Below are 72,089 nucleotides of genomic sequence, written 5' to 3' on the forward strand. Positions count from 1 at the left end.
GACACTGAGTTTTTGTTGATTGTTCCTTATTTAAACAATCATTTTTCAGAATAGAACTCGCTGAATAATTCTCTGTGGCAAGTATCAGTGGGTTTAAAATCCTTTCACTAGTGCTACTCCTTTGGATTTAAACAGTACAGAAAAGCAATAAATGGTAGAACTTCCATCAGCTTCTTCATTAAAAGTGGACTTTCTAAGTATAGCTTTGCCAGGATTTTGGTATTCTGTAAAACAGTAGTTCCCAAGCTTAAGCAAGGCAGCACTGAAGATATTAGTTGCTTAGCAATCTCCAATCTCTACGAGTATCGTTTTTAGCAGTGGCTGGAAAAAAAGAACCCAAGTACAAATGAGGACTGTGTGTAGGGAAGGCAATGAGAGCAGTCTTAAGATCTGACAAGCTGTGAAACAACAAGCAAGCTCAAGTTTCATTCTATTGAAAATTTCTGAGGTGAAAACAAATTCACTTTTAAAAATAATTTTCCTTTCGTTTTGGTTTTAGTTTGTAATTTTCTAGAATATTAGAGAGAGAAGAACGTTTTGTGTATGAATCAAGAGATGTTGGCCAACAGATTACTCCTTCTACAAGAAAAGTAGAGGACACAGGCTGGGTGCCTAAGACAGGTGTGTAGATTCCTAGCAGAAGTAGGTGTCAACAAGGAAGAGATACAGGACAGAACCACATTGAGTATAAAGGTTGCAAAAATGATGGATGCACCCGAAAAGCTACCGACCAAGCCATGGAACATCTCGACAGAAGTGCGAGAAAGAAGCCAAGCCGAAAGTGCAAAGCGAAGGGCAGGTAGATTGAGTGAACGTGACCCATAGATAGCCGAATAATTTAAGAATAATAATAATAATAATAATAATAATAATAATAATAATAATAATAATAATAATAATAATACACACCGGGAGAGTTGTCCATACGGTTATAGGGGGACGTACCTGTAAGCTTGTATCCGAGAGATCGTGGGTTCTAATCCCACTGTCGGCAGCCCTGAAAATGTTCTTCCGTAGTTTCCCATTTTCACACCTAACGAATGATGGTGTGATGCCTTAATTAATGAAACGGCAGCTTCCTTCACTCCCCTAGCCCTTTCCTATCCCATCGCCGCCGTAAGACCTATCAGTGTCAGTGTGACGTAAAGCAAATTGTAATAATAGGCCTAATGATACCTCGTACATATGAAATGCTATAAATGATGATGATGATTAATAAAATTGTCAATCAAAAACCACATTCCTTGATGTTTCTGGCGCGTACGGTATCGTCTTTATATGAGTTCTCATAGGAAATATCCAAGCTCTAACTCTGCATGCAATATGCAGTATGTTCGCAGAATGTACAACTTAGTCAATGCATTCGAAGTCAAGAAAGTAACATGTTTATAACAAAAGCCTCCCTCAGGGATCTGCACTAAGTCCTCTCCTTTAGGTCACATACATAATGGATAAAATATTTAACGCCGATGGCGTGTTTCGTGCTTCCTACTCGAGTTTTAAAGTAACCCTTCCTTGGATCGATGACGCAGTAGAAAAACGTTTCCGATGGACCTTCCAAACTGGCCTTTGTCTATCACCGACGAAGTGCACCACTGTAGTTTCATACTCAGGAAGTTTCAGTATACACCACCAAGTATCCGCTTCGAGCCATATTTATTTCCCCTACAGACAACAGCACAGATACTGGGTTTACGTTAGGACACCAAGCTTACGTGGAGGGGATGTGAACGCTATTTATTAACAAACGTCGAATGAGCCCTGGACACTATCAGAGTATCTGGTTAGGTACAAATCCAACCACACCGCTGTTATTATTATCATATCAAGCAATGATATGCTCTCCACTAGATTACGGATTAATTTTCTTCAGCAATGGATCACAAATTAAAAAATTAGATACGTTGCAATATCAGGCGGTTCAATGACGTAGCCGTTAGTCTCCATTCTTCGCTACCGTACAGCAACGCCAATAACACATTAGAATTCACAACACGCCAATGTGTTTCGAATAGCAAGTCACGGTTGAGCAGGAGATGCTTTAATTTCAGCTGTATCACGCAGTACTTGTATGATAGAGAATCTGCCAGCCGGGCGACAGCTCTAAATGGAGAACAGTAGTCAATGCTGTTAATGATGGCTTAAACAAAAGAATTCACTGATGCGTAAGGAGACGAAAAAATAAATAATATTATCTCTGTTGTATTTCGAAAAGGAAGCACACGCAGTTATGTTTACAAATAGCAAGACTATCAATTAGGTCATGAAACGTGTATTTAGGCTTACCTAATCCTGTTATTATTAAAGAGTTGGTCCCCCCATGACAGTATCATTGGGCCACTGCTTTTCTTATATATATCAATGATATGAGCAAAGAACTAGAAACACACGTAATGTTTTTGCATATGATGTAGAGAAATAATGAATTTCAGAATTCTATGTATGTCGGGTATTCAGCCCAAAGGGAGGTTTGATCGTCCACAGCTCCACCAACAGCTGTCATAGATGGCCTAGGCATCACTGAAGACGCATACTAGGAAAATGAGGCGTGAGGTAGTTTCTCGTTGCTTTCCTCACTGGACCAGAATTTGTTATTACATATCAGTCTGCCAAGCCCACTCAAATGCATGCACCGACCGACACTATGAGTGATATTTTCACACCATTCATAACAGAGACTGGCTGCATCGCTCATACGTTGGTCAAAGCCAAGGATGAGACTGAGACAGGTCAATGAAATTGAAAAAATGTATTCTACCCAATACCAAAAGACACAGTGCACTGTAAACACTAGATCTCGCCAGCAAAGGCGAACAACTGCAAAAGAACCTCGACAATGTTGTAAGATGGACAGTAGATAATGGTATCTTAGTAAACGGTATACCGAGCTCGATAGCTGCAGTCGCTTAAGTGCGGCCAGTATCCAGTATTCGGGAGATAGTAGGTTCGAACCCCACTTTCGGCAGCCCTGAAAATGGTTTTCCGTGGTTTCCCCATTTTCACACCAGGCAAATGCTGGGGTTGTACCTTAATTAAGGCCACGGCCGCTTCCTTCCCACTCCTAGCCCTTCCTTATCCCATCGTCGCCATAAGATATATCTGTGCCGGTGCGACGTAAAGCAACTAGCCAAAAATAAATAAAAAAAGTTAACGGTATGAAAGGTCAGGTTATACGTTTCACCAAAAGGAAAAGTCCTCTCAGTTTTAATTACTGTGACGGTGGGGTGAAAGTACCTCATGGGGATCACTGGAAGTACCTAGGTGTTTATATAAGGAAATATCTTAATTCCTGTAATGATATTAAAGAGGTTGTAAATAAATCTCTTTCACAGAACTCGATAGCTGCAGTCGCTTAAGTGCGGCCAGTATCCAGTATTCGGGAGATAGTGGGATCGAACCCCACTGTCGTCAGCCTTGAAGATGGTTTTCCGTAGTTTCCCATTTTCACACCAGGTAAATGTTGGGGCTGTACCTTAATTAAGGCCACGGCCGCTTCCTTCCCACTCCTAGCCCTTCCTTATCCCATCGTCGCCATAAGACCTATCTGTGTCGGTGCGACGCAGAACAGATTGGAAATAAATAAATAAATAAATAAATAAATAAATAAATAAATAAATAAATAAATAAATAAATAAATCTCGAAGATCTCTTCACATGGTTGAGGTTAATTAGGGGATATACTAAGGATATAAAGGAGAGGGCGTATAAGTCTCTGGTAAGACCACAGTTACATTATGGTTCCAGTGTACAGGACCTTTATCAGGATTACTTTGTATTCGAAAACCGGAAAAGATCCAAAGGAATGCAGCACACATTTTTCTGGGTGATTTTGGACAAAATCGTGTTACGAGATGTTCTACACTTTGGGTTGGGAAGACTTGGGCATAAGGAGAAGAGTGGCTCGACTAGGCGTTAAGTTCCAAGATGTCAGTGGAAAATGGTGTGGAATGAGATTACAAAAATAATATGCTTGAATGGAGTTTTTAAAAGTAGGATATATGAATATAAGGATGGACTTCAAGAGGAAAACCTGGGATGAATGTTCGTGTACAGGGAAAGGAATTAGTGTTTGGATTAATTTATCAAGGAATATTTTTAGTAAATTTCCAACTTCTTTAAAATCATTTAAGTAATATGCGAACGACTGTCTGTATGTTACACGCCTGAATGGAAGAATAACATCAGGTACTCAACAGTCAATATCCTACGAACCAGTGGGTGTTTCTGTTTATGTCGTGCCTCCCATGTTACTCCTATATTACCAGCCAATCGTGATCATTGCCCAGCCTGAAGTCCAGTTGTTTCATCTTCAGCAGTAATAAAAAGCATAGCGTCCTTGGAGAGACGTACTGGGAGTAAGCGAAGTAATTTTGAGTTTGTTTTGCTCGCCAATTCATAAAGCCTTATTTAATATCTCCCTTTCATACACTGAAATTTATACATCAACTGATAATAATAATAATAATAATAATAATAATAATAATAATAATAATAATAATAATAATAATAATAATAATAATAATAATAATAATAGGGAGAAGAAGATAGTACGTTTAAAGTGTCTTCAACCGCTAATGATTTTTAAGATATACCGGTATTTCACAATTTTTCTCAGATGAGGGTTTCTACATTGCCAGCTTCACTGTGTACGGGTAGCGTGCTTGCCTCATACCCGGAGGCCGCGGGTTCGATTCAAGTCCGGGTCAAGGATTTTTACCTGAATCTGAGGGCTGGTTCGAGGTCCACTCAGCCTTCGTGATGACAATTGAGGAATTATCTGACGGTGAGATGGCGGCCCCGGTCTAGAAAGCCAAGAATAACGGCCGAGAGGATTCGTCGTGCTGATCACACGACACTTCGCAATCTGCAGGCCTTCAGGCCGAGCAGTGGTCGTTTAGTAGGCCATGGTCCTTTGAGTCTATTGTGCCATGGGGTTTGGTTTTTTTTTAGTAACTCTATAAATTACCAATAAACCTACTGAAAACGATTTGCCCGTTTAATTACTATAAAATAATGATTCGAAGCACCAGGATGCGATTCTATAACGTTGAACACAGGAGCGGGACTCGTAAGTACTCATCCGAGTTGCTCAGTAGGGCCTACCAGCTGTCATGCATATGCAATAATCCCTATTATCTAATTCTAGTGCAGCTGTTTGACATTTATTCAGGTCGAGGCGATGATTTAGGAGAAAACACTGTTGGACAAGTATACCTTCTTATTAGTAATCAGTTTAAGAAACTTAGTACTTGTACATTTCCTCTGCTACACGGAACAGGATAGAATTATGGACTTGTTTTTAGGGTTAGAAGACAAGAAAGCGATTTCAGAAGCACAACTCTATGCCCAAAGCTAAGCATATTTTTGGTTTACCCAGCTGACGGATCATCGGAAACACGTCCTTCTTCCGCTGCATCCACTACTATATCGAGTTGGGAATCGATTTCAAGATCGAGAGATTCCACTCGATACATGTCTCCATAAAGTTCTTGTCTTCTACGTCGGCGCGAATAAGGTTTGCTATATCACCGGTGTTCTGAACGTGGCCAACAAACCTTCGATCAAACGGATACGCATGATCTTCATCGCCATGTAGAGACATGCTCGGGATTCACCCCGTGTCTGTCTCGACTGGAAAATTCACTCGTAGCTGCCATGAACGGAGTGTCGTGATCGATCTTGAAAGCCGAGACTTCCTCTTCTTCGACTTAACACGTTCCGTGCGGTTCGGGTCACCATGAGCCCCGAAACATGTTACTCTTATCCGTCGGTGCGAACTTCCCAGAATTGCGAAGTAAGTAACTACGTCCTAGTTACGAATTTCCGTTAACTAATGGCAACATAGTGTTCCAATTGAAGCAAAGGATCGAGGCATACTGCTAGTTTTGATCGGCCCACCGGTGATCCGAAGGAAGTTTTTTTCATCTTCCATTCATATCGCTTCGGGTCACCCTGAGTCCCGATTGTTGTCTGACCTATATTTTTACGCGGGAATCGCTTAGCGCGGTTACGGTGAATGAAGCCTAGAGTGTTGCTGCCCGCAGATGGTAGATTGTTGTTTAAGGAGTACCACCCTTCTGATATCTGCTTTCTACATTGCTCTTAGGAAAGCCAATAGAGGTTATTGGAGTAGTTGTTGACATATTTATTATCTTCCGTATATAATATTTACAAGCAATTTCACGTCCTTTTTTAGGTATGGAGCTTTCACATTCCGACACACCGGTGGCACGGAAAAGAAAGAGGGTTAGGACAGCACTGGGGTGGGCCTATATTAAACGCCTTGAGTTACCATGGTCGCGCTCGGTGAAGTACCTTGGATTGACCCTCTGGTGGTGGAATATTGACCAGGCATTGCAACGAGTGTACTTCCGAGTGGCCGCTCTAGGACCACTCCTCCGCAATAAACACCTGAGCGATGGGATCAAGCGATCCCTCTACCTCACGTGTATCCGGCCGATCATCCTGTACGGATGCGAGGCCTGGTGCTATATTCCGAAGTCGACACTAATGCGTCTCCAGGTCCCTCGCCTCATGACGCATTCCCCATGGTACAAGTCTAACATCCAAATTCACCGGAACTTAAATGTCCCAACTTTTTATCAACAGATTACCAACCATGTTAAGAGGACGAGGTCTCAGATTCCCCTTTCTCAGTCGACTGATGAGGGCATCTCTCTGCTCAAACGCGTTATCAGGACCAGGAAACCCAATACTCGCTTCAAGTATCGGGAGCCCTGGCTCCTTTACAACAAATCTTAATCCGACTTTTTCCAAATTTACTTCACTCATCAGTAACTGACATCCAAATTACCTAGGGACCAAAACAAGTGACACCCGAACACAGCGAGGGGGTTTTAGTTCTGGCCTGAAAATCCCACTGGCAGGACAGAGTGATTTTGTTCCCCACCAGTGCAAGTAACAAGAGATTTTCTCTGTCTCATCAGATAAATTTCCGGACACCGATGAGTCAAAGAGCATATTTCGCTCTGGTGCTCCCATGTAATCGATCCCTTTGAAAAGAAATCGATCATGAACGAACGCGGTTCAGCTAGGAATGCAACACATTTTCTTACTAAAAGCAGGTTGGTTTCAACATAATTTCCTTCCAATGCTACGGCCTTACGCCACCGTAATGTGAGAGCCTGTATGCTTGTATGATACCAACTCGACTGGTCGATGTCAGAGCCAACGTCGTACTGCATCAATAACTTCCCCATTATCTACATAGTGCTTCCCGTTGAGAGCGTCCTTCATTGGGCGAAACAGACGGAAATCAGAAGGCCCGAGATGCGGGCTGCAGGCTGTTTGAAGAAGTACAGTCCATTGAAGTTGTGTGAGGTTCTGTCGGTGATGTGATCATAAAACACACCTCGCCCAACGCCTCACCGTGCTTTTCTTCACTGCTAGGTCTGCGTAGACATTCTGCAAGAGCCCATGAATATCTGTGATGGCCTGGTCTTCCGCCAAATCAAACTCAATAGCTGGCCATACACGGACAGATTTTTTCGCAGGCCTCGCCTTTGGGGCCAGATCCGACAGTCCGCATGCCAGGCGTGACCTTCAGAGACCCGGCCTGCTGCTCGCCATTAACTGTGACAGCAAGCCTGTCGTGTTGTGCAACATACAGTAATCTGTCCAGACCCTCTCGTTAATGGAATGGTCGCTTTGCTCTCGGCAGGCCAAACCTCATCCGCTGGCCTTTCAAACTAGATTGAAATCCTTGCCGGTCGGGTCTGCCGTACTTAGAACTGTGCGATGGACATCAAAGCAGACAGTGTCCAGAGGGGAAAAAAATGTTGTTCCGGCTGTTGGAATGTGCATTTTGCTATATGTTAAATCATGCAAACAAAAAAAAAAAAAAAAAAATCGATCGAAGTGGATGAAATCATGGATAGGAGAGCGAGACAGCTTTAGTCACACGAGTCTAATACAACACCTGAGAGAAAATGAACCGGATGATTAGAAGAGTTATTTGCGAATGGACCACAGCGATTATGATATGCTGTTAGGTAAGCATGTTCCGGGCGAGTTGCCTTGCGGTCAGTGGCACGCGGCTGTGAGCTTGCGTCCGGGAGATAGCGGGTTCGAATCCCACTGTCGGCAGCCCTGAATATGGTTTTCCGTGGTTTCCCATTTTCACACCAGACAAATGCCGGGGCTGTACCTTAATTAAGGCCACGGCCGCTTCCTTCGAACTCCAACGCCTTTCCTATCCTATCGTCGCCATAAGACCTATCTGTATCGGTGCGACGTGAAGCAACTAGCAAAAAAAGAAAAAGAAAAGGTAAGCATGAGTGGGTTTTTCTCATTATTACGTTAAATGTTTGATCCTTCCCAGTCTTATCCTTGGCTTTGACAATTTGAAAGTGACTGAGGTACGAGCGATGCTAGTAATACCATTCCTTATGCAGCCAGTCCCTGTTATGAATGGTATGAAAATATCACTCCTGGGGTCAGCTGGTGCGTGCATTTCAGTGGGCTTGGCAGACTGATATGCGAGCAACTTCTGGCTCGGTGAGGAAAGCAACGGAAAGCTATCTCACTCCTCATTTCCCTAGTACGCTTCTTCAGTGATGCCTAGGCTATCTATGACAGCTGCTGGCATAACTGTGGAGGATCGAACCAGCTTTCGGACTGAATACCAAACATACACAACACATACATAATGGACTTGTTTACCGGGCGAGTTGGCCGTGGGGTTAGGGGCGCGCAGCTGTGAGCTTGTATCCGGGAGATAGTGGGTTCGAATCCCACTGTCGGCAGCCCTGAAGATGGTTTTCCGTGGTTTCCCATTTTCACACCAGGCAAATGCTATGGTCTGTGCCTTAATTAAGGCCACGGCCGCTTCCTTCCCACTCCTAGCCCTTCCCTATCCCATCGTCGCTATAAGACCTATCTGTGTCGGTGCGACGTAAAGCCACTAGTAAAAAATTACTTGTTTAGCGTAGCTCTTACTGGAGAACAGTCTAGCTGAAAGCGTATTTACTGTGGATACTGTAGCTTCTAAGCTGAAGGAGGAAAGGAGGATAGTGAAGAAAGCTTGATTGCGACACCTCATGGTTTAATTGTCAGAGACACAGCCGCTCTTTGTACATTTCAATAAATTTCCCTAGCAGTGCCTTTGTCCACTCCATGCTTTCCTTACAAGAGGCTTGATGTGTGAGGCGAGGTCTCTCCGTTGAGGCGCTAACAACAGATCTCGCCTGTAGCAGATAACGCCTCGAACTGATCTCGCTCACTAACGAGCAGCCCTGGCCTGTCGGAACGCGTCACAAAAGGCTTCGTCTGTCACAATTCCTATCCGTGTATGGCTAATAACTGCTCTCTGTTACAGACTCCATTGTAAAGGCTAGTTATAGCACTACCACCCATCAGAAATTAATAAAACTACGAGACGAAGCGGAAATATTCAAAGATATCCCAAACAAAACTCCAACTTTTTAAAAACTGAAATTGGCCGAGAAATAAAATGTGTCGCATTATATATTGAGCGCCCATCGTACTTCGGAAAGAAAGATCTTCGGCGTATTCGTCGTACTGTAAACTGAACGTTTTCTGTGCCATTCCCGGTGCGAGATTTAATACTTATCCTCCGTCCACATTAGAGTGTGTTGCTTAGCGAGAAGCAACTCGTGTAGAAAATTTTTATCGTCGGAAATCGAACTAACAGCTTGCGTTCAGATATCAACATATAAGTAACATGTAGGTAAGAGCTTTCGTTCTTATAGCAAAGTATAGATTATGCTGAAACGATACTAGTTGCCACGGTTTCAATGGTGTCAATGGTGATGCTAATTTCTGATAGATCCCTTTGCCCAAAAATATCCATGTTAATAACAGAGAGGGAAAGGAAGAAATCAAACAAGAAAGAAGGAAAGAAAGGGGCCACGAAGTGCGCAGAAGTGAAAGACTCCGTGCGCCTTACATACCTAATACTGTTGGAACCGGAAGAGAACAAGAGTTGACCAAGGAAGATTGGAACGTGAGGAGCCTCGCACAAGTAACGGGAATCAACAGCAGACTCAGATAGGAGACCCGTGATCGCCAATCCCCGCTCCCGAGTTGACAGCCACTGGGCCCCATTTTAGTCGATAGGCGAGGGATACCAAGGGTGTATTGTAGCACACCCCTACTCAGAGGGGGAAATAATTGATAAAAAAGTGGTCATGACTTCCATAATGAAGATTTAATTAAAGTGACAATGGCACCTGAAGAGGCCTGCCGCAGGTCTTTCGAGCTGACACTCTATAGGTGAGCTGCGCGTCTGTGAGGCTGGGGCCCTACCTAAGATGAATTATACCGAGCTCGGTAGCTGCAGTCGCTTAAGTGCGGCCAGTATCCAGTATTCGGGAGATAGTGGGTTCGAACCCACTGTCGGCAGGCCTGAAGATGGTTTACGGTGGCCTTAATTAAGGCCACGACCGCTTCCTTTCAATTCCTAGCCCTTTCCTGTCCCATCGTCGCCACGAGATGTATCTGCGTCGGTGTGACGTAAAACCAACGTGCAAAAAAAAAAAAAAAAAAAAAAAAAGAGATGAATTCTAATGCTGAAGACGGCATACAAACCCATCTTCCGCGAAACAGAAATCAACCAGTAGAGGTTAAAATCACCGACCTGGCTAGAAATCGAATCCGGGACCACTTGGACCGAACGCCAGCGTGTTAACCATTTTGCCATGGAGCCGGACATAATTTAATTAAACATACTGCATTAATTAATGAGGTCAACAGAAATATGCATGGAATGTTCCTTCTTGCCTATTTTACTTAAATCAAGCGAATCTGCATCTCCCTACAAAGCTTGAAGGCTCTTGGAGGGGTTGAAGATAAAGGGCTCTACTCTCCCTAACCTCGGACCTTGAAGGGGTAGAGTGGTTAGCTCTTTGTTTGCTTTTTTACTATTTGCTTTACGTCGCACCGACACAGATAGGTCTTATGGCGACGATGGGACAGGAAAGGGCTAGTAGTGTGGAGGAAGTGACCGTGCCCCAGCATTTGCCTAGTGTGAAAATGGAAAACCACAGAAAAGCATGTTCAGGGCTGCTGACAGTGGGATTCCGACCCACTACCTCCCAAATGCAAGCTAATAGCTATGTGGCCCAAGCCACTTTCTCGGTGGTCATCTTTATCCCCCAGAAATTAACCAGAATATAACTTTTGGTGTAGGCTCAGTGAATCTTAGCGTCATGTGCACCTCCGGAAGGGGAAATTTCGTTCCGTAAACTTTTGACTTTTTGACGGGGAATCAAATCCACGTCCTTCTGGCTGAAGCAAGCATGTCTTTACCGTATTTGCCGGGCAGCCCTTGAATGCCGAATATGATGCGAAAAGAAGAAAGTCTGCTTTCACAGTAGATGTCTACACACGATAACGTATTCTTAATTAAGTTGTATCAGGTAAAAATCGTGACCGGAAACTGTGGATTATTGGACCATCGCGCTCATGATTCTGTGCAGTGCGTGGAACAGGAGCTTCTCAGTGGGAACTCTAATATTGCTTTAAAAAACAGGATGATGATGATCACGGCATGATGATAATGATGATTGTTGTCTTTTTCAGGGGTGTAACAGCTCTGTCATCGACCGTATGAAGTGGAGTAAGATGTATTCAATTGGTATCATCAAGTCTTAATGTCTCTACCGTCCAAAGACATGTCCATCTGCTGGTATAAAACGAACACATTTCACTTCCTCCACCAAAGATTGTGTTCCACATCCACAAAAATATTTACGCTAAAGAAATTTTATGCCAGATTTAATCAAGTGTAAAACCAACGCTGGAGGGTAAACAGATTAAGAAAGAAAGAAAGAAAGAATATAAATTCAAAGCTAATTTTGTAAGTAAATAATTCTTAACAGGATATTTTTTCTTGTGAAGTATAAAATACGAAATTTCGAGGTTGGTAATGACAGAACAGCAACTCCTGATGAAGCTGTCCATATCGACAACATTGTTTAAATAAAAGGAATAAGAATCAATTTTTAAATTCTAAATAGTTGTTTAATAACACTGGCCTAATTGTGAAGGTTTCAAAAATATAAGAAATAATTTCAATTTTTAATTAAGTTGAAAAAAGTATATTTAATTATACATTTTTGCCGGTACGCTTAACCACATATTCCTATTTAGGCATTTTTGAGCCACTACCCAGTACCTGCTCACCAAAAGAACTGTTTTTATTTTAAAAATATCTTTGTAATCACCTCATACATGACGTTTCTCGTTATGAAGATAGTCAAAACAAATATTTACATATTCCTATTTAAGAGAGAATTAATTTCAGGAATTTTATAATAATAAAGCTTACCGGGCGAGTTGGCCATGCGGTTATGTGCGAGTGGCTGTGAGCTTGCATCCAGGAGATAGTGGGTTCAAATCCCATTGTCGGCAGCCCTGAAGATGGTTTTCCGTGGTTTACCATTTTCACTCCAGGAAAATGCTGGGGCTGTATCTCAATTAGGGCTACGGTGGCTTCCTTCCAATTCCTAGAACGTTCCTATCGCATCGTCGCTATAAGACCTATCTTTGTCGGTGCGACGTAAAGCCACTAGCAAAATACCGGGCAAGTTGGCCGTTCGGTTAGGAGTGCGCAGCTGTGAGCTTGCATCTGGGAGTGGGTTCGAACCCCACTGGCGGCAGCCCTGAAGATGGTTTTCCGTGGTTTCCCATTTTCACACCGGGAAAATGCTGGGGCTGTACCTTAATTAAGGCCACGGACGCTTCCTTCCCGCTCCTAGACTTTCCTATCCTATCGTCGGCATAATAATAGGCCTAATAATAGTTTTTAGATTAGGATGCGATAATTGCTGAACTCTGGAAGTTCACAGGTGACAAGGTGATCGACAAATTAACAGAGATCATTCACGAGATCTGGGAAACAGAGAAAATTCCAAGTGACTGTACTTCAGCCCTGATTCATCCCTTCATAAGAATGGTCACAACTAACGTGGCTTCTCCTTCCTTTCGATAACGTACACAATTCTCTCGAAAGCCCTTTACACACGGGCAGAAGAGCAACTGGATTCACAATTGGGTGAATATGAAGGAAGGTTTAGGAAAAGACGACAATGTGCATAGCAGATCATGAATCATAAGTCTGTTATTTCATATCTGAATCGCAGAAATAAGAACTTTGTGGTTACCCTCGTCGACTTCACAAAAAAAATAGTATACGATTCTTTATACCCATGTATACTTTTCCAAATTCTAAATGAATCGTGGTTGGACAACAAAACGATAGCTATTATCAAACAAACCCTAACCAAAACGACCTCCAGTCTGAAATTCAGTTATAAAGTCCGTTTTGTCAAAGGTGACCTAACTAATATTAAGCCGGCTTTTAGACAGTTAAATATGGAACATGGGAAAATCAAACGAACAGAAAAGTTTAAGCACTTAAGCAAGTGGATAGTACCTGTTGACTGCGAGAAAGCATTCACATCTGCGATCAGCAAGATAAAGGAGGCATACCATCTAGCGAGAGAATTCTACAAAAAGAGAAGAGTGTCTATCAAAGCCAAGCTTAGGCATTGTTGTTCAGTCATTCGTCCAGAGGCCCTGTTTGCAAGAAGAATACCTTGCGCTGGTTAGGAATTGTCTGATTGACTAATTAAAATCCAAAGAAAGAAAAATCGTGAGATAGATTCTACGACCAATCAGAGAAAATGGTGAGAACATGATACGGTATAACATCGAACTGTTCTATCACGTGGACTGGAAAACAGACACCATTCGGAAAAGGAGCATTAATTTTATTGCAACATAAAATGTATATCTCGAAGAGACTGACCAAACTGATCTTTTTCCTATTTCGTGAACAAGAACACGAAGATATCCATGTTTCACCGAAAAGACCTCCGAGAAATAAGGACCACACATGAAGACATCAATAAAGAAACTTTTAGCATTCCAGTGACTCCAAGTTAAGCCAAAGTTGAAAACAAGCAATGCGGGAATACTGGGGAAGAATTAAAGCTCAAAAGCTCAATAAAGTAAACGATTAAAATGACGTGTTGAACAGCAGGCCCAAAATAATAATAATAATAATAATAATAATAATAATAATAATAATAATAATAATAATAATAATAATAGATCTAGCAATTATCTCTGATTCTTTTGACATGACTACAAAGCAAATTTACCCCCTCAAGGCACAAGCGGAAAACTTAAGGCATCCAGATCTCCTTGGAGAAAACGCAGTTCATTACCAACAATGAACTAGCACCAAGATAGCTAAATGTAAACCAGGGGGCTGTCAAAAGGACAGATTTTAAATACCTTGGTGAGTGGATAGAACCAAACACCTCTGAAAAAGAAGCTTTCGCGTAGCTCATGAATACATCTGAAATGGCTTATTAACTGACCAAAGACGTTTACAACAAAAAATCCATATCCTTGAACAATAAAGTCAGGCATTATTCCAATGTTATACCATAACGAGTAGAAGAGAAAGTGTGAGCACTTAAGTTGTTCCCTGTTGGCTAGTATAGGGACTGTGATGAATCGTCCGCTAGGGGCAGCACCGTTGCTATCTGAGGGTTGGTATCTGTAGTTGTAATATGGTTATGTTCGGTAGTGTTGTTCTGTGAGGCAAAACCTTAATTGTCGTGCATTATTGTTAAGTGAATGTGAAGAGCGTGTGATTTGGTGATGGTATTCTTTTATTTAGTGTAAATATAGTGCTGAGTTTATAAAACTTACAAAAATACTGACGAGGAAAAAATGCATACTTGCTTCGTTCCAGGATGTAAGTCTGGCTACAAAACTACGAAAGGTAAACACTTCTTCAAAACACCTAAAAATGAAGCAGAATTTCCAAAATGGGAAAAGGCGATTCCCAGAAAGGACAAAAAGCTTTCTAATAAGTGTTGTGTGCGATTCACATTTTTCTGATGAATTTATTGTTAAATCAGATTCATGGTAATACAAGGCGAACAAGTAGAAATTCCTAGAGATAGATGGAAACTGAAAGCTGGCGCTGTCCCTCAAATATTCCCCAATTCGCCACAATATTTCACGAAACAATTAAACAAAAGAAAATCACCACGTAAAAGACAACCTCCGAAGTCGGAGGAATGTTCAAGAAAAAAATCACACAGGCCTCACCGCGAATTAAATTTCTATGCTTTTCCTGAGAAAGCTAAAAGAAATTAAATAGATTCATACACAGCTAAAAAGAGAATAAGTTCACTTAGAAACAAACTAAAGAGACAGGGACATAATATAATGACTATCCGCAATAAATTGAAAATGCCAAGGTTTTGTTGGTAGAAAAACAACTAAGAGATTCCAAATTACAGCCAAATTATTCAAGTGAGCCGACATTAACCAGAAAGCAAAAGGTGATTATTGACACCATGCTAAAAAAATGTTAGCTAAGAAATAAGAAAGAGATGAGATATGATAATGAATTCCTTTTAGATACTCTCTTATTTAAAATTAAATCAAATATACACTGTTCAAGGCATGACATGCTTCCCCTTACTTCGAAGGCTCACCTGCGAAAATTAGTTAAAGGTCTTAAGTGCCTTTACGGGGTGAACACCCATGCCATTAATGCTATTGAGCACTATTTCTGCGATAAGAAGGGTGAAAACAATCGCACGGGAATTCTCATATATGACGAAGTAAAACTGAGAGAAGAGGTTCAGTTTAACTCCAACTCATTAAAGGTTGATGGATTCGTAAATTTAGGAGAACACACCCAAGAACACGGGAAAAATAACCTCTCAAATCATGCGTTAGTGTTCATGTTTGTGCCCCTATTGCATAATTGGGTTCAACCGGTTGCTGTGTATCAAGCCGAAATTCCGCACCTGGTGATATTTTGTCACGAATTTTAATTCAGGTGGTCTTACAACTGGAGCAAATTGGCACCCGAATTATAGGTTTCACCTCAGACAGAAGTCAGTCTAATAAAAAGGTGTGGAAATGTTTATGAATGAATGGGAAAGAAGGGAAGGTCTTGAGCTCTTTTCTAATACTTTTGATTCTAGTAGGAGACTTTGGGCCTTTTCAGATGCTGTACATATTATTAAGTGTAGGTATCAGAAATAAGTCTATTACAATAATGAAATTGTGGACTTTAAATTCTATCGACAAGTTTTGAAATGGATAACTGCCATAAATTTGCAGGTTTGGAAGTTTGCTACAAGCTATATAGACATATGTAGCACATATAGACCCCACTTCATTTCAGCTCATGAATGTGAGATTTTCTTTACAGTTATTTAGTAATTCTGTTGCAAATGACATAAAGTTCCTTAGACAGATAAACTCGGAGGGATTTGAAGACAGCTAACCGACAGAAACGTTCACAAGGGAATTAAACATAGGTGTATTAAATACTTCTACACCAGCAGGGGCTCTTTATAAAGATTCAATAGGGTATCAGACCTTAATAAAATGGAGAGATAACCTCAGTGGGAGGAATATTACTTTTGCTTCAGAAAGAACTCTTGAATCTCCATGATTAACAATTGAGAGCACCATACAGCTGTCCGAGTATTTATGGACTAATGGATTCCGATATGTGCTCACAGCTAAATTTAATCAGGATCCTCTAGAACGGCATTTTGGTATACTACGCTCACTAAGTTGTGACGACCACCCTTCAGCAATAGATTTTCTGAATTTACACATGTTGCAGTCTATTTATATCCCAACCAAACTTTGCCTGTCATCAGGTAGTAATTGTGATCCCAAATGTGAATTGGCATTGACATCATTCGTCAAATGCTATTTTTGCTAGTTGCTTTACGTCACACCGACACGGATAGGTCTTATGGCGACGATGGGACAGGAAGGGCTACGAGTGGGAAGGAAGCGGCCGTGGCGTTAATTAAGGTACAGCCCCAGCATTTGCCTGGTGTGAAAATGGGAAACCACGGAAAACCATCCTCAGGGCTGCCGACAGTGGGGTTCGAACCTACTATCTCCCGAATACTGGATACTGGCCGCACTTAAGCGACTGCAGCTATCGAGCTCGGTATTCGTCAAATGAGAACTCTGACTGAGAAGACAGAAGAGACAGATAAGGCTGTAGTAGAAAATGCACAAAATAAAATAAGACAAGCACTAGACTTCACTGAGAACATGGATGACCTCTTACCGGACTCCGACAACAATTTAGGTCTAATTAACAGTGATAGCCGCAGTCTTGCAAAGGAGTGTTTGATTTATTATCTAGGAGGATATATTATAGTACAGTCTATAGAAGAAATACTTGCCGCAGTCCTCATATTTATTAGGGACTATAGCAATAAATACAGCGCTGACAGCACTTTCCTCAACCATCCTTCAAGAGCAGTTTATAATGTGTTCGTGCAAGTTGAAAGTGTAGTGGAATAAAAACTCTCCTGCGAACATAGTCTATAGGGCGATATATTTTACGAGTGTTTGGACAGTTTGCTCAGTATCACTATTAATTCAAAGGATTTTTTTTTTTTTGCTAGCGGCTTTACGTCGCACCGACACAGATAGGTCTTATGGCGACGATGGGATAGGAAAGGCCTAGGAGTTGGAAGGAATCGGGCGTGGCCTTAATTAAGGTACAGCCCCAGCATTTGCCTGGTGTGAAAATGGGAAACCACGGAAAACCATCTTCAGGGCTGCCGATAGTGGGATTCGAACCTACTATCTCCCGGATGCAAGCTCACAGCCGCGCGCCTCTACGCGCACGGCCAACTCGCCCGGTAATTCAAAGGAATTAGGATGCTGCAATGACTATGTTGCGGACATTATCCCTAAACTTGTGTTACATTATATGAAATGTCGATTTCATTTTGTAACAAGACAGATGAGAAAGGAACTGAAATCTTCTAAGACCACAAAGTCTACCCGAAAGTTATCTAAACTATCTGACAGCTGACTTCTTGAATAGTAAGCAAAAGCATAATATTTTGCATGCAATAATTGTCTCTCATTCACATGCTGACTTGTAACCTCAAGCTCAAATACTGCCCGAAGAGCGGTCTAGTGGAGGAACCGATGAACTAGGGGAGTGATCACACTCAGCGTTGCCAACTTAGCGGATTTTCCGCTAAATTTGGCGGAATTAGAAGTCCGTCGGCAGAGAAATATATCATTTAGCGGACAGCGGATTTTTTGGCGGAATTCTAGATTCATTTTAGCGGAATTTAGTGTTTTATCCATGTAACGTTTTTAAAATTTGTACTCCAGTCTGTCTCCAAGCTAATCCGTATTTCTTATCAGGAGCTAGCAGTCACATGAGGAAAACATGTTATTTGGATTTGATGTTATGAGATCATGGTATCATAAATTTGCCATGCATGGGGAAAGGGTACATTTCTCTTAGTTTACGAATGACGGCAGATAATGAAACTGTGAGATAGTAGCATTTATATTTATGCTATGAAGGAAGACCGTTTAATGAAATGGCCTGTTTTGTGTATGGCCCTTGAGGTAAGGGATTCACCTAGTTTATACCCGGCACTAAAACGCCTACACCGAGCTCGATAGCTGCAGTCGCTTAAGTGCGGCCAGTGTCCAGTATTCGGGAGATAGTAGGTTCGAACCCCCCACTGTCGGCAGCCCTGAAGATGGTTTTCCGTGGTTTCCCATTTTCACACCAGGCAAATGCTGGGGCTGTACCTTAATTAAGAACATGGCCGCTTCCTTCCCACTTCTAGCCCTTTCCTGTCTGTGTCGCTGAGACGTAAAGCAACTTGCAAAAAAAAAAAAAAAAAAGCCTTCAAGTTTTAGCTGGCTGGCTCGCAGGCAGGGGGTTAATCTCAGTGAAACTCACAGATCAGGTGAGTGCAGATATTTATTATTATTATTATTATTATTATTAATTTTTATTGCTAATTATTTCAGATCTGATTACTTGGCGGAATTCTAGCGGATTTTTAGTAGTATTTAGCGGATCTTGAAAATATAAGTTGGCAAAACTGCTCACACTTCTTCCTTCTACTCACTATGGTCATACGATCAGAGAGTTCGTATGCAGCGGAATGCCTTGCTGTGAACAAGATAGGCCTGATAGAAAATTGAAAATTAAAGAAACGAAGATCTTAAGAAAACTTATTTGCCTAATTAATGACAAAGATGAATATAGACGTCGGCATAACCATGAGTTAGACACTCATATCCAGAAGATCTCCGATGTTATGACCACTTGCTAAGAATGATTATCAAACCGATCTTTACCTATTTTAATGGTAAGGAGACCCAGCCAACTTGGTTCAAGGAGGTAAAAAGGAGACGGCGATCACTTATTCAAGAACGCAGCCCACTCAGGAGGAAACTGAAAGGCCAGTAGGGTTTTCAAGTAATGCCAAAGTACAAGACGGGAAAGACGTGGGTGAAGGAAAGAAAAGAGCAACACCGGCGGCGAATTAAGGAGGACTGGGCAAAGATCAAAGCCCAGAGAAGAACGTGGTCCTTAGCAGGCTGGTACAAATAATTAATAATAATAATAATAATAATAATAATAATAACAATAATCGCGTGAGGGATTTCCTGTTTCTCTATCGGACGCATCCCAGGTGGCGGATCGGCGGTTCGCCGGACTTATCCGGAGGGTCTGAGGGAAATAAAATACCTCTCGCGGACCAAAAACAGGTATAACCAGAAAACATCATGATTCAACCTCTAAAAGGCTCAATACCTTAGCTGTACCAATGAGGTTGACGAAGGTCGATCTCCCCATTTTCTTCAACTTACTAGCATGATGGTAACATCAGTTCAGGACACTACTACCCTAGGCCCTAGTATTCATACTAGTCTTTCTCGGTCATCGGATTCTGGGGGACCGAGAACATCATGCGGGAATGGATCGAAGCTTCCCAAACGCAAACACAGACGGTGGAATGAAACCTGCGACAAGGCCATAGAACGTAGAAAGGGAGCTTGAAAAGATTGGAAATCCCATACAACTGGAACAACTTGGCAGGAATTCATTAAGATCCAGAAACAAACCTCAAAAATCATCATAAGTGAGAAACGCAAATATAATCACAGAAGATTGGCAGAAATTGAACTGGAATTCACAAGAAAAATAATACACGGAAGTTTTACAGAACTTTCAGGGAAGAAATATCTAATTACCAGGCACCTAGCCTTTGTTTCAAACGTCTGGATGGAACTCTAGAAGCAAATAATCAGGAAAATTGTAAACTGTTAGCAAACCATTTTCAGAAACTTTTAAGCTGTCAATCTCCTGGAGAACAACTCACCTTTGAAAAACGCACACCAAATCCAGATTCAGAATCACCTACATTAGAAGAAATCAAACAAATTTTCTGTGAACTGAAAAAAAAAATTCTAGGTGAGGACGGTATAATTGCCGAAATGTGGAAAATTGGTGGCAAAAGTCTTGCCTTGAAACTTCATGCTATTCTCAGCGATATCTGAATCACGGAAAAGATTCTTGAGGACTGGAAATGTGCACTAATTCACCCACTGCACAAAAAAGGTGATAACACTGATATCAACAAATATAGAGGTATCTCCTTGGTACCAGTTACCTACAAAATGTTCTCCTAAGTTCTACTGAGAGGACTTGAAAGACAAACAGATCACCTCATTGGAGAATACCAGGCAGGTTTTAGAAAGGGAGGATTATGCATAGAACAAATACTCAATCTGAAAACTATCTTACAAATGGGCAAAATTAGACAAACAGTGATCACTTTCGTAGACTTTAGAAAAGCATATGGCTCCCTAGACCGACAGACACTTTTCAAAGTACTCGAAGAATTTAAAGTACACAGAAAAGCAAGAGAATTGATTAGACAAACATTAACTAACACTACTTCCAAAGTTAAATTCTTAGTAGAAATATCTGAGCCTTTTGATGTCAACACAGGGGTTCGACAAGGAGATGGACGGTCCCCTCTCTTGTTCAATATTATTCTGGAAAAGTAATCAGAACCTAGAGAAAAAAGTTAAAGGAATAACTCTTGGTAGGCAACTGAGAAACAGAATTAACGTGGAGTGTTTAGCTTTCGCAGACGACCTGGCAATTCTTTCTAATAATAGGCAAGAAGCAATCCACTCAATCGAAAACCTACTTGAAATTGCAGCCAAAACAGGACTCAAATATCATATGAAAAAAACCAGTACGTGGAAGGAGCCTCTCGGTTTCTAAATGGACAAACTATAATGAATAAATTTGGACAAATTTCCCAAGTAAATATATTCAAATACCTTGGAGAAATAATTCAACCTTCTGGATTAAATCGTGAAGCAAATGAACAGAGAATTACTAAATTACAGAAAGCATATCGAATCACTTGGATCACATATAACAAAAAATCATTATCTCGGAAAATAAAGCTAAGACATTGTAATGCAGTAATAAAAAACTGAAGCATTATAAGCATCTGAAGGCTTAATTATTGGTAGAAGATCACTCATAAAAGATATAGAAAACCAAGAAAGAAACATTTTCCGCCCAGTTTGCACCGAGGGAGTATGGATGAAAATAAAATCTCATGTAATTTATTGCCACACCGAAAAAATCTCAGACACTATCAGGAAAAGGAGGTTGAAATTGTATGGTCACATTCTCAGAAAAAATAATGATAGACTGACCAAAGGAATTCTAAATCATGCCCTCAAAGTAAAGTCAAAAACAACTGGCTAAATGAAACAGAATCAGATCTTATGGAAATCAACATCAACCAGGAAACTGTGTAGAATCGATGTGCTTTCGGAACACAGATTATTAACCATTGTTTCGCGGAGCCAAAAGGTAGAACTAATACAACCTGCACAGAAGAACGTAAGAAGAATTTCAGTGAGAGCATGAAGATATTTTGGGAAGAGAAGAAGGCAAAATCTTCAGGTAAATAATTTCAGGTGTGCTCCTCGGTTGGGCATAACGATGTGATAATAATAATAATAATAATAATAATAATAATAATAGTAATAATAATAATAATAATAATAATAATAATAATAATAATAATAGATATAATTACTATAATGCATTTCAGAGACTTCGAGGTGCCAGAATGTTGTCCAGCAGGATTTCTTTTATGTGCCAGTAGATCCATTTACTCGATGCGGACGTATTTGAGGACATTTAGATACCAGCTTTCCTGCCGACTTGAACTTAGAAGACCAGCGCTTTACCGCCTGAGCTTCACAACCCGGCTAAGAGCCCATCTACCTATGTCGGGTGTAGACCCGCAGTCTTGAGATCCAGAAGCCTGCACTCTAACACTGATCCACAAAGGGAAATTTTACGCACATGCATCGAAAACATTACACACAAAACTACACTACACCGTTTATCTTTAAGAACTTATTTCACGGGAGGGGCATGTATAAAATGTTTCTATTTAAATTAAAATTTGAAGTAATAATATTTAAAATTAGATTTCCACTAAAGCTCGCCAGTCTTCTTGTGAAGAGTGTACATAACATATACGGCTTCAATGTAGTATTCAAAGGGAAAAGTTGTAATATGGAACTCATTGCGTAAGATTCATACTTTAGAGGGAAAGTTCAAGTAAAAGTGTAAAAATCTCCGAATTTATAGTAGTATCAGAAAAATCTAAGAAGCCCAATAATTGTATCATCCAGATAAATGAAACCGTCCGTTATTACTTGAACTACTGAAAAATTACAAGGGAAAGCATCGGAACATAAAATCCAATCCAGAAGCCAAAGTTAGTCAAAATAGCTCCTGTGATCTCAGGAATGGCTGGAATAAGCAGCGGAGGGTTGGAAAGTGCCATTTACGAATGGTTTCCCTTTCCTATTGATCGACATACTGCCCGTCATTGAAGGAATACCAGTTTTTAGACATTTTCGTTAATATTTTTCTCTGCCAGTCATGAATAATAAAATTACTACTTTTATATTTTTCAAAAATCCCCGATCACTGCCGAATTTAATTCGTGTACACAGAAGCCTATATCAGATTTATTGGTTCATGAAAGTGATTTTTTTAATTTTATGCCCATGCATCGAAAGTATTACACACAAAACTACACTACACCGTTCATCTTGTGAATTTATTTCACGGGAGGGACATGTATACAATTTGTATAGGTACTTAAATTAAAATTCGAAGTAAGTTGTAATTTTCAAATTTATATTTCCATTAAAGCTCGTCACAAACGTCTTACCTATAAATCCAAGATAGATTTATCACTAACAATCAAAATACCTGTTTATATATTCTTTTGTAAAAGTCCATTCCGTCCCATGATTCTGTAATTACATCTACGAAACCTTATCGACGGCCTAGATTGAATACCTCGTATCTCAAAAAGTTCTTCCTATCCATTATTTCCCTTAAGACTGGTCACGCCTCCCAGCCACACATGAATATGCAGTCCATCAGAACAATGTTCATTGGGTTTATTTTCCTATGCTCACCCGTAAAGAAAAATGAACCTTATAAAAATTATACTCTAGGAGTTAGTAAATACGTCACAAAGACATACTTTCCTGTAATACGGTACGATAAGGTTCATTTTCCTTCACATGTCGGCATAGGAATAAAGAACACAACGAACATTGTTCTGATGGACTGCGTATTTATGTGTGGCTGGGAGGCGTAACCAGTCTTAAGGGAAGTAATTGATAGGAATAACTTTGTGAGATACGAGGTTTTCATTCTAGGCCATCGTTATCTAATTTATGAATTTTCGTTTTCTAATGAAATAAGCATTCTAATGCGCAGCGTATATGTCCATAACCAATTTATAGTTAGTGGAGTGTCCGGCTCCATGGCTAAATGGTTAGCGTGCTGGCCTTTGGTCACAGGGGCCCCGGGTTCGATTCCCCGCAGGGTCGGGAATTTTAACCATCATTGGTTAATTTCGCTGGCACAGGGGCTGGGTCTATGTGTCGTCTTCATCATCATTTCATCCTCATCACGATGCACATGTCGCCTACGGGTTAAAGACCTCCACTTGGCGAGCCGAACTTGTCCTTGGACACTCCCGGCACTAAAAGCCATACGGCGTTTCATTTCAGTTAGTAGATTGATCCAATATAACACATTGCGATAAGGAGGCGTTGTATTTGTTGCTATGAAGCTCAAATCGTGGCTCGGGAGAGATTACAATACCTGAGCCGGAACATATCTGGACAATATAACAATTATACCGTGAAACAACTTCCTAATTACTGCTGGTTGTTTCCGTTACCATATCACACGCTTTTACTGTCACCACAAATACACTCAGACACACATGTACACCTTCAAGTCATGCTCCACAAATCATAAGAAAAGAAATCTTTTACAGTATCCAGTACTGCACACGAGATGTTTAAAAAGAGCATCTTGCAGAAACTGAAGTCAGTTCACTAAGTGCTCTCATCAAGCCAGCTTCTCTTGTGGAATACAATAGTGCTTTAATCAGCTCAAAAATGCTCAACAGTCTTCGTACATTGTGTGTTTTGATTTTTAGTATGGGTTTCGTCTGCTGTGAATCTACAACGAATGAGAACAGTACAGAAACGGAGACCGGGCGCTCGATGGACAACATCCCCAGCTACCTCTCAAATGTATATCAGTTGTACAAGGACTGCTTCGCCAACAATGCTTTTGACGCGTACGAGGAGTGTGTCAGCAGACAGGTCGTTATAATGTTGGACCGAGTTGCGCGCAAACCCAAGATTCCTCTCATGGGTGGATTGACGCTAGTGGAGAACGCCGACTCCACCAGACAGGGCAGGGACGCAGGTTCGCTCCTGACACAGGACATCCTAGAGGCGACTTTGCCACGCAGTCTGGACGATCGTCAGAACGTCATCTACAACATGCTGATGAGCAGAATGGCTGATCTCATTACGTCACATAGCGTCCATATCAAACTGCCCGATGTCGAGGAATTCAGAGGTAAGACTACAAACTATGTCCGACAATGTTGTAATTCACAAAATATTAGTTTTAGTATAGACTGGTTTCACCCATAATTTGGTAACTGAATGGCTGAATGACCGACTCACAGTACCCAGTTCGCTGTAACAGTTGATTTTTGATGATTGGTGATAAATCTTGTAGTTTGCATGTTGAAAGTATCTGTAGGCTCACTGCTCTTACCTCAGAAAATGAGATTAATAATCCATAAGAAGCGCCCAGTAGAAATTCACTTTTGTTGTTAGATAGCACCAAAATTGGAACGTCGAAACTGGTGCCCAGGGTGCCTAGATCTCCCACTTTGCATGGTCAGCACCCGCTATCAGAATTCGTAGGATTATTATTATTATTATTATTATTATTATTATTATTATTATTATTATTATTATTATTATTATTATTATTATTATTATTATTCATGTTTGTGGGTTACTGTAGTCACGTCCTAGTTCGTGAACCATGGGCAACGGCTGAGTGGCCTAGTAAGTGGTCCTGAGAGTCGGGATACCAGTTGCTATGGAATGGGAGTGTGCATCTCGGACATATTCTGAGTCGTGGCCCTCCTTGTGCTCAGGCGGCTAGGACTACACAATTCACCGGTGGTCCATAACCCGTTAGAGGAGAGATCCTCACTTGGACTATGTGCAAGTAGGGCAGCATCCTGCTTCATGAATTTACCGAGCTCAGAACACTTTAAGTAAGCCTCGGACCTATGGGAGTAATGGAGTCCCACTCCCATTTGACAGGCGAGGGACTCCTTGGAAACAACTTGGCGAACGAAATGGAATTCGATGGGGAGCTATCAATATTAATGGGGCTTATGGAAGAAAGAAGGTAGAACTTGCTGAGTCAGCAAAGAGGATGCATCTGGATGTGTTAGGAGTAAGTGATATTCGGGTAAGGGGAGATAAGGAGGAAGAGATAGGAGATTATAAAGTGTACTTGACGGGTGTTAGAAAGGGAAGGGCAGAGTCTGGGGTAGGGCTCATTATCAGGAATACCATTGCACGCAACATAGTTTCTGTTAGGCACGTAAGTGAGCGAATGATGTGGGTAGATTTGTCAGTGGGAGGAATTAGGACAAGAATTGTGTCCGTGTATTCACCATGTGAGGGTGCAGATGAGGATGAAGTTGACAAGTTTTATGAAGCATTGAGTGACATCGTGGTCAGGGTCAACAGCAAGGATAGAATAGTGCTAATGGGCGATTTCAATGCGAGAGTTGGGAATAGAACTGAAGGATACGAAAGGGTGATTGGTAAATGTGGGGAAGATATGGAAGCTAATGGGAATGGGAAGCGTTTGCTGGACTTCTGTGCTAGTATGGATTTAGCTGTTACAAATACATTCTTCAAGCATAAGGCTATTCACCGCTACACATGGGAGGCTAGGGGTACCAGATCCATAATAGACTATATCTTAACAGACTTTGAATTCAGGAAATCTTTTAGGAATGTACGAGTTTTTCGGGGATTTTTCGATGATACAGACCATTATCTGATCTGTAGTGAACTAAGTATCTCTAGGCCTAGGGTAGAGAAAGTGAAATCTGTCTGCAAACGAATAAGGGTAGAAAATCTCCAGGATGAGGAAATTAGACGGAAGTACATGGATATGATTAGTGAGAAGTTTCGAACAGTAGACAGTAAGCAGGTTCAGGATGTAGAAAGTGAATGGGTGGCATACAGGGATGCTGTAGTAGAAACAGCAAGAGAATGCCTAGGAACAACTGTGTGTAAAGATGGGAAAAGGCGAACATCTTGGTGGAATGATGAAGTGAGAGCAGCCTGTAAACGTAAAAAGAAGGCTTATCAGAAATGGCTCCAAACAAGGGCCGAGGCAGACAGGGATTTGTACGTAGATGAAAGAAACAGAGCGAAACAAATAGTTGTTGAATCCAAAAAGAAGTCATGGGAAGATTTTAGTAATAACCTGGAAAGGCTAGGTCAAGCAGCAGGGAAACCATTCTGGACAGTAAGAAAGAATCTTAGGAAGGGAGGGAAAAAGGAAATGAACAGTGTTTTGAGTAATTCAGGTGAACTCATAACAGATCCCAGGGAATCACTGGAGAGGTGGAGGGAATATTTTGAACATCTTCTCAATGTAAAAGGAAATCATCATGGTGGTGTTGCAAACAGTCAAGGTCATGGGGAGGAGGAAAATGATGTTGGTGAAATTATGCTTGAGGAAGTGGAAAGGATAGTAAATAAACTCCATTGTCATAAGGCAGCAGGAATAAATGAAATTAGACCTGAAATGGTGAAGTATAGTGGGGAGGCAGGGATGAAATGGCTTCATAGAGTAGTTAAATTAGCATGGAGTGTTGGTAAGGTACCTTCATTGGACAAAAGCAGTAATTGCACCTATCTATATGCAAGGGAACAGGAAGGATTGCAACAACTATCGAGGTATTTCATTGATTAGTATACCAGGCAAAGTATTCACAGGCATCTTGGAAGGGAGGGTGCGATCAGTCGTTGAGAGGAAGTTGGATGAAAACCAGTGTGGTTTCAGACCACAGAGAGGCTGTCAGGATCAGATTTTCAGTATGCGCCAGGTAATTGAAAAATGCTACGAGAGGAATAGGCAGTTGTGTTTATGTTTCGTAGATCTAGAGAAAGCATATGACAGGGTACCGAGGGAAAAGATGTTCGCTATACTGGGGGACTATGGAATTAAAGGTAGATTATTAAAATCAATCAAAGGCATTTATGTTGACAATTGGGCTTCAGTGAGAATTGATGGTAGAATGAGTTCTTGGTTCAGGGTACTTACAGGAGTTAGACAAGGCTGTAATCTTTCACCTTTGCTGTTCGTAGTTTACATGGATCATATGCTGAAAGGTATAAAATGGCAGGGAGGGATTCAGTTAGGTGGAAATGTAGTAAGCAGCCTGGCCTATGCTGACGACTTTGTCTTAATGGCAGACTGTGCCGAAAGCCTGCAGTCTAACATCTTGGAACTTGAAAATAGGTGCAATGAGTATGGTATGAAAATTAGCCTCTCAAAGACTAAATTGATGTCAGTAGGTAAGAAATCCAACAGCATTGAATGTCAGATTGGTGATACAAAGCTAGAACAGGTCGATAATTTCAAGTATTTAGGTTGTGTGTTTTCCCAGGATGGTAATATAGTAAATGAGATTGAATCAAGGTGTAGTAAAGCTAATGCAGTGAGCTCGCAGTTGCGATCAGCAGTATTCTGTAAGAAGGAAGTCAGCTCCCAGACGAAACTATCTTTACATCGGTCTGTTTTCAGACCAACTTTGCTTTATGGGAGCGAAAGCTGGGTTGACTCAGGATATCTTATTCATAAGTTAGAAGTAACAGACATGAAAGTAGCAAGAATGATTGCTGGTACAAACAGGTGGGAACAATGGAAGGAGGGAACTCGGAATGAGGATATAAAGGCTAATTTAGGAATGAACTCGATGGATGAAGCTGTACGCATAAACCGGCTTCGGTGGTGGGGTCATGTGAGGCGAATGGAGGAGGATAGGTTACCTAGGAGAATAATGGACTCTGTTATGGAGGGTAAGAGAAGTAGAGGGAGACCAAGACGACGATGGTTAGACTCTGTTTCTAACGATTTAAAGATAAGAGGTATAGAACTAAATGAGGCCACAACACTAGTTGCAAATCGAGGATTGTGGCGACGTTTAGTAAATTCACAGAGGCTTGCAGACTGAACGCTGAAAGGCATAACAGTCTATAATGATAATGTATGTGTATGTATGTTATTATTATACTGTACCAAATATTTTGTTTTGTAATATTCATAATCAAATTTTCATGACCACCTTTCCTGTGAAACCAACCGGAAGAGAGATACATTGAGTTTTATGTTTTAGGATCCCCTCTGAAGCACCCCACCTGCTAAACGTTTTGAACAATTTATAGCTAAGATCACATTCCTTACTATCTTAAACTTAATACCAAGTTTCACGAAAATCCTTCCATCCGTTTTCAGACGATGTTGTAACAGACGAACAGACAGACAAAAATTAAACAGAACCTGACATACGATATTATTTGTACTGTCTGGTGTAAGATTCAAACATCAGGTTAATATTAAACAAAAGGATATAGATTACACATTTCATTCAGCTATTTCTGCATTTTGAGGACATTAGGGCAAATAATAACTCTCTAGTACATTACAATATAAATATTAGAGAGCGATATTATATTGCTGGCTTATGATTAAAAAGAACTCCACTCACTAGGAAGAGATCCTGTGCTAGTCTGTCAACTAGTAGGCCTAAAGTGAACCTGTCCGAAACATTGTTAGTAGCTTTACGTCACACCGACACAGATAGGTCTTATGGCGACGATGGGATAGGAAAGGCCTAGGAGTTGGAAGGAAGCAGCCAATGCCCCCAGCATTTGCCTGGTGTGAAAATCGGAAACCAAGGAAAGCCATCTTCAGGGCTGCCGAGAGTGGGATTCGAACCCGGATGCAAGCTCACAGCCGCACGCCCCTAACCGCACGGGCAACTCGCCCCGTGATCCTGTCCGAAACAAAAACCATGCGAAATAATTGGGTTACTACAGGGAACGTGATCACAGAATGTAACATTCTTGAACATGTCAGTGCAGTGAATATATTTGCCTTAGTCAATTGATTAATATGACAGGAGAGGTGCTTGAAAGAGTTCTGATTCACCTTGAAATGGCAGTGAGCAGGGCATGTAGCTCGAAGAAGGGCGATATATGGACCAAGGTTGTTCTTAATGGAGCCGAAGAGACAGACAGAGACCATGGGGAAGACCACCGGTTCGTTGGGATAAGGACATCCGAAAGATCACTCGAGTGAACAGGTAAAACACTACTCAAGATCGATCTGAGTTTCAGACATCAAGAGTACACATCATTCATTGCTAGAAGAGATTGATTCTGATTTTGATCACTAATAATTATGAACACACTCAAACGCGTTTTTTAATATTAACCAAACAATAATGTGTCAGTTTAATTCCCTGATAGTTGATACTCGGGATAAGTGAATGTTCCTGAAAAGTGGGGTGAGTAAAATCCCATAATAAATTATTATAAATAAACATTTACACGTTTGTGTCCTTTGGTTGTTTTAAAATGTCCATGGATACTGTTTCAATTTCATTCTGTATGTTCTATAACATCCCTACAGTTTTCAGTATTAATTCATAATATGCCTTAGCTCTAAGATGGGGTGACTGAACTGCTGGCTTTCCATCTTGGAGGAAAAGCTTTTATTATCACCATGACGCTGGCCGTGAAAACCTATACTCTAAAATGTTTTCTTCTCCTCTGCAGATACAGAGAACACAATAGGATATGAAGCCATGAACAAGAATAACAGCCGTTTATGCAAGACATTCGAATATTCGTACATTATGAACATACATTTGGATTCGTTTCTCTCCAATACAGTTTTCCTCACGCCACCTCGAGATCTGAAGGGAAGTCGGAATGCTAAAATTTTAAAAAATATGATGTTTTAGAGCCTTTAAGGAGTAGCTTTCAGGCATCTTGAATTGGTCGCTCTTCTGAGATATATTTCACGTCTTGCTAAGCTCATTTCTGTATGACTAAACACCATGCAATACAATTCGCCACAAAATGGGCATTCTGCAAAACCATCAAGTTTTATTTCCAGTGTCACTGTTCACAAATTTACTATTGTTTGCTGACAAGGTGTCATTCTCTAACATATTGCTCTTCCTTCCATCGATATTCTACACGGTAGTAATATTAACTCCCAATATTGTTTCTTCATTCAGTGAACAACTTCGCTTCACCGTTATTTTTTACAGATCACGATAGATGGCGCTTTTACAAGATCTGTCTCTCAGTAGCTGAAGTCAAATTATTAGTATTATTACTATACTATATCGAAAAAGTCATAAGGAAGTTTATAAGTAACATGATTAATCATTGTTTTGTCATGAACAGCTTAAGTACCTGTGAAATCAATTGTAAGAGCGATACATGGATCTTCCTCTGAAATACCTCGCAGCGCCACACACTTGCAGGGATACAAAACTATTTTGCAGTCTGTATCTATAAACATCATGAACTCGGGGAATAATTCAGGTGGAGAAAAGCATAAAATGTCAGCAGATGTATTGTAGATCCTTTTTGTATAGGCCTTTGCATAGTAAATGACGTAGTGTAGAAATCTTCTAATTGTACCGGCACGTTCATAGGCCATACGACACATGCGGCGGTGAACGTACAGTATCTGTTCGTGAGTTGCAATATAAACATTAATGTCTTCCTAAATGAATTGCGTTCTTCAAATTTGGAAAATTCTCCTAAAACCATGATTTCCTTTCCACGATATTTGACTTGAAATTGCACCATTTTTGACATGTCGTATTAAACTACTGCATTTCTAAAACAAGTCCACATAAAATATGGTTTGTGATAATCTGTAGTTTCGGGTAAGTAATGTAAGCGACCTGCAGGGATAAGATCACCAACGTCCAGCAAAATTGATTCAATCAGAAGATGTCTTCCTTAGTAGGACCACACTTCACGGATGTACTGTAATTTACTGCTGAGGGCTACATTGACGGTAAATTGCCTCGCACAAGACGGATTATATCATTTTTCATACTGGTCTTGAAAGACATCAGTGCAAGCAGCTATGTAATAATCATAATAATAATAATAATAATAATAATAATAATAATAATAATAATAATAATGATTTTACGTCTCACTAAGTACATTTCTGTGGTGTCTGGAGACGCCGAGGTATCGGAATTTTGTTCCACAGAAGTTCTTTTAAGTGCCTGTAAATCTATCGTCACGACCCTGACGTAATTGAGCACTTTCAAACACCACTGGACTGAGCCAGGATCGAGCCTGCCCAGTTGGGTTCAGAAGTTCAGCGCTTTGCCGCCTGAACTACTAAGCCTTGCTGTAACAATGAAGAGAGATCCCAGGGATGCTGCTACGTGGAACCAGTTCTCGACAAGAGACCAGGCTTTGGGCTGAATATTTGATAAACATGATGATGATGACTCAAAATAAGTATGGTTGCCTGCCTGATTGTAATCTACAGTTTGGTTGTGTGAGATTTGATGTGGAATTACTATATCAGTTTCTATGTGTCCCTATATCACATGAACTAGTTTAGATTCACTGGGATAATGAAATGAAAATGGCGTATGGCCTTAGTGCCGGGAGTGTCCGTGGGCATGTTCAGTTCGCCACGTGCAGGTCTTTCAATTTGAATCCCGTAGGTGACCTGCGCTTCGTGATGAGGATGAAATGATGAAGAAGACACATACACCCAGCCCCGTGCCAGCGAAATGAACCAATGATGATTAAAATTCTCAAGCCTGCCGGGAATCGAACCTGGGACCCCTGTGACCTCCAAGACCAGCACGCTAACCACTTAGCCACGGATCTGGACATTCACTGGGATTAAATACAACAATTAAATAACTGACACCTAAATGCCATAATTTACAGTGAACTGTATTTGATTACAGTGATTTAAACATGACTGTTTCAACCAAGTACAAGAAATGACCATAGAGCAATTGCGACTGTTCAAAAACTCCATTTGCTTAGTAACTACGAAAGTAAAAGTTTAAAGTATATCAGTATTATCCATTAATGTTTTCACGTTTCATTTATCATGCATTTCACCATTAGCTTTTGTTTGCGGCTTTGTCTACTACTGTCCTCTGATATAAACTCATTTTATATCGAGAATTAGGCTAGTGGGAGCCGTTACCCCTAGACGTCTTCATGTTTTGGCTCGTGATGGGCTATAGTGTAGTGTGCTCATAATGTCCGTTTCACTTTCGTAGCAACCAAACCTTCCTGTTCACCTTTCCGTGAATGACCACCGCAAAAAGCCAACACGACTTCTTGTCATTACTTCTTTAACCCCTCACAGAAACATTTGGGTTAGTTTATAGAACAAGTTATTCTCTCCAGTTTTACTGGAGCTCTTTACCTCTTCGTATTCTATCCATTGCGAGTCCACCTGTTCGCTTGGATTACTATAGAATATAGAGCGTGACGATATAGTGGGGAGAGCTATAACAATTATTGTAGAATTAAAGTACAAGGAAGTGTTCATTATTTCCACCAATCTAAAAATAAAGTTCTCGTTTAGAAAGCAAGATTAACCGACGGGATTCACCGCGGTGATTAAGAGGCGCCTCGTAATGTGCAGGCCTCCAGACTGAGCAGCGGTCTCTTGGTAGGCCAAGGCCCTTTAGTGCTGGGGTTACTTTTACAAATTAAATTAAAACACTCATAAAGTAAAATAAGGTTAACATTCATGGGAGAAGTGAGCAGGGGAAGGAGAGGGAGAGTTGGAGGGCGGGATGGGGGCATTCATCCTGTGTCTGAGGTACAAATAGATGCAGCGCACTTTTCAGGTTTTTGTTTAACATTTTATCTAAATTGCTAATTGGAAATTCATTGACTATTAGTTGTAAATTATGAACTGTCTTCTTGACCTTGTGATCAATGTCTCGGTTGATGATGATATCTTTATTTCATGTTTCTTTATCTAGAATGTGTCGGTGAAACTCGCGTTGTTCGTTTTCCAAACTGATTTCCAGGTTTCATTTGTATAGATCTAAACCACTTTAAGTGGATCAGGTAAGATAAGTAAGATAAGAAAAGATAGGATAAGATAATATGTTTTATTTATTCCGGAAAATCGGGGATCCACTGCCTTTTTTACACTTAAACAGTTTTAATAATAACTACTACATTTAAATGATAGGGGCTGCCTGGCCGAGGCGGTAAAGGCGTGCTCGGTTCACCCGGAAGGACTTGGGTTCGAATCCCCGTCAGGAAGTCGTAAAATTTAAGAAACGAGATTTCCACTTCCGGAGGTGCATATGGCCCTGAGGTTCACTCAGCCTACACCAAAAATGAGTACCAGGTTAATTCCTGGGGGCAAAGGCGGCCGGGCGTAGAGCCAACTACTCTACCCCATCACGTGCCGAGGTTAACAATGGTGGAAGCCTTTACCTTCCACTCCTCCAAGGGCCTTCATGACCTGTACGGAGGTGACTTTGCTTTGCTTTGCTTACGTTTAAATGATGCAGAAAACTAAAGACAACAATAAGATAAAAGAAAAAATGTTAACAATAATAACAGTAATAGCATAAAAGAAGTAATTGAACTTAGTGTTATTAAGGCAGAATCACAATATATATATATATATAAAACGAATCATGACCTATACGCAAATTCCACATGGTACGTACATAAAAATTATGAATATTAAATATGATGTATACTAACAATTAAAATAATGTTTCAAAAATATGTTAATTTCAAGAAGATACCGAAATATCGCCTTCACTTCTGAGGTAAAGAGAACGGATAGTACGAAGAAGAGGAAGAAAGTGATCTGTGAAAAGAAGAGGGAAATAATGAAGAAGAGGAATTAGGAGGAGGTGTTGTGAGAGTAGATGATTCGTTCATGTTTTCCCTGTATTTCGACAGAGGCATATTCAGAAGCTGAGTTGCTGGAGATGCTTCTGACGTCCACTGGTATTTGAAAGTGCTCAAATACGTCAGCCTCGTGTCGGTAGATTTACTGGCATATAAAATAACTTCTGTGGCACTAAATTCCAGCACCTCGGCGTCTCTGAATACCGTAAAAGTAGTTAGTGGGACGTAAAGCCAATAATTTTAATATTAATAGTTAAAAGTTAACATAACCAAATAGAAAATAAGAGGCACGATAGCTGTAGAAGTCCCCACGAGTGAAAACCGGAAGTTTTATCTTTCCGGAATTCACAGGAACTTGTTTTACCACGATCGATCAATCAATCAATCAATCAATCAATCAATCAATCAATCAATCAATCAATCAATCAATCAATCAATCAAAAACCATTGATCGTCATTTATGGCTGTCACCTAGATGGCAAATTACCTATCAGTTCTTTATATAATCTCTTGTTAAATGGCTTCAGAAAGGTTGCTTAGGGAAAGTAGATGGTCCACTATGGCACAAGCAAGTACACAAAATCCTAGTGGACATCACTGGCGTTAAGCGAACCTGAGGCATGAATTTATACAATACATTCAATTATTATTATTATTATTATTATTATTATTATTATTATTATTATTATTATTATTATTATTATTATTATTATTAAGAAGCATTAAAGCCGTAATTTATCTCGGTGGAAATATTTGCTTGAAGTAAATACTTCTAAATGAAAGACAGTCATTTATGGGAAGGTGCTCTAAGAATGGTGCAGGGATTGCATTCCAATGTACAGTTCAAAATTCGAAAGGTACTAATAAAGATTTACCTAATTCTTCTTCCCTTTAGCTCATCTGAATGATCAATTCTGTTTATGCAGCGGAGCGTCTCTTGTCTGCTCTTCAGAAAACATCTGATTTCCCAACCTCATTGTACCATGTTGGAAGTTCCTTGTGATGATCAGTGGTGAAGTGTCAGCCTTTGAACGGGTTCAAACTAGGCAGCGGTCACCATAGTTAAGAAGGGTACCCCTTACCGTATGATGTCAGCATGTAAAATGTTTCTGATGACACATTCGGTGTTCACGAGACCTAAACTCAGCAATTGGTAGCCCATTAGATTTCTGGTCCGTCCTTCATCCTCTTCATAGGACGCCGTCTCCCTACGAAATTTTTCCACCAAGTTGATTACGACAACTCTTCAAACGGTAACTCGAAAGGTTTCGATGGAAGTTCGTCCATACCAACGGCGCAGGTCTTTATGCCAGGAATTTCTCCGTCTGCACACAGATCATTTTTCCTTCAATCAGGTGCAGTGAATCACAATATCTAAATTGAGACGCAGGCAGGTTAAAGGCGTCAAATCAGAAGCTGTACTTTTTTAAACCATGAGCACAAATTAGTTATAGTATTTCTGAATTGCAGTTGACGTTTTCTGTTTCAGCCAGCAGACTGAGACTAAAGAAGATGATCCTGCCTTTCCTAGTGGGGATCGTTCTGAAGGTAGGCGCCTTCCTACCACTGGTTCTGAGTGGAATGGCTCTGCTTGCTCTGAAAGCATTGGTTGCAAGTAAGACGGCTCTGGCCATCACTAGTCTACTGGGTCTCCGTAAGCTGTTCTCGTCCGGCAACTCTGGTGGTGTACATGTCCACCACGCCGAGGACCACCATGACCACCACGACTTCCACCACGACTACCACCACAAGCCTCAACATGTGCACGAGCTACTGGCCCACTCCATGCCCGAGTACCCTGTTGCCTCTCACGAACCTTACCACGGCCATTACCACGGATATGGTAGAGCTCTGCGACTCGACGTACCTTCCGTCACCACTCACCCACCGGTGGTCAAAAAGGACGCACCAACGTCCACGACCGACGCTACTACACTTCAGCAACCTCCTAGCTTGGCAACCGTCAACAACACACAGTCATGAATATCAGCACTTACTTAGAAATAGGTAAATTAATTTATTACAGTCTTCATTTCTGTGAGCAGACTGGCGTTGCTTAATGACTTCCATGACTGTTCAGATTGGTTAGAATTCTTGTATTCTATACCGACTTGTTAACAGCAAGAAGGTCAAAAGATTCCAATTAGTCGAAAACAGTTTAAAATATATCTGATGGGGACCAAAATGCCCGTTGGTATCGCAATTTAGAACGCCTGGAGGATATGCATAACCACTAAAGGGCAAGGACGGAGAAGTTGCCTACTTAACTGCTAGCCATTCCAGTGCAAGGACACCTGTATTATCGCTGCTGTAGAGCGGGTTGTGGCCTCCCCAAGCTGAATATTCCTGCTCGTATGGATTGCAATGCGAACGGACGTATGTTCCCCATCAGACAGACGAAATGTTAATACTTAAGAATGAAAACAAATGCCTTCATAAACGAATACATTTTTCACCCAGTCAAGTAGACCTCTTCAGATTTCTAAAATCATATCAAAATTGAAAATGACATAGGAGGGATGCTCCACGCACCTTATCTGGCATAACAAGGATTGAATAAAGAGTATTAAAAAAGTCTACACTCCACATTAGGTCATAAAATATATCTAATATGAAGCCGTAAAACGAAGTGTAGCTTACATCTACTCAACTCCATTCTATTTCGAAATATACATCAACCTTCAAATTCATCATCATTATCAACATCTTCTTTTCGTTTACATTGAGTCTGTAAACCTGTTGTGGCATTGATGACAGAATAGAGGGTTCGCAACATTTCATAACAAACAGTACTTCAGTTCTATGTATATACTACACCTCATTTGTTCTTTACCTTCTCGTGTTGCATTCTCTTCCCAGAACTTAGCGACCATTACGGGGTATCAGAACCGCCCAGTCTTAGAAGTTGAACCACTGTATGAGGTATAATATTCTTCAGCCATATCTACGCTTTCGTTCTATCTTCCCTTTCACGATTAGTTGTATCAGTACCCTGTCACGCAATCTACAGACTGCCTGAATTACGAAAGCTGATATAGCAAGTGAACAAAATTATCGCAAGCTTTACTTTAAAATTGGTTATCACCCATTGCAATCCTTCTGAAATTGCATCCTCCCATGGTTACTTCATAGTATTTGAAAATAATGTTTTCTATGGAAGTATATCTAATATTTATATATGTGTAATTCGAATGTAGTTCCGTGGATACTCTATAAACGTAGCTCGTAACAAGGTATTATCTCTCTCTTGACCTCTTATGTAGCTTCAACAAGAAAGAATCCTTTCCATACCAGTCAGTGCAGGTGTATTATTGCCAGTAATTAGGTGCGCATATAATACTTACGAAATAAAAGTCCCAGGACTCTTTTTTTCTGTGGTGACAGGAACATTCTCATAGTGGACGTCCCAATTTTACACACATGGCAATTTCAACATGGGCCCAAATAATTGTTATCAATGTGGAATAATATTTATGTAGGACACGTATTCGTGAACTGTAAATACATATTATTATTTAATATTTATTGACTTGTACATATTGCTATTTATTTTACTCATCGTTGGCAAATTTACCTTAGAAATGTACACACAAAATTCTAGTACAGATATCATATAATATTAAAAATAATCACTTATACTTATAACTAGACCGAATCAATATGGAGTAAATGCATACTTTGTCTATTTTGTATGCTTTTATGGCAATAAATTATAACATTGTACTATCAAATGATTTATTTCATTCCCACTGTTACACCCTTTTACCATTATTTTCCATGTTATGAATGTCAGAAAGAGAATATGATACTATTTCATTAACATTTTTACGGAAGGACTTATAATAGCCATTTGGGCTAGTATTGGATGCTGACGTATGTGGGCTTGATGTTCCAAATGGCATGTGGTTTGTACCCTCTTGTTTTCAATGATAAAATTATTATTCATTCACTGGTTATTTAAATTCGATTTCTTCTCAGTACTAAGTAGATTTAATTTACTTCTGAATGAAGGCCTTAATGTACACTGACTGACAGAGCAAATGCAACACCAAGAAGGAGTGGCTCGAAAGGGATGAAAGTTGGGGAAAAAATAGAGACGGCACGGACGAATAATTGATGTTTATTTCAAACCGATATGCAGGTTACACAATGCGCACTGCATCGACTCAGTAGGATGTAGGACCACCGCGAGCGGCGATGCACGCAGAAACACGTCGAGGTACAGAGTCAATAAGAGTGCGGATGGTGTCCTGAGGGATGGTTCTCCATTCTCTGTCAAGCATTTGCCACAGTTGGTCGTCCGTACGAGGCTGGGGCAGAGTTTGCAAACGGCGTCCAATGAGATCCCACTCGTGTTCGATTGGTGAGAGATCCGGAGAGTACGCTGGCCACGGAAGCATCTGTACACCTCGTAGAGCCTGTTGGGAGATGCGAGCAGTGTGTGGGCGGGCATTATCCTGCTGAAACAGAGCATTGGGCAGCCCCTGAAGGTACGGGAGTGCTACCGGCCGCAGCACATGCTGCACGTAGCGGTGGGCATTTAACGTGCCTTGAATACGCACTAGAGGTGACGTGGAATCATATGCAATAGCGCCCCAAACCATGATGCCGCGTTGTCTAGCGGTAGGGCGCTCCACAGTTACTGCCGGATTTGACCTTTCTCCACGCCGACGCCACACTCGTCTGCGGTGACTATCACTGACAGAACAGAAGCGTGACTCATCGGAGAACACGACGTTCCGCCATTCCCTCATCCAAGTCGCTCTAGCCCGGCACCATGCCAGGCGTGCACGTTTATGCTGTGGAGTCAATGGTAGTCTTCTGAGCGGACGCCGGGAGTGCAGGCCTCCTTCAACCAATCGACGGGAAATTGTTCTGGTCGATATTGGAACAGCCAGGGTGTCTTGCACATGCTGAAGAATGGCGGTTGACGTGGCGTGCGGGGCTGCCACCGCTTGGCGGCGGATGCGCCGATCCTCGCGTGCTGACGTCACTCGGGCTGCGCCTGGACCCCTCGTACGTGCCACATGTACCTGCGCCAACCATCTTCGCCACAGGCGCTGCACCGTGGACACATCCGTATGGGTATCGGCTGCGATTTGACGAAGCGACCAACCTGCCCTTCTCAGCCCGATCACCATACCCCTCGTAAAGTCGTCTGTCTGCTTGAAATGCCTCCGTTGACGGCGGCCTGGCATTCTTAGCTATACACGTGTCCTGTGGCACACGACAACACGTTCTACAATGACTGTCGGCTGAGAAATCACGGTACGAAGTGGACCATTCGCCAACGCCGTGTCCCATTTATCGTTCGCTACGTGCGCAGCACAGCGGCGCATTTCACATCATGAGCATACCTCAGTGACGTCAGTCTACCCTGCAATTGGCATAAAGTTCTGACCACTCCTTCTTGGTGTTGCATTTGCTCTGTCAGTCAGTGTACTTCATTAAGAAAATGTATTCATGTATATTATGTATTTATTTCTTTTGTGGGGGAAATATGCTACAGCGTTATACGAATTACCATGAAATATCGTAAATTGACTTTAAAGTCAGGCTATACATATTCCATATATATACCATTAAATTTAACGGAGTACTTATGGAATTATGTGCAAGCTAAAATTAGTATTAACAATAATGTTAATTACGGTGGACCTGTTAACTATACTTTGAACAAATGTAAATATTCATGAAAATGTTACATATCACAGGTGGCGGTGAGGTGGTGGTTACTGTTTTAAGAGGAAGTATAACTGGGCAAGCATCCTCTTTTAACACTAATCAGAGGGAAAAATGGAAGAGAAACGACAGTTCGAAGAATGAAGATAACGCCCAAAGGAAGATGAGGGCAACGAAGGGCGTGAAAACGAAAGAATCTCTGTCTCGCAAATATAACACAAATTGCATGGGGATGATTCCAAATACAGTACCGGAGCCCCTTAAAAATCAGTATGATCATAATAAATATTTATTTTCTATTTATCTGTGACCACCATTAACGTTAAAAATGTGATTACAATTACTATTATTATTATTATTATTATTTGTATCAATTTAGGAAGGCTCGGCTTGTGCCGGTAACATAATGGGCTGACTCGGCCTAAGCAAGGAGTCACCCTCTTGATTATGAAACTACAGGTACATATATGTACAAATATTTACAACAGAAATAATTACAACATATACATTTATACAGTAAATACAAACAACTTCAGACTTCTTATGTCCCCGTTTTGGGAATCTGTTCTTCAGTATTACTGGAACTGCGACCTGGAACTTCATGCTGTTTGGCGTGAGTCAGAGGAAAAGTCGTTCCTAGGAACTTTCTCACAATGTGGCAGGTGCTCAGGAGGGTGGCTTTCTGTAGTTCTACGTATGTGTGATGATGCAGGTTTAATGCGGCCAGAGAGCTGTGCAAGCATTTTGGAATAACACCGGTACATGATATTACTATTGGAACTGTGGTGACTGATTCTAGTTTCCACAGGTGTTGTATTTCTATTGCCAGTTCTGTGTATTTTGATATCTTTGTGGCTATTGTTGTTTGCAGATTGGAGGTATTTGGACAAGCAATTTCTATAAGGGATGCGGATCTTTTTGATTTTTCGATTAGAATAATATCTGGCCTGTTGTTGCTGAGCGTGACATCGGTTATGACTTCTCGGTCCCATAGTAGTTTATATGAAGAGTTTTCGAGAATGGGTGGAGGTGTATATTTCCAATATGCAGTTGATGACTGAAGAAATCTACATTTTACAGAAAGTTTCAGGTGAATGATTTTTGCTACCTGATCATGTCGGTGCTTATAATCGGTGTTGGCCAAGTGTGGGCAACCAGAGATGACGTGCTGTATGCTCTCTGTAGTTCTGGAACAGCGGCGGCAGTTGTCTGAGACAACTGTTGGATCCTTCATGATAAATCTACGGTAGTTCCGTGTAGCAATTACTTGATCTTGGATGGCCAGAACAAATCCTTCTGTTTCTGGGAAAAAACCGGAGTAGGTCAACCAAGCGTGCGACGCAGATTTGTCGATATGAGGTTGATCCACTTCATGGGGGTATTTCCCGTGAAGAGGTTTTTGCTTCCACATGGCCATATTCATCTCTTTTGTAGGTGGGGTAGAAACAGGCATTTCTGGCGACGACAGATTGAGAGGTGTATAGTTTATATCGGCTCTGCAAACAGCATGATGAAGACACGATGTATCAGATCTCGAGTGGAAATATTCTCTTAGACTTGATATCAGATTGCTATGTAAATTGACAATGGATAAGAAGCCCCTACCACCTTCTGATCTCGGGAGTGTAAGACGTTCGGTTGCAGATTTAGGATGGTGCATATGGTACCGGGTGAGTGAAACTGCTGTTTTCGTTTGTAACTGCTGAAGTTCTGTTTGGGTCCATTTTATGATACCAAAGGAGTGTGTGAGCAGTGGTACGGCGTACGTATTGACTGCTTTGGTAAGATGTTTAGCTGTCAGTTTTGATGATAGTACCTTGTTGAGACGCGTTATATATTGCTGCGTGACATTTCTCTTGATGTCGGGGTGTTTCATACGAGTGCTCTGATGAAAACCGAGGTATTTGTACATTTCTTCTTCCTCCAGCTGTTGTATGGATTCGTCTCTTAAACTCAAATGTGTCCCTTGTGCTGAGTAGGATCCTCTGATGACAGTTTGGGTTCTGCATTTGTCCAATCCAAACCGCATGCCTATATCTGAAGAAAACGTCTTGGTAATTGAGAAGAGATGTTGGAGATGGGGTTTGGTAGAGGCATACAGTTTAATGTCATCCATATAGAGTAGGTGGCTGATTTTGAATAGCTCTTCTCGCTTATTCTTAATGCTAAATCCATACCCACTTGTGTTCAGTAGGTAGGATAGTGGATTTAATGCCATGCAGAACCATAATGGACTCAGTGAGTCCCCTTGGAAGATCTCTCGTCGTATTGGTATGGGTCTTGTTGCAACACTGTAGTTTCTTAGAGAAACGTGAAGTGAGGTGTTCCAGTCTGCCATTACCGTCTTAAGGAAGTGAATGATTGAGGGGTCAACTTTATATAGTTCCAGAACATGTATGAGCCAAGTGTGTGGTACTGAATCAAAGGCCTTTTGGTAGTCAATGAAGCATGTGTATAGGTTCCTGGATTTATGGTGTGCTTGTTCCAGGACCACAGTGTCGATAATCAGTTGCTCCTTGCACCCCTTGGTATTCTTCTTGCAACCCTTTTGCTCCTCGGCAATGATGTGGTTTTCCTCGCAGTGTTTCAGAATTCTGTTGGCTATTATAGATGTAAATATCTTATATAGAGTAGATAGACATGTTATAGGCCGATACTTCGCTGGATTTTGCAGATTTTCATCCTTTGGTTTCAGATATGTGATGCCAGTGCACAGGAAAGCTGGGAATGTTGCCGGGTTGTCTAAGAATTTCTGGAAATGTTGAGTCAGAAGGAAATGAGTACATGTAAATTTCTTGTAGTAATAATTGTGTATACGATCAATGCCTGGGGCCTTCCAGTTCTGCAGTTTCTTGATGCTCTGTTGTATTTCTCCGATCTCAACAGCCTTGGTTGCCATATGCTTCACTTCATTACTTCTATCTTTCAGTTCACTGATCCAATGGGCTTCCGCATTGTGCTCTATTGGGTTCGACCATACTCCCGACCAGTAGCTGTGAATTTTTTCTTCGCTGGGCGTATTTCCATCTTGTGCTGCATCTTGTGTTCTCTCGTTCAGATTGTTGTAGAACTGTTTCTCATTTCTTTCGAACATTGCGTTCTGTGATTTTCTCTCTGTGGTGTTTTGGTATCTTTTGAGGCGCTTGGATAATGCGGCCAACTTTTGCTTCATTATTATTATTGTTATTATTATTACTATTACTATTATTATTATTATTATTATTATTATTATTATTATTATTATTATTATTATTATTATTATTATTATTATTAACTTTTATTTATTTAATGCGCACAATGAGCAAATATTTATTAAACTAATAATATATCCTGAATATCCATGAAATACAAAGACATGCACTAAAGAAGGAAAACTTCATCCAACTCTTTACCAGGTGGTAGTGTCCCGAGAATGAATGTGACATCACCACGCATTAGAGCTATGCTGATGCGCTGAATAAGAAAAGTAGTTGACTGCATATAGCCGGAAATCAGAGCAATCCGTTGGCCAAACACTTTGATAAAATTGAGGCCATGATTATCCCAGGTACCACTCGATTCAATGGCTACTGGCACGAAAAAGTAGTTGCCCAAACAATCGCTGTATTTTCTTCTTTTAGCATTTTCCCTATTCGCGGCTGCACCTCCAGCACTCAGTGAAGAAAGGAGAAGAATTGACCGGGCGAACGTGTCGGTACAGGTAAAATCCCACAAGAGAAATTTACCCCTTTTCCATGGCACAAGGGTCATTCCGTCTGGCCTTTTACCGTCTGAACGACAGCAGCCAATGGGCTCTCGTATGGAAGGAACTTGTTCTGAAATCAGAGCCCGCAAGATTATATCATTTATAGTGGAGTGTCGCATGTGTCTGCCTTTACTTTTCAAACAGGAATGGCCATGGAGGCCTCGTTGATCAACATAAGCACCACAAGCTGAGAATTGGTGAGGCTCGCATATGGCTGCTCCCTAACGTAAAGCTAGAAGGCGAAGGTAATGCTTGGAGCCATGCATCAGATTCAGGAGAAGAAGCAGCGAGGAGACGGGCTTTGTCATGAAGCCTACTAGTTGGCTGCTGCAGAAGCGAGTGGAGATGACTGATAAGAGGAGCATCCCAAGCAGCTTTAATACTTCTTTTGCTAATATTAGGGAGAACTACACCGACTAAGCTTGACCATCGAAATGTGCTCTCTTGTACGGCAGCATCAAGGTCCAAGCATCCACCAGGTGGAAGAAGAGCTTCGACAAGACGAAGAGAACCGTAGGAAGACGCTAAAAGTGACGTAATTGCCAAATTCACAGCACGACGAAGCCACCAGAACCGAAAGGAAGAGAAGCCTGTAACCAACCATTGCCAGCCAGGGAGCAATTGAAGATGGTTTCGAGGCCAGTTTTTAACACAAATTCGAATGTGTTGAAACATGGAAAGACGTGAAACAAACGACTTTATTTTCGTCGTCGTTTCAGCCAATATTCTGAACAGAGTTTCAGGGGATGGCGCTGCACCAAGTAGACAAGTATTGGATGTTGTTCAAAAGACGAATTCCAGGGGCAGAAGCATTACACTTCTCGTACAATATCTAAGCTTGTTCCCGATGAAGGCCAAGAAAACCCACTTCGCACTTAGAAAAATTAAGTTATAGAGCAATGTTTGAAGCTTTTGTGAGAATGTTATCCAGAGATAACGTTCAATGCAGTCGCCTTCGGGTCAGAGAGCACCGGGTTCGATTTCCGGCCAGATTGAAAAATTTAACCTCAAATCGCAAATTCCCCTAGCTTGGGAACTGGGTATTTGTAATGTCCCAAACATCCCTGAAACTCACTCAACATTATACAACACCACTACAACACACAGTATCCCATACATGGCATATGCCACCCACACTTGTCGGAGGGTGCACCTTACAAGGGATACATCAGGCTAGCAATAGCCACACAAAAATTATTATTATTATTATTATTATTATTATTATTATTATTATTATTATTATTATTATTAACGTTCAGTTCCATGGCCAGCGCAAGGGTGGTCAGCGCCTTGACCTTCGGTACTCAGGGCCTTGAGTTCGACTCCCGCCCGGGTCGAAAAATTTTAACCTTAAGGACTTGCGGGGAGTATGTTGTAGAGCTTCCAGATTTTAAAATTTTCCTTGTAAAGTATTTCTGAAATATACTGTTCAAGATACTGAAAACGACTCGACAAACATTTTATAGTTTCTCGGAATAAATTAAAAGTATTTTAATCGATTTTCGGGTAATGAAAATAGGAATTTAGAAATATAGGAAAACATGGGTTCAAACATCAATTTAGGCATTTTAGGCACTAAAGGACCATCGCTTCTAATCAAGTACATACAACTTAATTTTTAGTTATCTCTTCAGGAACAAAAATGGTTTGTGCCTAAAATCCAAGGTCTAGAGTTTAGTTTTTAAAATTATTTCCAAGTATCTGTAAATTGTATTAGTTTTGTATATTTATGTCGCACAGACACAGACAATGCGGTAGGACAGGGTTAGTACTGGCAAGAGAGAGAACATAGCCGTAAACAAGGTAGAGAACCCGCATTTGTCTGTTGTAAACATGGAAAACAATGCGCAATCATCTTCAGGGCTACCAGCAGTGGGATTTGAACACACCATCTCCCGAATGCAAGCTCATAGCTAGGTGACCCAAACATTGTAGGCAATCCGCTCATATATCTGTTAAATATATACGAGAAGATCCATAGCCCTAACCAAGCTAAGCCAAACAAGAAAAATAAGCAGATCGGTAAATAATTAGATTCATTAATTAATAAAAAAATAATCTACAAGAAAAATGTATGTCCCTCCAAGTTAAGATTAAACATTAGAATAATGTTATCAAACATTAGGCTTTATATACAGGGGAAACTCTAACGCTTCATAAAAAGGGCGACCTCGAAAATATCCTTAGAGAAGAACGAAAAATCATGAGGAAAATTTTAGGGCCAAAACACACGGAAGAAGGGTACCACCTCCAATCACGGAAATCCACTGAAAAGTTTTCTAATATTGCGGCAGACCTCAGGAAACGAAGGCTAAAATTTGATGGACATGTTAGGAGGCTTCCAGAAACCAGACTAACCACCAAATTCTTGAAAGAATTGATAAACTGAAGAATTTCCAATGAACACAACAAACAAAAGCAGACATGAAGAATGCACAAATTCAACCTGAAGAAATTTAGAATCGAAATATATATCGAAAGAGAATTGACAAGTGGGAAGTTACTCCAGAGAATGAAGTACCAAAAAGAGCAGGTACCAAGTGGACTGAAGAAAGGAAGAGTATCTTCAGTCAACAGATGAATGCATCTTGGATCCTCCGCACACGAAACCATAAATAAAGCTTCGTGTGTTCCGAAAGGGACCATTCACGCATAATAATAATAATAATAATAATAATAATAATAATAAAGAACATAACTCTCTCATGACCGCTAACAGTTGATTGATGATTATGAGCGACATTTCGGACGATTGTTTGGGTCATTGGATAAAATACTGATTTTCATTACCTAAAATCTCGATAAAAAAATGAAATGGCGTATGGCGTTTAGTGCCGAGGTTGTCCGAGGACATGTTCGTCTCACCAGGTACAGGTCTTTTCATTTGACGGCCGTAGGCGACCTGCGCGTCGTGATGAGGATGAAATGTTGATGAAGACGACACATACATCCATCCCCCGTGCCAGCGAAATTAACTAATGGTGGTTAAAATTCCCAACCTTGCCGGGAATCGAACCCGGGACCCCTGTGACCAAAGGCCAGAATGCTAACCATTTATCCATGGAGCCGGACAGCAGCTCGATAATTCCAATTGTATTGTTTCTACCGGATGAGCCTGAACTCCATTGATATACGTTAGGACGTTGTTCAGGGATACCTTTCGAGTATATTGGTTTTGTTACCCGAATCATCCTTGTTTCTGTGAAAATACCTTCAAATCAGTGAAAAAGCCTGTAATATGCAACGGCCAAAACGTACAACACAAAAGGCAGAGTAATGCAACAACCCTGAGTCAAAACACGTACAAGAATTTTACCTGCATCCGGGAGATAGTAGGTTCGAATCCCACTATCGGCAGCCCTGAAGATGGTTTTCCGTGGTTTCCCATTTTCACACCAGGCAAATGCTGGGGCTGTACCTTAATTAAGGCCACGGCCGCTTCCTTCCAACTCCTAGGCCTTTCCTATCCCATCGTCGCCATAAGACCTATCTGTGTCGGTGCGACGTAAAGCCCCTAGCAAAAAAAAAAAAAAAAAAAAAAAAAAGAATTTTACCGCAGTGTGTTCAATCTGCTGTACAGTAAAGTACGTGGCAAATGCAGAACTTACAGGTATTGTTCAGTGCAATACAGGCACAAAGCTACTTACGGCAACAGACCAAACGAAATACAATTACTGAGTAACGCAGTAACGAGCTACCGGAAACCACGGGGAATTTATACAGATACAGTCAGAAGGTATCCCTCAACAGCCTACGACATTTTGTCGGTAGGGGTCGAGTTGATCCTGTATATTATTACTGGTGGGGATATGTAAAGAACAGTGGATAACCTGCCGACTTTCCAATCAAACGACCGAGTTTCGAATTCTGGCCAACGTCAGAGTGGAATTTTCATTTTAAAACACCAACAGACATCAGGAATGCCCTTAAATCCTCTGATAACACGTAAAATGAGCCAGGGTGGCTCAAAGGGTTTCACGAATAACATAAACAAGCCGAAAAAGTTATATGAATTTTATTCTTAGCGGAAATTGAAAACGTCATTGTTTTTAAAATAAACGTTACAGTTTGAAAATAAACTAACAAACCTCTCATTGCCTACACGTTTTCGGACGTATGGCATGTCTTCCACTTCTCCAAATATGACCTACAAAAGTGGTAAGTAACGTATCAACAGTAAATTATATCAGCTGAAATCATATCAATCTCTACCGCCTTGTCATCACCATCAGCCGTTAGATTAATTTTCTACGTTGTGAACTTAACTTGGCATCTCTGAGGTACGTCACTATCCAGCTCTTCGTAGTATGAGGTGGAGAGATAGACCGGCGAGTTCCTTAGGCAAGTGTCGACTAGATGCCTTCGAGACAAGATTTTGGTGGTTCCTTGGGTGCATGTTGAGGAGGGAGGGATAAAATGTAGTATATACTATTTGGAAGGAAAAGTAGAAACCAGAAGACCTCAGTGACTAATAACAAATAGATGGTTCGATCAATTAAAGGAACTCGCCGGTCTATCTCTCAGGGGAGACCTAGTGAGTTTTTCAGTCAAAAATGGTCCAGGAACCGAAAATGAGATTTTTCCATCAGATGATATTTCATTCCTTGCCGTGCATTGTGATGTAATTTTTTGCCTGTACGGCATTTTTAAATGCTCTGCGGGGGCGTTAAAATGACACGTGCACTTCAATTTGAATGGACACGCCCACTTCCCTGCAGATAAAGTGGCATAGCTCAAAGATTCTTTTGTGTTTCAACTTGATTCTTGAGCATGATGTTTAGAAATGGCCTAGTGCTGCCATCTGTTATCGTATTTTTGATGATTTGTTGAAGAGATGTATTAGGGGAAAAACTCAAAATCCAAATGAGAGTTTACACTCTGTTATTTGGCATAAGTGCCCTAAACAGACCTTTGTTTCCAAATCAAGGGTGGACATGGCTGTTGTAAATGCTGTGGGGGAGTTCAGTATGGGTACCCTAGCCTGTCAAAAGGTCAAAATGGCAATTGATGGCAGACAATTGAGTGAAACCACTTACAAAGTGGGTCATGAGCGTGACAGAGACAGGAAGCAGAAAAGTGCCATGAATAGTAAAGAAGACAAAAAAACTGTTAGAAAGAAGCAGAAGCTGTCAAAAGCAGTTCCTGAAGAGAGATAAAGAGCTAAGGAACGAGAAATATATGGCGCTGGGAAGTTCTGTTGAAGGTATTATTACTTGACAGATGTTTATTTATAAAACTATCTTTTTCTCAGAACTAACAATTTCAGATGTTTATTACGTTCCTTGTGCAAGAGTTCAACCTTCAAACTTTGTCCACACACTCTACATTGTAAGGTTCATGAAACTTGGAATCCGTTTAAAAATGTAATTATAATTTTCAGAGATATTGGGTGTGAAATCCAAAATTTTCATAAATTTTAACATGGTTATGAGGTGTAGCGAGAAAAATGGAAATAATTGGATAACCAATGGATTGTTTTTGAAATGAATACCAGTTATTATTAAAATATGTGTTGTGACTATTGTAAGAAAGTTTCAAGAAAATATTTCAAAAAACATTGTGCATGGGACATTTTGAAAATGATGTACTTTTTTTCAAAAAACTGTTATAAATTGAAAAATATCCATTCAAATTCATTCAAATCTTATAATTAGATTAAACTTACTTATCTCAATGTACTACCAAAATTTGGTGATAATCAGATAAGAATTGTAGAAAAATTAAAACTCAGTAGGGTCTCCCCTTAATGGCCCGCATCTACCAGCCGTACAAATAGACGGAAAACACCAGAGAATCAACCAGACGCATCTTCACAGATCATGATAACGCCTAGTTCTGCCTAGGGCTCATAGTGAGACCCGAGTAATTGAGTACCTGGAATCTGGACCCCGTCACTGTGGTCATCTTAAGTAAAAATGTCCAGATATCCGTTATAATGAGTGATGCCTGAAAACCCTGCCATCTGATTATCTGATACATGCGGTATCATTCGTATCCTACGATAACTTGCTTGCGAGTACTCGCGCCGATTCGTCTGATTCCCTGTCCCCTTTCGAGACTGCTTGTCTGCTGCACCACTTTCGCTCGCTGTGCCCAGCGAAAGTTAATTTACTACTTTGTTCCACGCAGAAACTCAGTTTTTAATAAGTTTGCTTTGGTTTTAACTGTCTGTTTAGAAATACTTAATGCAACTTTTTGACAGATCCGTACACTGCATTGGTTGGAATGTTGAAATATCAGCCCATTATAAAACAGTATGTTCTAAATTTTGTCCTTTCCTCCCCAAAAGATGCCCCAGCAACCCCCAATATCCCAATTCGAAGGTATTAGTTCGACTCTCGGATTGAAAATGAATATAAAGAAATAGAGGAAAATGTGGATAAAGGCAATACCAAAAGAGCATATGTAGAAATCAGGAAACAATATATAACTACGATAAACACTCATAAAATTCTGAGAATGAAGAATGGAGAAGTGGTAATAAGTGAAGAAAAACAGAAAGATGGTACGAACACATGTAAGAATTGTATAGCGTATAAATCAAGACACCCTGGAAAAGGAACAATGAGTTCAAGAGGAGGATATTGGGTCACCTATTATGAAGCCGAATTCTACCGAGCTCGAAATGAATTAAAATATAGAAAAGTACCAGCACGAGTTATAATACATGGCGATATCCTGCAGGCGATAGGAGAAAAAAAAGTAGAATTAACCTTTACGAGTTGATTAATAAAATGTGTATGAAGAGAAGTACTCCAGGAGACTTTGAATAGACAATCATGATTCCTATTCCAAAAAAGAGGTGTGGGGGGGGGGGGTGCAAGAATGCGAGGAACACAGAATATTAAGTCTCACATCTCATGCCTCAAAAATCCTAACAATAATTATTATATACCATCGTATGGAAAGGGAAAGTGAATCATCCAGAAGATCAGTTTGGATTTTGCAGAGGTAGAGGACCCGAGAAGCTATACGAAGTCTCAGGTTAATCAAGGAGAACGCTCTGCAAGTGGAAAAATCCTTAGTGATAGCATTCATTGACATGGAAAAGGCGTTAGGTCAAGACGACTGGAATGAAGTTTTAAATCCCTAAGAGACCTCAAAATAGACTACAGTAGCCCCTGTGTATAAAGTAAAGGGTGACAGACATCAAGCCAGACAGGCCAGTCAGTTTGACATGCGTTGCATTTAAGCTTTGGGAAAGCATTCTTTCTGATTATATTAGACATGTTTGCGAAATTAATAACTGGTTCGATAGAAGGCAGTTCGGATTTAGAAATATTGTTCCACTGAAGCTAAACTTGTAGAATTCCAGAAATATATAGCAAATATCTTGGATTCAGGAGGTCAAATGGTCTATGTCGTGATTGACCTACCTAAGGCATTTGATAGGCTGAATTATGGGAGACTACTGGCAAAAATGAGGGCTATAGGACTAGACAAAACAGTGAATGGTTGGTTATAATTCTAGAAAAAATTAAAGAATTGGAGTAGGTGAAGCTTTATCGGACCATGTAATCATTAAAAGCGGAATTCCTCAAGGCAGTATTATTGGACCTTTATGTTTCCTTATACTCTTTTATATAAATGTTATGAGTACAGAACTGGAATCAGAGATAAGGAATTTCTCGGATGATGTTATTCTAATAGGGTAATAAGTACGTTACAAGATTGTGAGCAAGTGCAAAAAAGACCTCGACAATGTTGTGAGATGGACGACAGGAAATACATTAGTATGATGACAAACGGGGCTAAAAGTCAGGTTGTGAGTTTCATTAACAGGAAGAGTCCTCTCAGTTTTAATTACAGCGTTGATAAGGTGAATGTTCCTTATGGGGATCACTGTAAGTACCTAGTTATTAATATAAGTATAGATCTTGGGGTAATCACTTAAATGGGATTGTAAATAAAGGGTGAATATCTCTGCACATGATTATGAGGGTAGTTAGTGGTTGTAGTAAGGATGTAAAGGAGAAGGAAGACCACTGCTAGAGTATCGTTCCAGTGCACGGGACCGTCACCAGGATTACTTCATTCGAGAACTGAAAAAAAAAATCCAAAGGAAAGCAGCTCGATTTGTTCTGGGTGATTTCCGACAAAAGAGTAGCGTTACGAAAATGTTGCAAAGTTTGGACTGGAAAGACTTGGGTGAAAGGAGGCGAGCTGCTCGATTAAGTAGTATGTTCCTTGCTATCCGTGAAGAGATGGCGTGGAATGAAATTCGTAGAGGAATAAGTTTTAGTGGTGTTTTTAAATGTAGGAAAAATAGAACAAATTGAGGCAAAAATTTTGTAGGAGGGGAGTTAGGGATTGGAAAAATTTACGAAGGGAGATGTTCAATAAATTTCCAAATTCTTTGCAATCATTTAAGAGAAGGTTAGATAAACAACAGATAGAGAATCTGCCACCTGGGCAACTGCCTTAAATGCAGATCAAGATTGATTGATTGATTGATTGATTGATTGATTGATTGATTGATTGATTGATTGATTGATTGATTGATTGATTGATTGATTGATTGATTGATTGATTGATTGATTGAACCAGATAGCCCTGATAGGGAACCAGAATTTGGAAGCAAGGATCTCTAAAGAGTGCGGCAGAGATGTGGTCTGCACGAATGGTGCTCAACATTTATATTGAAGAAGCATTTAAAGGTATACCGGGTAAGGAACACATGCGGGCTTAATATTAATGGAAGGCTGTACAGCACCATGCGCTTTGCAGAAGATATTGCACTTGTTATAGAAACCGAACGTGATCTGAAGGTCGCTTTAGAATGATTGAACAACTTGCTCAACGAAAAATGTAAACTGAAATTAATAAGAATGTAAAAAAGTAACAAAATGTACCGAAAATGGAGAAGGAATGGCAGAAGTCGAGTTGGGAGGTGAAAAGCTGCCACAGAATTACCCTTTCTTTGGCAGTTTCTTTTCCTGTGATATAAAGAACAAAAAGGAGATTAGAAGCAGAATATCACAGGCCAAAGAAGTCTGCTGTAAGAAAATAACATCTCCGACATCTAAGGCAACTAGCATAGACGTTCGCAAGAAATACATAAAAAATGTTTATAGGGAGTGTTGGACTGCATGGGTTAGAAAGCTGGACTCTCGAGGGGGGGGGGGTGATGAAAAGAAAAACTAGGCCTTGAAATGTGGTGCTGGCGCTGCATGCTAAAATATCCTGGAGCAGTAGGACAAGCAATTAAGAAATGCTGAAGAGCTTGAATGAAAAATATCCTCTGGTAAAACATATTACAGAATAGAAGGAATAGATGTATAGGTCACCTGCTAAGACATTCAACTTGGTGCACCACTCTGATGGAGGGAAGTGTGGAGGCCAAAGGGAGAAAGGGAAGACCAAGATAAGAATGTATGACAGACATCAAGAATGGACTACCGTACAGAACAGTATAGAAAGTAGCTCTGGAGAGAATAGCTCTATGGTGAGGATAGCAATGTTTCTCACCAACCTTTTAAGGTCGAAGAGATAAAGAGGATATAAAGATGAATATATTCTACTTTTATTAAAAGAGGCCTAATGTGCGACGATCAAAGTTAAGTGCGGACCTAAATAATATTTCTTGAATGTGGATAAGGAATATTCAAATTCAAATGAAATCAAGATCATTTTATTTGCAAATGAGGTGTCTACCTCGGTGACAAATTATGCACAAAATATACATTATTATCAAGCACTAAAATTCAAATTAAAAATAAAACAAGATATTGTCCTAAAGTACAGTATTATACAATTTCCGTGGTTTCCCATTTTCACACCAAGCAAATGCTGGGGCTGTACCTTAATTAAGGCCACGGCTGCTTCCTTCCCATTCCTAGGCCTTGCCTATCCCATCGTCGCCATAAGACCTATCTGTGTCAGTGCGACGTAAAGCAAATAACAAAAGAAAAACAAAGGAAAACTATTTTGCATCGCTAACCACATTTTATAGTAAGTTGTAATTTATTTTAGAACAATGTTTTATCTGCTACTTTATTGTTCTAGTAGAAAATTTCGAAAAACACTAGTCTTTATTCTTCCTCATTATTATCATCACGTTATAGATTGTAAAATCATAATGAACGAGTACCGGGGTAATCCGCGAATCAGCTTTTAATTGACCAGGCACCGTTTCTTATACTCGAGTAACCAAATATTAACCAACCTCAGCGTGTAATGCCCTTGGGTAACCAGATACCGGCATACGCGGGGATGAATAGCCCTGATTATAGCAGATACTAGTTTAACTATGGTCATTCTTTCTTTCTTTCTTTCTTTCTTTCTTTCTTTCTTTCTTTCTTTCTTTCTTAATCTGTTTACCCACCAGGGTTGGCTTTTCCCTCGGACTCAGCGAGGGATCCCACCTCTAACACCTCAAGGGCAGTATCCTGGAGTGTGAGACTTTGAGTCTGGGGATACAACTGGGGAGGAGGACCAGGCGCCCTCACATGCTATGCTGAACAGGGGCCTTGTGGGGGATGGGAAGATTGGAAGGGATAGACAAGGAAGCGGCCGTGGCCTTAAGTTAGGCACCATCCGGGGATTTGCCTGGAGGAGAAGTGGGAAACCACTGAGAACCACTTCGAGGTTGACTGAGGAGGGAATCGAACCCCCGTCTACTCAGTTGACCTCCCGAGGCTGAGTGTACCCCTTTCTGGCCCTCGTACCACTTTTCAAATTTCGTGGCTGAGCCGGAAATCGAACCCGGGCCTCTGGGGGGTTGCAGCTAATCACACTAACCACTACACCACAGAGGCACACGATGGTCATTCTACCTAAGACAATACGTCCTTTAACTTCTTTTCTTCTGTTACGCGAGATATTGATTATTGAACCAAAGTAAACAGAATATCTTCCTGCCTCCAACATCGTATACATGAAGGGATATGAACAGAATTAGGCAGATGATGAGGAATAATGAATGTACGTGTAAGGTAGTCTTCAAAGTGTGGTACGCGTACCACTAGGGGTACGAAACTTTATTGTAGTTTCGGTTTTCAGTGAGCAGTTCAGAAAAGAGTTGAGCCTGCTCATTTTCAATGAAATCTTGTTTTGAGGTAGCGCTCTTATCTACCACTAGAGTCCCCTTTCCGAACTATTAATTATGAAATATGTGCCAGTTTATACCTCATGCTTACTCACACAGCAGCGCTCTTTTAACTTTTTTGAAGTCCACCCATTCACTTCATTTTCTTCAATAGCAGTACATATAGTATAATAGTAATTGTTGCATTAATATTTAAACTCGTATGTATTATCGTTGCTACACAATGAAAACCTTGTAATTCCACACACGACAAAGAAACGTTTTCCATCTGTCTTGTGAGGGCTTTGTGCGTTGTCTGAGGAGGAAACAGAAGACTCCAGCTGTCGAATATTGGGCTTTCGTTAAAAAATGAAAATGCCAGGAACATTTCTCCCGTCAATGCTCACCGCTCAGTTTTAGGCGTTGTGTTAACATTACTCCGAAGGAGTTACAAGGTTACCTTTACCCAGCGACAATACATATATACCTAGGCAGTACAATTGGGGGGGGAATTAGCACAGTGACTTAGCTGCTGGCTTGACACCCGGAAGGCTGCAGTGCGAATCTCGGTCGATTCTGGGTCCAGATTTTCATCTCAATAAAAGGAAATAAAAGGATAAGCTGAATATTTATATATACAGTACAATACATTATTATTATTATTATTAGGGAGCAGGGTGTTGTAGTGGCTTAGCTGATTGTGTCGTCCCGGTGACCGTAGTTTGATTCCTGGTGTTACTGGGGTGGGAGTTTCAGTTGAAAATCTCGTGGTGTCAGGAAGGGCATCCGACCTGAAATCTTCGCTCACAACTCTTTCTCAGTGTGCGCAGGGACCTAGAGCAAGCGGGATAAGCTGCGGAAGACGATGATAATGATGATGATTATAGATGATAGTATTTTCTTCCAGCAACAATCATTTGTTATTTCTGAAAAAATTCGCAACATACTCTCACTTGGGGGGGGGGGGGTTACGAAGGTAAGACAACTGGAATATGGGGGGTACGCCAACCAAAAAGTTTGAATACCACTGGTACAGGCTATGGGAGTGAGAACTGTTCTGTCAGCCTAGAATGTCAAGGTGAACCGTGGCGCGGTACCGACCAGGATGTGACTTGTCTGCAGCTGGGTGAACTTGACCGACATGGTTAATGCCGAGAAAGTGTTGAGTGAAAGTTGTCCAATGTTACGGGGGAAATAGAACACAGACTCACTTGCGGTAATACGGTATAATGACAGTAAAAACATAGAAAAGGATTTTAACCTAATTTTCTCGAGAAAGAGAAATTAGTCATTCATAATTGTATTTGCCACTCTCATCTCAAACGGCCAGTGTAGTTTGCTTGTTAAATTAGGCATGGGAACATTCCTAACGAAGGCGCTAATTTTGAACTTTTCAGCTCGATTGACTAAACGAAGAAAGCTACAGCCCTACGGGCCTTGGACTACCAAGCCCTCCAAATTACCCCTCCCCTTTTTTTCAATTTGCTTCACATCGTACCGACTCAGATAGGTCTTATGGTGATTATGGGATAGAAAATGGTTACGAGTGAGAAGGAAGCGACCGTGGCCTTAACTAAGATACAGCCCCAGAATTTCGTGTGTGAAAATGGGAAACCATGGAAAGCGATCTTAAGGGCTGCCGACAGTGGGGTTCGAACCCACTATCTCCCGAATGCAAGCTGATAGGTTCGTGACCCAAACAATGCGGCCACTTGCTCGATAAACTACAATTTGATACAAGGTCAGCATTTTGCATCCTCCTGGACTGTTTGTATGTGGGGACGGTACAATTAATCAACGGTATCCTCTACCTTTCTTTCTTTCTTTCTTTCTTTCTTTCTTTCTTTCTTTCTTTGTTTTTCTTAATCCGTTTAGCCTTCAGGGTTGGTTTTTCCCTCGACTCAGCAAGGGTCCTCAATTCTACTGCCTCTAGGGCAGTGCCCTTGAGTGTGAGACTTTGGGTCGGGGATACAATTGGGGTGGATGATCAGTACCTCACCTAGGCAGCCTCACCTGCTATGCTGAGCAGGGGCCTTATGGGGGAATGAGAAGATTGATAGGGATGGACAAGGAAGGAAGCGGCCGTGACCTTAAGTTAGGTACTATACCGGTATTTTGCTTGGAGGGTAAGTGGGAAACCACGGAAAACTACTTCGACGATGGCTGAGGAGGGAATCGACCTCCCGAGGCTGAGTAGACCCCGTTCCAGCCCTCGCACTACTTTTGAAATTTCGAGGCTGAACTGGAATTCGAACCCGGGCCTCCGGGGTGACAGCTAATCACACTAACCACTACAGCACAGAGGCGGACTGCCTGCCTTATAATGAGACTGAAAGGGGAAACCAGAGTTTCTCAACTTGCGAGTGTGGGTTGGAATCCGCAGGGCCCTAGCTGAGTTCTGACATTGCTTCCACTTACTTGTGCCAGGCTTCTCACTTTCCTCTATCCTATCTCTTGTTCCTTCCTGACACTAACCCAACATTAGGTTTGCGGCGCATCGAAAGTCTCATTTTCAGACCCTTCTTGGAGTTTCCTTTTCATTTGTTGTTCGACCGAGTGAGTAGCCGTGCGGTTAGGGGGCCGCAGCTGTCAGTTTTCTTTCACAAGATGGTGGGTTTCAAACCCACTGTCGTCAGACCTGAAGATGGCTCTCCGTGCTTTCTCATTTTCACACCAGGCAAATACTGCGTCTTTACCTTAGTCTACGGTCCGCTCCGCCCCATCCCTAGCCATTTCCTATACCCTCGTTATTGAACTATCTGTGTCGGTGCGACGTAAGGCAAATAGTAAAAAAAGTCTTTTGCTGCTACTTTTATACTTCAAAGGAATTCACTCCTGCGGCTTTCCTTTCTGGTAAGATTCGGGAGAGAACTTTTACCCTGTTGTAATTCCTCCAATAATCACTATTAGCTGCCGTTCCCGATGGCCCGGGTTCAATTCCTGGTACGGCCAGAGATGTAAGCAGGGCTGATATATAGATAAAATGGCTCATACATCTCACCTCCACTAGAGGTGAGCCTGAAAAGAGCTGCACCACCTTGCGATGAGGACACTACTTTACCACCACCGATATTCTCTGTCATCATTCTTGTCACCCTACACCAGGACCGTGATCTCATCTTGAGAGAAATGACAGCTCACATAGCAGAAGTGGATATCAAAGCAATCTTCCGATCCTAAAAATATTTCAAAACATGGCCGGAACAGAACCCGGGAGCTTCAGCTAAGAAACAGGCTTGCAACCCCAGGGTGGCAGACAGTGATAGATAATTTAATTGCACCTGGCTGTTGCTGTCTAGTGCAACCCCTCCAATGGGAGGGGTGGTATCCCACTTAATTTTAATTTTTAATTTTATGTATGCTCTTTTGATATGAATTTTCATCTTTCCTCTTCGTTCTCCCTTGATAAACTCCTGTTTTCTCCTTAACTCGGACGGTATTAGGTTCACGACGCTTAGAACGTTTTTTATTGCCATGCTCTTTGTTGATGGCCCTTGCCTTTTTTCGCTTAATCCTTCCTTCTTCGCATGGTCGAATCTTTCTTCCTAATTAAGGATTAGAAGGGATGATTATCTGGTTGCAATTCCTCTTAAAATACTACTACCGTCACAATCAGTTAATGTGCTCATAGAAATTCCAATCCTGGTCTGAGCAATATTTCAGAGACAAATATTCCAATTTTAAAGAAGTGGACGTGAATTAATCTTGTGTCTATCAACTAAAAGTTATCGTTTAAGTAGCATTTGAAAAGTGGTGGTTCTGCTTCGATTGACCAAATCTTCCGCGGGTAAGCTACGACTCACACAGAACTTAGATATCCAAACTGGTGAACTTGAATTTCACATTTAGAAAGTCACAGTTATTTTGTGAAAGACAAGGAATGAGAGTTTACTAACGAAAATGTGAACCAGAAACTTCTTCAGAGGAAGCGTGCGTCCTATCGACTAAAGTAGCATGGTGGCCAGAAGAAACTCAAAAGGGATGAAACTGAGTCTACGGAGATGATTACATGGTCGTTCTCATCGAAAGGGTAATTTAGACACAGCTAGTCTATTGTAGTATCCAACTGACAAGCCTTTCACCAATGTACAGTTGCTTGTCAAGTGCCAAGTTCACACTGAGGCGGATGCGGAGTGTTTTCAGCGAACGCATTCCTGTCGTGGTTTTGAAGGTCGGAACAAAAGCATTCCTTTGGAATGTACATTTCACGTGCAACCAGTGAAAGTTTTGGCACATCCTTCTCCACCCACTCAACCACCACGTCCTGCCCTACTTCCCATGGAAGGGCTTTCTTACGCCCCTAAGGTCACCCGATAATGTGTACCTTTAGAGAGAAATAGCAAAGAATAAGAAAGTCAAAAAGAAAGTTCCTGCTCATTTCTACTCGATCGATTACTGTCATTGTATTATAATTCGCGAGAAAATGAGAATGAAAGCTCAAAAGTTTTGTTACAGTCTTTACTTGGAGAGAATTTTTTCTGATCCCGAAGTCTAGCAGTCACTCACTGGGAGACCCCGGTTTCAATTCCCATCCAGATCAAGGATTTTTACTTGTATCTTAGGACAACTCAGCATACATTAAGCATTTGAGGAGTTATCTAACTGTGAGATAGTCGCCTCGTTCTAGAAAGCAAAGAATAACGGCCGAGAAGACACGTCACCTCCTAATTTTCGTGCCTTTGGGCTGGGCAGTGGCCGCTTAGTTAAAAAAATGTTCTATCTGGGCTTCAGGCCATGGGGTTTGGTTTGATGTATGATTTTTGACAGACATTTTTGGGGCTAACTCTTCGAGGCGGTATAAGTGCGATCGGTTTTCGCAGAAGGGCATGAGTTCGATTCCTCGTCAAAAAGATGAAAACTAAACATGAAACTTTCGCTTCTGAAGACATACAATATATGATCCTGAGGTTCACTCAACCTACTTCACAAATGAGTACGTGGTAAATTTCTGGGGGGAAAGGAGGTCAGATATAGAAGTAAACACTTTATACCTCTGTGCTGAGGTTAAAAAAAGTGAAGGCCTCACCTTTCAAATTTGCAAGTGATTTCGTCGACTGTGCTGAAACTGTTGATATAAACATTTCTTATAACTGGGGGTCATCCGAAAATTTGTGTTACGTGACGCGGTAAAATGTGGATGTGTAACCCTAGCAACCGTGCAGGCCATGTCTTATGACTGGTTACCATCCGAAATCAGCAACCGATGATGTATGACCGTGGCCGGGAGACATGCACATGATCAATTGATTCTCGCAAAGGAAAAAGTGGTTTACTTTTGTGATGTTTGCCTCTGGATAAAATCCCACGAATTACTACCAGGCCTATCAGTTTATAATTCAAAGTTTCTTGTGTGTTCATGACGTAGTTTAGGTTCCTTATTCACCGTATATCAGTTCTATTTTGCCAACGGCCGTAGCCGTGTTAAAATACCGGATCCAGGCAGATCTCCGAAGTTAAGCAACATTGGGCGTGGTCTAGATGTGGATTCGTTGGCACGCGCTGTTGGCGGGGGGGGGGGGGGTAAGGGAATTGAGGAGCGGAAAGGAACTGGCCACCCTACCGTAAGTAAACTCCGGCCCAGGCGCACCTCTGTGGAGGTTCACGGCCATCTTGATATATAGAAGCCTGCTACCATTAGTTGTGACGTCACGCGTATAGTGCTCAGTCTCCGACAGTCTCCTATATTACTGATACGATACTTTTTCGCAGAATGTGGCAAAGGAAATGCAATAATAAGCCTATAAACACATAACATCGAAGAAACACTATCAAAAGAATACATACTATACACAAATATATGCACTCAAGGTAGTAACTAATATTACATATCGTAAAATGTTTACCTGGACTGTACGCAGATGGTGACTGGGCGAATTGTTTTCTCTCAAAACAATGCCATTCATTTATGTTTGTTTGAGCACATGATTTTGTTAATTATTTATGAATAACTGTTTAAAAAAAAAGTATTTCCCAAAATATGACAGATCTTCGTCACAGCACTCAGCAGCACGTACCCACACTTGTCACAGGTTTTTCAACTTTCATAATCAAAACATTGAAAGAAACTTCCCTACGATTTCTTGTTTTTTTTTTTTTTTTGCTAGGGGCTTTACGTCGCACCGACACAGATAGGTCTTATGGCGACGATGGGATAGGAAAGGCCTAGGAGTTGGAAGGAAGCGGCCGTGGCCTTAATTAAGGTACAGCCCCCAGCATTTGCCTGGTGTGAAAATGGGAAACCACGGAAAACCATCTTCAGGGCTGCCGATAGTGGGATTCGAACCTACTATCTCCCGGATGCAAGCTCACAGCCGCGCGCCTCTACGCGCACGGCTAACTCGCCCGGTCCTACGATTTCTACTGGTTAAAAAATGCACCTTTGAATCAGGTATCAAGGTCTCAGTTAACGCGTAGCTCTGAACCACAATTTAAAAGTAGTATAATGGTCTCTAGGCAAACAATTGATGTCTCTAAAATGTCATTATATTTCGCTTATTTGAGCAAATATTCCTTTCATCTGGCGATTTTCTTTTGGCAGGTGTTGGTAGAGACATATATGACGGCTGCCTAGGAAATATAATTGTCACAGCATCATCAGTTAATTTTGGTTTGAAACGGAAACTCGAATTATGTAATTTTCGGAAAAATGTTTAATACAGGCCCAGGTATATTTACTGGGATCAAAATTAGCTCGGTGTATAGCATGAATCCTTTCAGCTCCCTGCTCCTTATCGCTAGGGAACACAAATGTTGAGGTAGACACCTCCATATTTGAACGGTAATTGGATGTACATCCAGGCACACTACATGCTCATCTCATTTTGAAAAATGGAGCATAAACTACACTAACACATTATTATAATAATCATTTTTTTTGCTAGTTGTTTTACGTCGCACCGACACAGATAGGTCTTATGGCGACGATAGGACAGGGAAGGGCTGGGAGTGGGAAGGAAGCGGCCGTGGCCTTAATTAAGGTACAGCCTCAGCATTTGCCTTGTGTGAAAATGGGAAACCACGGAAAACCATCTTCAGGGCTGCCGACAGTGGGGTTCGAACCTACTATCTTCCGAATACTGGATACTGGCCGCACTTAAGCGACTGCAGCTATCGAGCTCGGTAAATAAATAAATAAATAAATAAATATGACATTAAGACAATTCTCACAACTTTTTAAAAAAAAATAATTTTGTCACTGAAGTTCTGTGTAAGATAATAATTGTTAATTAATTTTTCGAGAACTAAATGTTCTCCAGATAATTTCAATTTATATCTGTAGAAGTACCACTCATCGGTAGGATATTCGTCATCTTCTCCATGGGGGAGATCGCTGTACTGCTGTGGAATCTACTGAGTTAACGTTTGCAGGTCCGTGTATTTTGCTGAACTAATGGGTTTGGGTCCACTTCGTACGGTCGGAATTTCCTTTCGTAACAGGAGAGCATTTCTACGATATCTTCTGATACCAATTTCTTTAAACCAGGTGTCGTTGAAGGATGTCGAGGTTTGTCAGCTGAAACTTTAAGCCATACAACCTTTGAGATTAGGAACATTTCATCTGTAGTACATTTCTTGCGATTTGTGAAAGGCGATCCAGATGTTTCAGTTAAAAATGTGAAATTTCTGCAATCGCTGCATTGCATTTCATGGACTACCAGCGGCTTCTTTACCTGCCGTGTTCTATTGAACTGAGCCCAATCACGTGGTACGGCGATCTCCAGGTTGCTGAGTTTCAACTTTTTCTTTTCAATGGTTAAATGAATACTGTCCACTTCCATGTGTGTGTGTGTGTGGCCTTTCCAGTGAGTAGTTTTGTCATCTTCCTTTTCTCTGTAGAACTACCCATTTCTTTACGATTTCTGTGTCTAATTTTTGGAACTTCCTTCACCAAGGTTCCTATCATCTGACGTTTCTGTTCCCAAGAACTACACTCGTTCCAAAAGGAGTCAAATATGTTTTTCCGTTCCTCTTCAGTTAATTTCCCTGCACATTTAATTCTACACTTACATGGAGGCTTAAGTGTGCGTGCTGAGACTTCCTTCCTCCCCTTCACTGATTTATAAGGTGCCCCAATCAACCTGCTTCCTTTAACACTATTTCTTTTCCATCTTGAGGGTTCTAGGATCCTTTGTCTCCCACAATATACTACTCCTTCTTTTACTTTTCCGTTAGTTGCAGGTAACTCACATGCCTCTGTTGAGTTTTGATATTCTGAAATTAAAATAAACTTTATGATAATAATTAGTATAATTATAATTGGCAAATTTTTGTGGGTACAAGAAATCAAACTGACCCTCTACGGAGAGCCCACTACTTTCACTGCCCTCAGGTTCGTAATTTGGGTACAAATCAGACAAGTCTGATGCAGTTTTCTCCTGCAAGTCTTCCATATGGTCTTCATCCACAGGTTTCTCATGTGAACGCTTGCCGTCCAGTGTCTCTTCACCTGAGATTATTATTTTTTACGTTAGCAATATGCGATATTTGTAGAGGATGTTGATAAATAACACTAAAACCGTAATAATAACGATATTATTAAGAATACAGCATACGTTAATGGGATGTAATTTTAATCAGTTGAAATTAGTATTACTTCATTCTATACATCGAAGTTGGTGATTAGGGCGTAACTCCACAATGCATAGACAGTAACAAAATGTAGGCTACTACGGAACTCTTCAGTAAGAAACATTAATATATTTACCTCTCACTTCACGTGCTTAATTCAGAGCAAGTTGAAATATCATATTCCCTCCTGAAAAACTATTCATTTTGCGTACGTTCAAATACCGAAGTCTCACGTAACTTTTAACTTCTTGTGGCTTACAATAATTCAATGTTGTTGTTTTCACGCCAGTTTGCACGCGATAATGTAGGTCTTTTATATTCCCGTAACACAGGAAACTATAATAACGTTCACAATAAGCACACTTCATTATCGTACTCCAATAATGTAGGCATATAGCGAATGTCTACTGACCCTTCCTTCCCGCGGAGGAATTAGAAGAAAAAAGGCGGATGTCCTACATGCGACCTTGCAGCACTAAAACGTTTTCTGCAAAAGGCGGATGTCCCACATGCGGCCTTTCCGTCGTAAACGCACTCTGGACTACCACCTTTATGCCACACTCTAAATCCACAGGGAATGGCAACGAGACAACCGCCTTTATTCCATAGATGCGGTCGATTAAACCGAACACAAAAATGGTCGTAACTCAGAATTTTTTAAAAAATGGACATACGCCCTTTTGCCTCTCAGGTACGGCTGTAACAATTTCACCGGCAGGTAAGCACAGGAGTGCTCTGCGGGTGTAATTCATTGCAAAGTTAATATATAATACCTTGTAAATGTATTATAGTTAAGTAGGCCTATATGCATTCATCTTCATTATATTTTTCAGATTTCTGACTTTGTAGATATGAATAAATCAAATCAAACCAAATAAAAATAATGATATCATTATTAGTACGACACTACCACACTCTGAATACCAGGACAGAACTGAACGAACTTCCTCTGCCCGTGTCCCACATCGATGGCTCAAAAACCTTTCGTCACGTCGCATCCTCCCAATTACATCTAATTGGCACCAGCACTCTTGAACTGGACGAACGAGCCCGAGGGTTGGAGTGAAGGGAAGTAGTTCAGTCAGGTCAACACTATCACATTCAAAAGTGCATTGCATCACTAACAGTATTTTTCACTTAGATCTTCATTCGTATAATTTGGAGCCGCCTGACTGTCAAGTTCCGAAATTATTGCAGAATGTCGTATTTCATTAAGTACTCGTTGGTCAAACAGGGAATTTGTTAAAATATGGCTATTTTATATGGAATCATATGTTGAACGGAGTTTCAATAGCAGATATATATTTCTTTATTTAATTAATTAATGTATTAATTTACTTCATCCATTTACTTTCCAGGGTTGGTTTTTCCATCGGACTCAGTGAGGGATTCCACGTCTACCGCCTCAAGGGCCGTGTCCAGGAGCATGGGACCTTAGGTTGGGGAGTATACAACTTGAAAGGAGGACCAGTACTTCACCCTGGCGGCCTCACTTGTTATTCTGAAAACGGAATTTGTGGGGGATGGGGAAGTTTGGAAGGGATAGACATGGAAGAGGAAAAGAAACATTTGCCTGGAGAAGGAGTGGGAAGCCACGGAAAACCACTTCGAAGATGTCTGATTAGGGAATCAAACCCCGTATACTCAGTTGACCTCCCGAGGCTGAGTATACCCCGTTCCAGTCCTCGTAGCAATTTTTAAATTTCGTGGCAGAGCCGGGAATCTCACTCGGGCCTCCGGAGGCAGCAGCTAATCACGCTAACCGCTACACCACAGAGGCGGACAGCACTAGATATACGGGTTTATTAAGCTAAGATGTCCACCAGAAAAAGCGAAAACGAAAACAAGTTATTTCATTCCCTCTCCTCAAACGAGGAGGGGCGGGCCATCAGCTCAACAAAGGAGCTCTTCGGCCGTATAGAGGAAAGAATTTGTGAAGAAGATAAAGTGTAGGGGGTGTGTGTCGTACACACCAGAGGGGGAAAATAGTTAATGAATCTGGCGTAAGGGCACCATCACAAGAAGCCGGGACCCAGGGAAGACCCGCAAAGCACCCCGCGCAGGCAAACCCCCACAAACACCATGGGAAGAGGGACGAGAAATTTATTGACATATTGATGCATCTCGGGCGCGCAAGTCGAATAGATACAAGTTTACATAGAGTTACAAAGTATTTCACATAAATTGAGTAGGGACAATGGGGGTGTTCGGCGGAAAGATGGAGTAAGGAGTTGGGTAGTATTGCGACATGAGGTAGTAGAGGGTTGCGGTAATGTTGGTTTTTTTTTTTTTTTTTTTTTTTTGCTAGTTGTTTTACGTCGCACCGACACAGATAGGTCTTACGGCGACGATGGGACAGGAAAGGGCTAGGAGTGGGAAGGAAGCGGCCGTGGCCTTAATTAAGGTACAGCCCCAGCATTTGCCTGGCGTGAAAATGGGAAACCACGGAAAACCATTTTCAGGGCTGCCGACAGTGGGGTTCGAACCTACTATCTCCCGAATACTGGATACTGGCCGCACTTAAACGACTGCAGCTATCGAGCTCGGTAATGTTGGTTATGGAAGTGGCGAGAAGGCGGAGTAGGTCCATGATGGGAAGGGACGGGAGAAAAACGGGCGGCTGTGGGGCAGGTTGGTAGATGGCTTGCGGAGGCGGGCAGGCTGGCGCGGCGGGTGGTGGGCTAGCAGAAGTGGCAAGAGGAGGGGGTGGTCAGTACGGGGTGGGGAACGAGAGTGCTCCACGCGGTAAGTTCGCCTGCGAAATCGGACGCCGGTAGTGATGAGATGGTCGACGGCGGCAGCTGATGATAGTTGGAGGCGAACCATGAACATCGGGCCGGTGGAGTTGAAGATGCGGTACGCCTGATCGGCTGGGACGCCTGCCCTTTGGAGATCTTGCAGTAGGTCTTGTTCGCTGATGGCAGGGTCAATGCCACGGACGATACAACTCCGGGATGGAGATGGCTGTTGGACGACAGTAGAAGAGGCTACTTGTTCCGGGGCAAGTGACTGAGCTGCGACGGTGGCATCCGGGATGTTGGCAGGAGGCTGCTGGGGACAGGGTAAATTAGGAGAGAGGGAGCTAACAGGTATGGACATGATAGGGGAGAAGTGGCTAGTGGTAGGAGTAAGAGTAAAAGAGGACGGGGTAGTAGTGGCAGAAGTGGTGATGGTAGTGGTGGTAGCGGTAGAAGTGACAAGCGTGGACGGGAATATACGAGATGGAGGGGGGGGGGTGGAAACTGAGGGAGCACGGGAAGGATTAAATAAGAGTTGGCTTAAGATGGACTCAGTAGGGCGGACCACGTCATAGGGCCGGCCGTCGATGGTTACACCTCTGGTTTGACAGGTGACTTGGTCGGTGACATCCCGGAAGGTGATGAGGATCTGCGGTGCAGGCCCAGAGGTGCAGTAATCCCTGAGGCAGATGACGTCGGCGACGGAACAGCCGGACTTGCGGAGTTCCATGAGAAGGTAGGAGTCCTCGAGCGAAATGTCCACATCCTTGATGAGGCTGTAACAAACCGTTGTAGAGAGGGGAGGCGACAGCCAACTAGGCGTCTGCCCGTTGAATTATTCTTGGGCCGACTGAGCAACAGCAGAGAAGAGCGCCACCCAGCAGAAAAAATCGTGGACATGCGACGTACGAAGAGGGATGTGTCCACCAGAAATAACTTGTAAAGGTATTGACATTGTGTTTTCACTTTTAGTAATGGTACCAAGGGTATTTTTCCAGCGTGATTATATTTCCTGAAATAATGGTAATAAAGTTTTCTTTTAAATAGAATATTACTATTTTCTGCACCTACTCTTACGGATGTTACAATTTCATTGCTCCGATTATTTAGAAAATTGGACGATAACCTTAAGAGGGAATTTAAGGTAGTAAAACGTGATTAATTTGCCATCGGAATTGTCCTGTTCGATTGAATCAGAAACCAAGGGACCATAAGACGCTCTACGTGTGTGACATGAGCTGTTGACATATACAGGATGTATCAAAACTCGGTAACAAAACTTCAGAAGATATGCAGGCTATGACAACATGGATCTGGATTAGTTCGTAGGTGGATCAAAAAGTTAGTTGCACTAAAGCGCCGCAGCAGCGCACTGTGTGTCGCAAATGTGGCCACAGCGGAGAAACGGACAGACACTGCCCACACGTCTGTTAGGCAGGTCGCTGTGGTGTCTCGTCTAGTATTGTGTGAATAGCGGCCAAATGCAATGGCGTGTCAACTGGACGTTCACTCCAAATATGAGGTGCGTGCTACAATCCGATTCCTATGGGCCAAAAGGAAGAATTGTATGCACATTCATCGTAAAATTAGTGCTATGTATGGGGAGTGGGCCATTTCCCGGCAAGGTATCGTAAAGTGGTGTCAGCAATTCGAAGCCGGACGCACGGATATCACGGACAACCATCGCGAAGGCAGGCCCGCAACGTCCAGGGCCCGTGCAAAGGTCAACAGTGTGAATGCGATCATTAGACAGAACCGGCGCATTAAACTGAGAAAAATCGCAACGCAGCTGAACATGTCGTATGGCAGTGTGTTCGCCATTGTTCACGAGGACCATAGATTTCGTAAGCTGTGTCAAAGAAGAGTCCCACGTCTTCTCACCGATGAGCACAAGGGACAACGTTTCCAATCCTCCCTGGCATTTTTGGAACGATGTGCCACAGACGGCAACGGGTTTCTGCGGAAAATCGTCACAGGCGACGAAACGTGGGTCCACCACTTCACCCCCGATACGAAGCGAACATCAATGGAATGGGTGCACCCCTCATCACCACAAGGAAAGAAGGCCAAGGTTCAACCTTCAGCCGTTAAGAGGCGGCCGTAGTCAGCTCAAGATCCATCTTTTATTTCAAAATATCGCCACTAGTCTCGTTGATGTCGACAACTAACTCCACTGATAGTTACATCGCGTGTGCATAGATGGCAGTAAGAAAGGCCAAGGTCGAACGAGCGATTCCCCTCTCACCCTCCAGCGTCGCATAGTCTGTCACCAGGAAGTTGTGATACAGTAGGCCTACTTGCACGGAGCTGATGGTGTTGATATTTGTACGGAATGCGAAACATTCCAGGAAATTATTGAGCATCGGTTAGTGCTGAGCAAAGCAGTCAAAATAAGGTACTGTTTCCGACAAAAATAAATGAAATGACGTATGGCTTTTAGTGCCGGGAGTGTCCGAAGATAAGTACGGCTCGCCAGATGCAGGTCTTTTGATTTAACTCCCGTAGGCGACGACCTGCGCGTCGTGATGAGGATGAAATGGTGATGGAGACGACACATACACCCAACCCCCATGCCAGAGAAATTGACCAATTACGGTTAAAATTCCTGACCCTGCCGGGAATCGAACCCGGGACCCTTGTGACCAACGGCCAGCACGCCGGACACTGTTTCCGATGTTGAAATGAAGTAGTGCATCAACCCCGTCCCCGCCTCACGTCTTTCCCTGTACCGGCCAGTAAGTGATACATAATTTAATTCTATTCAATGAAAATAGAAAGTGATATAACAGAAAAATTCATTTACGCATTTTTTAGTCACACAGTGATACTTTGGACATACGATAAAGATTGTAAAGCGACCAAGAACGGAATTTTCCAACAACCCTAGTAAAAAAAAAGCCTTAAAAATGTATAACAGTTTTTCTCGCTTGGAAACAAACAGTTCTGAAATATATAAACAATGTATAAAACATCCCATTGCATATTGTGTTAAAATTTGAATTCGATAAAATAACTTGTTTTCGGAGACGCAGAGGTGGCGGAATGTTGTCCCGCAAGAGTTCTTTAACGTGTCAACCTTCCAATACCACCGCACTGAGCCAGGATCGAACCTGCCAAGGGGCAAAAGGCCTGCGTTCCAACATTCGAGCCGTTGTGAGAGTCTCTTTGTCTTTACAAAGACGGATTTGAAGTCGTATGTTTTCGTATAAGTTTTAAATAATAAATGTTACAGCATCTAAATATCCATTAGTTCTGTATTTCATGACTTGAGTGGAGTGTAATTAGAGTAACTACTAAGCTCAAAAGAATACCACTTCATTCTCGCTTTCGGTGACGTCAGGCGCTTTAGCGAACAGCAACGCTGCTCACCGGAATGACCTATCTGACCTGTGAGTTATTCTAGTTACGTTGGAAAACCCCATTTCCAAGAAATACAAGGATTGTAAACGACGGTTTTGTATATCTACCCGTTATGAAACTCTGAAACGGTGCTGGTAAAGAACACCACAGCTGAGGGGCACTGCAACTTCTCTGTGTAGGTGGGGGGTAGTAAAATAACACGCACAGTATCACCTGCCTGTCGTAAGAGGCGACTAAAGCGGGCCCCATGGGCTCTGAACTTGGGAGTCTGGGTTGGCGACCACGGAGCCCTTAGCTGAGTCCTATCTTTATTTCCACTTACTTGTGCCGGGCTCCTCACTTTGATTTATCCCTCTTCATCAAGTGTCATCTTCCTTTTCTTTTTGCTAGTTGCTTTACGTCGCACCCACACAGATAGGTCTTATGGGACAGGAAAGGGCTAGGAGTGGGAAGGAAGCGGCCGTGGCCTTAATTGAATCGATTATTTCAGAAAGCAGTCAAGTGCCAAAAAGTGGAAAAATGAGTTAATGGTAGAATATGTTACTAAGAGGGTATACGCACATTTTGGTGCTGAAACCAGTCAAGAAACGTTGTCCTATAATGGTCAGGCATTACGTTGAATTTCGTATTTAGTTCAGAAACCAGTTAAGTGACACCGCTTGGTTGGTTTCTGCGGTAAACTGCTGGTACCTTTCCGGTTGGCGCTGCTATTCTGAATCCAGAATAACCAGCTGTTCATCTGTTTTTGTTGCCATTGTTGTGTTGCTGGAATCGCATGTTCCTAGTTTTGTGAACAACTGATTCAAAAAATGTTTCTTTTGTTTAGTGCAGTGTTTTTTATATTCTTAGTGATATGTCTGAAAATTCAGAAGCGGGTTCGAATCCCACTGTCGGCAACCCTGAAGATGGTTTTCCGTGGTTTCCCATTTTCACACCATGCAAATGCTGGGGCTGTAACTTAATTAAGGCCACGGACGCTTCCTTCCAACTCCTAGGCCTTTCCTATCCCGTCGTCGCCATAAGACCTATCTGTGTCGGTGCGACGCAAAGCCACTAGCAAACAAATAATTCAGAAGACGAACCTGTATCTAAAAAGGAAACGAGGAGTGGTAGACAAACAAATTCACACGCGTAATATTATTCGGAATGCAAGGGTAAAAGGAGAAGGTTATATTTCTTACTCAGGGAAGGAAGTACCTGTTCTGAGCCCTACATTATTCTTTGTTACTGTTTGTTTTAGGTGCCCATCAATATCAAGACGATACGTGAATTAAATGCCTTAAAACTTTACCTGATGGAATATGAACACTTTTATGACAGCATTTTACAATGGCCTAATACAGAGACAGAATGTGTTGTGGAGTTTGTTTATGAGGACTGATTAACTCTTGTCATGATGAGCAAGCATTGCTGATTTCATCCTTTTGTATCAGCAATACAGTCTAAATCTATTAAAATATGTTTTTTTTTAAGAAACAAATATGGGGTTTAAGACAAAATCCCTTCAAAACTCAAGAATTATCCCATAAAAATATTGTTTGCAACACTCGTTTATTTCAGAAACCAGTTAAGTGGAAATATTTTCCGGTTTTTTATAGCAAAGTTAATAAGCACAAAATATTTTTCCTTAGATAGAAATTATTAAGAGATATAATACTTTTGTGCTAAAATATTAAAACCCCTACCATAACATTTTGTCTGATGCTAGACAGTTTTCTTCATTTTCCCAAAAATAACAGACTTGGCGCTTGACTGGTTTCTGAAATAAGCGATTCAATTAAGGTACAGCCCCAGCATTTGCCTGGTGTGAAATGGGAAACTACGGAAAACCATTTTCAGGGCTGCCGACAGTGAGGTGGTGGTGATTATTGTTTTAAGAGGAAGTACAACTAGGCAACCATCCTCTATTAACACTAATCAGAGAGAAAACATTGAAGGGATCCGACACTTCGAAAAATGAAGATATCGGTCATAGGAAGACAAGGGCCACGAAGGGCGCGAAAATGAAGGACTCCCTAGCCCTCGCATACCTAATAGCGTCGGGATCGGAAGAGAACAAGAGAAGACCAAGGGAGGTCGGATAGGATAGATGAACGTGAGGAGCCTGGCACAAGTAAGTGGAAGCAATGCCAGGACTCAGCTAAGGGTCCCGTGGTCGCCAGCCCAAGCTCCAAAGTACAGAGCCACTGGGCCCCCTATTAGTCGCCTCTTACGACAGGCAGGGGATACCGTGGGTGTTGTTCTACCACCCCCACCCACAGGGGGCGACAGTGGGGTTTGAATCTACTATCTCCCGAATACTGGATACTGGCCGCACTTAAGCGACTGCCGCTATCGAGCTCGGTTCATCTCCTTTCAGAAGATCGGCTACCATCATAAGGATTCTTGCTTTGGATGTTGCTCAGTAGTGGAACAGTTGAACCAAGTTTTCAAAATATCAATCCAAGGAATGCGCCTTCTTCCTGGTCATCTTTTGCCTTGTATTTTCCCTTGAATAACCAACTGCAGTAGACGATATTTTCTTCTCTCATCTATCCTATCCGACCACATTTAGTCAACTCTTGTTCTTTTCCGACCCCGACGGTATTATGTAAGGAGGCCTATGGAGTCTTTCATTTTCACACCCATCGTGGCCCTTGTCTTTCCTAGGCCGATACCTTCATTTTTCGAAGTGTCGGATCCCTTCCATTTTTTCCCT

Source organism: Anabrus simplex, chromosome 7, assembly GCF_040414725.1.
Source record: "Anabrus simplex isolate iqAnaSimp1 chromosome 7, ASM4041472v1, whole genome shotgun sequence".
NCBI classification, from domain to species: domain Eukaryota; kingdom Metazoa; phylum Arthropoda; class Insecta; order Orthoptera; family Tettigoniidae; genus Anabrus; species Anabrus simplex.